This window comes from Carcharhinus amblyrhynchos, chromosome 8, assembly GCF_965287045.1.
Source record: "Carcharhinus amblyrhynchos chromosome 8, sCarAmb.v2.hapA, whole genome shotgun sequence".
Taxonomy (NCBI): domain Eukaryota; kingdom Metazoa; phylum Chordata; class Chondrichthyes; order Carcharhiniformes; family Carcharhinidae; genus Carcharhinus; species Carcharhinus amblyrhynchos.
In genome coordinates this window covers 24,130,100-24,202,188 of record NC_137331.1, presented here as the reverse complement: position 1 = coordinate 24,202,188, position 72,089 = coordinate 24,130,100, and positions in this window count along the sequence as shown.

The following is a 72,089-nucleotide window of genomic DNA, read 5'->3' as shown; positions in this document are numbered from 1 at the left end:
CCATTTGCCACTTTCTTGCCCACCTCACCAGTCAAATGATGTTTGAGAATACAGCTATCTTTCTCACTATCAACTACAGGCAAATATTTGCATGATCTGGAAGCTTCTTAATGATGCACCAACTTTAAGCCTAGGGCATTGATATATGCTAAGAAGAACAAAGGCACAAAACTGGGCTCTGGGAACCATCCTATAAACAACCTTTGCACTTGCCAACCATTACCCTTTCATTCTGGCCACTGAGAAATTTTGGATCCAGCCTGCTAGATCCTCTCGCACTCTGTTGGAGGGATCAAACAAGCAGAGTCTTTGAGACTGTATGGAGTTTCAATAAGAGGTTTGTCCAAGCTTGTACTGTGTATACAGGAGAGTAGTCAGAGAAACAACTGAGGGTTATTCTTCTGAGTGACTCTACTCAGGTGGATTTGAACAGGCTTCTCATCTAGTTCATGTTACAATGTGTACATTCAATGTTCTGAATGAGCTATTATCTGTTCATTCAGCTTTTGCCATTACAGAACTGATTAGTGATGATAGGATTTGTGGTCTTGTTTTCCTGATTAAGCTATCTTGCACTGTGCTGTTTCAATTGTCCTGTTATATTGTACTGTTTCCCCCTTTATCTCCTGTTTTGATTGTTTCCATTTTTGTGTGATATGAGCTCATTATAAGCACCCCAATGGAGAGAAACCAAAAGAGAAAATGCTGGGAAATCTCAGCAGGCCTGGCAGCATCTGTAAGGAGAAGAAAAAAGTAGTCGTTTTGAGTCCAGATGACCTTTTGTCAAAGCTAAAGGCATGGAAAATGGGAGATACTTATACTGGAGGGTGAGGGAATGAAAGATGAGTCGTAACCACAAAAACAAGGGGAAAGGCTGCTAATGGCGGTCCATACAGAGAATAGAAGCTGTGAATGACCAAACACCAGACAAGTTGAAATCAGAGGGTAAGCTGTGACAGATGAAGATGTGGGGAAGATGGGTGGGAGAGAGGTGAAATTGATTAAAAGGGGGAAAATAGAAAGAAAAAGGGGGAGAAAAAGTAAGAAAGAAAGGGGAATAAAATAAGGGGGAAATAAAGAAAAACAATAAAGAGATAAAAGCTTGAGAAGTTAAAAATTAAATAAAATGAAAACCAAGGGGTCGAGGTGGGGTAGAGCAAATCATCTGAAGTTATTGTATTCGATGTTGAGACTGGAAGGCTGTAAAGTGCCGAGCCGGAAGATGAGATGTTGTTCCGCCAGATTTCATTGAGCATCACTGGAACATTGCAGCAGGTCAAGGACAGACATGTGGGCATGAGAGCAGGATTGTGTATTAAAATGGCAAGTGACGGGAAGGTCAGGGTTCTGACTGCACACAGACTGAAGGTGCTCAGGTGATCACCCAGCCTATGTTTGATCTCTCCGAAATGGAGGAGACCACATTGGGAGCAGCAAACGCAATAGACCAAATTGAAAGAGGTGCAAGTGAAACGCTGCATAACCTGGAATGAGTTTTCTGGGCCTTGGATGGTAAGCATGGAAGAGGTAAAGGGGCAGGCATTATACCTTCTATGATTGCACAGGAAGGTGCCTTGAGTAACGGGAGAGATATCGGGTATAGTAGAGGAATGGACCAGGTTATCTTAGAGGGAACGGCCTCTGCTGAATGCTGACAGAGGGAGTAAAGGGAAGATGTGTTTGGCGATGCATCACTCTGGAGTTGGTGAAAATAGCAGAGGATTATGCCTTGCATGAGAAGGGTGTAGGGGTGAAATGTGAGAACAAGGGGGAGTCTATTCTTGTTCTGGGAGAGAGAGGAGGGAGTGAGGGTCGTGGCATGTGAAATGGACTATACATTGTTGAGGGTCCCATCAACAACTGTAGATGGGAAACCATGATTAAGGAAAAAGGAGCATTTATTAGAAGCACCACTTTGGAAAGTGAAATCATTGGAACAAATGTGACGGAGACGAAGGAGCTGAGAGAAAGGGATGGAATCCTTACAGGATGTAGGATGCAAAGAGTTGTAGACCAGATAGCTGTGGGCTTGTGAAGGATATTGGTAGATAGTCTATTGCTGGAAATGGAGACAGAAAAGTCAAGGAAGGGAAGGGAAGTGCCTGAGTTGGACGGGTGGAAACTGGAAACAAAGTTGATGAACGTTTCTAGGACTGGACAAGAGCATGAAGCAGCATCAAAATAGTCACTGATGTACTAGTAAAGGACTTGTGGCAGGGAACCAGGTAAGCCTGGAACAAGAAATGTTCCATATACCCTGTAAAAAGACAAGCATAGCTACGACCCATGCGGGTACTCATTGCTACACCTTTGATTTGGAGAAAGTGGGGTGAGTTAAAGGAGAAGTTGTTGAGAGATAGAACGAGTTTAGCCAGGTGGAGGAGAGTGGAGGTGGATCGGAACTGTTAAGGCCTCTTTTCAAGAGAGAAAAGTGAAGAGCTCTCAGGCCGCCCTGGGTGTGGGATGGAGGTATAGAGAGATTGCATATCCATGGGGAATAGGTGGTGGTTAGGACCTGCAAACTGGAAGCTTTCAATAGGACATCAGAGGAATCCCGGATGTAGGTGGGGAGAGAATGGACCAGAGAAGCGATGATGGATTCATTATAAGCACCTTCCAACATGTAAATGTATTAATTACTACACTTATTACTTTGTCAACCATTTCCTTGGTTTTTGATTTGATTTTCTGGTGGGGCAAAGATTGAATGCGTTCTTCCCAGACATGATGGAGTCATGATAAATAGTGCCATAGATCACCACTGTTGTTACTGTCTCTGGTACTCATCAGCTATCTGGGGGAGAAGGGGTGTTTACTCACAGTTTGTCTTCCTGCAGGATGATTTAATATTTCAGCCCTGGCTGTGACTTTGACCCTTTCTGCTCGTTATACTGCAGCCCATTTAATCCTTCCACAGTCTCCATGAGCTTTTCTTGTTTGACCAGCCTGGCATGTAACACCTTGTCAAAAGCATGCAACCCACATCAACCTGATAGGACAAAAATGGTGCTCAAAGACATTCTGTGATGTTCCTGCGCTTGCAGCCTGGTTTACTGCAGTTATACCCACAGGAACAGCTGAATGGAAGATAATCTAGCTCAATGTCAATTACACGGAAAGCCAATTCAATTCACAAACAGAACATTGGTGGATCAGTATAGATATTAGATTGATTGACGATGCAAAATTTTCCCTTGGTGTCAGGGAGACTGCAGGGTAAATATGTAGGTTATGGGGATAAGACTGGGTGGGATTGTTGTCAGTGCAGACTCGATAGGCCAAATGGCTTCCTTCTGCACTGCAGGAATGCTATGATTTCTGACCGAATGCCACAATTAAAAATCACTCCCATTGTTGTCACATTTCTACTTTGTTACTTGCATTCTCCTCTAGGTCCAAAAAAATCATTGTAGCTCCTGAAAATACTGGATTTAGCACTGTAGGTGGGAGAAAAAGTGATCGATGGCAGCAATATATTGGCAGGAAAACAGTTTAGTAGATCAAGAATAAGAGAGATCAAGGGAGGATGCCCAGAGGGTGATAAGACGTCAGCATAGAAAGAGACCTTGAAATTCCATGGAAATCTCTGGTCTCCTGCTGTAATCAGAAGTGGGGCGATTTTGTGGATGTGATTCATGAATTATCTAGCTGGCTCTAACTTACTGATAGTAATGGTGAGAATTTGTCCATCATTAAAATCTGAATAGGAGCATGGGATGATTGATGGGTAATCTTGGCAACAAATCCTCAGTCTACGATCTTACAGAGAAAACATGTCATTAACATTGGAAATCATTCAAATAAATATGGTTTCTGGTTCTGCGAGCCACAATTATAATACAGTCCAACTTTTGTCAAGTAAAGGCACTATTGAATAAAATCCGCTTATACAGTGTATTTGTGTATATGTCTCTTAGTTTGGGTGTTTCAGGACAGTTAGTCATTTGTTATAATTGGCCCTGGTCTTCTGCGATAATAATGTTTCAGGTAGCCTCGCTACATTCAATGTCAGATTTCTTGAGGTAGCATAAGTTTGTGTCACAATTATTGTGACTTTCCAAGGTTTTTGAATGCAGTTCTATTTCCCTTCTGGTTAAACATACAGCACTACCCGTAAATAGATCAAACAAAAACTTTGGAATCAGAGACCATAGGTGGGAATCAAAGCAAAGATAAAAAAAAGTGGCAAGTTATTTTTTTTGTGGCAAGTTTTTATTTTCTAGTTGTCATTCTGGTAACTGAACTCATGTTTTAGCAAATATTTATTTTTATTTATCTCTCTCTGCCTTCACTTTGAGCTTGTCATGCCAATTCCTAAGCTCTGTTGGGTAGAGCTCAATATGTTTTCAGTTGTGACTCTTGAATTATTCATTGATTACACTTTTTACTGATTCTCAAATTCAGCATAACCTATAAAATAATGATGGCAAGAACAATAGAGTCAGAGATACTGAAAAAGTACAAGGTAAAACAGTCATAATGAATTGCTTTCTCAACTGGTATCTTGTCCATTGTGGGTTAGCATCCAGCTTATCATGGTTGCACTGAGAGTACTAAAATTAGTCAATACCATGAACAATTTATTTTAAAATAATTGGCTGGAATTTTACCATCCTCGGGAATCGGAGTGGGCGAGGGACGGGCCATAAAAAGGTCTGTTGCCTCCGGGCAGATTTTTACGGTTTAAGGATGAGTGAGGCCATAAAATCCTGCCCATTAAGTCTGTCCATATGATGTGCTCCTGTGAAACCAATTTAACCTGACACAGTTACAGCAATTTAAATTACAGAGGAGAGTTGATGGGAAATCTATGACACAATTATTCATATTAAGTAATTTCTGTCCAATAGTTACAGCTTTTCAATGTATAGTCTGTCAAGTTGAAGTGATTATTCGCTATCTCTCTCTCTCTATCCAGCATGCTGCTCAATCTCCTTCCTGGCTCAAGAATGAGAAAAGTGACACATTGCAGTAGTGATGGAAAGTAATCATGATCTCACATCAAGTGGAAGGGATGTTTAACTCGACATTTATTGGTACAGCAAGCAGGTTGTTATGTACACACACAGAATGGTGGTAAGCACGTGAGAGAGAAAAGCACGCATCAAAGGAATTCCAAAATGCTGAAGAAACAAGTAACTTAGTGAGGTGAACAGGCTGGTGGTTTAAAGTAAAGGCAATGTTGCGTTTGAGAATCACAAAGTCACAGCAAGAGTTTGAGGTGCTTGTTGATGGCACGAGTGTGGGCAGGATTGACCGCAGTTTAGTAATCCTGATGGTGCAACAGCATCCCTGGAATTAAACTGAGGTGGAACGTCTGCCAATCTGGTCTTGCTATGATCCATTTCTAACACTGCAGATAGGGGATCTCTCTGCTTTCTAGCTACATTTAAAGACAACATTGTAGCAAGAAATTGAAGCCACTTGAGGCAAGACCATCTGCTTTAAGCAGGCTTCTTCACTTACTAACAATAAAAGGAGGCAATATTTGAAGAATTTCCAGCAAAGTCTGAGATCCTAAAGCGATGCACTCTGAAAATTGCCTTGAGGATATGAAGCGGATGGAAGAAGGAGAATGCCTCATTCGAAATTCTAGTTGGGCTCAGGAGAAACTCAATGGAAATGGGTTTTTTGTTCCTGGGGGCAGTAGTGTCATGCTAATGTTACTGGACCAGCAATCCAAAGGCCTGGATTAATGCTTCAGAGACAGGACTTAAAACCCACTATCACAACTGCTGGAATTTAAATTCAAGGATACAAATAATTTCATACTAAAAGCTAGTCTTGATTGTATCAAATCTACTAGCTTGTTGTCAAAAACTAACCTTTTTCTCTTAAGCAAAGGAAATCTGCCATCTTGTTATGATATGGTGCTGTTTGCTGCCATCATATATTGTATTTTGGGTTATTTTAGATGTCTTTCACTGATGAGATCTTGAGACTTGTATACTTAAATATGAACCATTTGTTGATCATCTTTAGCTATTCAGAGACCCCTGGTGTGGTCATGCATGGAGATGTTCCGTGCAGGTAGATTGCCAATATACAGAGGTTCTCTCCAGGTGTTCACCATTTGACTTGATACATCATGCTATGATGGTGTAAATCTCCAGTCCCATATGAACACTTGCCCTGTCAAGCACCTTTATATTATAATAACTTGTAGGAACATATCATTGCATCCTCCTAAGAAACATTTCCTCCTTTCTAATAGACTATTAGAATATAATATTTTTTACTTGCATTCTGTTCAGTCCTAGAGTCCACTCCAATTTTCTTTCTCTGTGGTGTTCACCATGTTCTTGATGGAAACTTTTTTATGCCCCAAGTCACTTTTTGCCTTTTGCAGAGTTGCCCCCTCTCTGTGGAGTCTCTTCTCACCCACGGCAGAATTGCCCTCTCTCTCTGGAGTCTCTTGTTGCCTCAGCAGAGTTGCCCTCTCTCTCTGGGGTCTCCTATTGCCCTCAGTGGAGGCAGTTGGCCTCGCTCCCTGGGGTTCAATGTTGCCTTTTATGGAGTTGCCCTCTCCCTCTGGTGACATTTGTTGCCCTTGGTAGAGTTGCCCTTTCTCTCTGGGGTCACTTGTTGCCCTCGGCAGAGTTGCCCTCTCTCTGTAGAATCCCTTGTTGTCCTTAGTGGAATTTCCTCTCAATCATTTTAGATTCACTGTTAGCCTGGCCTCTCTCCAGTCAAGTTGCAACTTACTTCAGTTCTAGAATTGTGCTACTCATGGCTTCGTTATCTGCTCACAGTTTGGAAAATTGCGCTGCTTTTCCTTTCAATGCCTCCTCTTTGCCATTCAACTGCTTCTTCAACTTTTCAGTTTGTTTCTTGTAGTCTTTGACCACAAGCACTGTAGCACAGTGGTTAACACTGCTGCTTCACAGCTCCAGGGACCTGGGTTTGAATCCCGGCTTGGGTTACTGTCTGTGTAAAGTTTGCACATTCTCCCTGTGTCTGCGTGGGTTTCCTCCGGGTGCTCCGATTTCCTCCCACAGTCCAAAGATGTGCAGGCTAGGTTGATTGGCCATTCTAAATTGCTCCTTAGTGTCCTGAGATGCATAGGTTAGAGGGATTAGTGGGTAAATATATGGGGATAGGCCTTTGGTAGGATTGTGGTTGATGCAGTTTTGATGCGCTGAATGGTCTCTTTCTGCGCTGTAGCATTCTATGACTGCCTCTTGGAGAATATTGTTTCAAACCAACTGGTTCCTCAGTTTGTTCAGAGTGAACGTGAATCATTTTGCTTCTCTTTGTAATCTTGCGGAGGGATAAAACTTTACCAAAGATATTCTTGTAGTGTGTGAAGGTCTTTCGACAAGTTTGCCTTTCCTTTGTGAAGTTTGTTTACTTCATCTTGAGTTTTTTTGGTAATTCAGCCTCCTTAAAAATTTATTCCACTGTTCAAGACTGCCTTCGTTTCCTCATGTTGCGGAATGGGTATGCATTCCTTTTGCACTTCATCGAAAAGGAAAATTAACTGTTCTATTTCTTTTGGCACATTTTGCTTCTTTTGAATTATCTCAGATAGCTTTCTTCATTCACAACCGTCTGCTCACTCCTCACTGCCATCTGCTGTTGTGGTTTGGGTTCTGTGTCAGCTCCATTTTTAAGCCTTCCAGCTTCTTCTCAGCCATTTCTTTATTCTGCACTAAACTCGTTGACTTGTACATGTCATTGTACTCACATAGCCAGTATCCATCTTGTGGTTGACCTGAATGTTGTCTCCCTTGCTTTGGGATTCTTTTATTGGGAGTTGCCCTCTGTCTGGGGCCTCTTGTTGCCATTTGTTCTTTATTGGGACTTGCACAACTTGTCTCTTGTTGCCCTCTGCATTTCATTGGGGATGTGCTAGACCACTTTGAGCCTGGTGTAGCCATTTCCTTCCACAAAACGCATCTGGGTTTTCTAATTTTCAATCCATGGCCATGTTTTCTTGTAATTACAGCTTTAATTGTCATTACTGCTTTAAGATGCTCAGGGCAGTCATTTCTCTTCAGGCTTTGTTGGTTCTGACTCTGTGGTGTCCATGCTCTTTTTTGGTTTTTCAATTTAACTTTAAAAAAAATTCAGGGAGGTAGCATTTATTTTCTCCTTTGTTCCTACGCTGAAGTCCTTTGAACGCTGCACTTTGGGAGCTCCGGCAAGCACGCTTTTTTGTCAGGTTGCAAGCTGTCAATGCCACAGCTCGCAACCTGACAAAAAGTTTTTCTTTTAAACTCGACAGGCCCTTTCCTGTTTTTCTTGCAGTGCTCTGTCAGATTCTCTTTTTAAACTGCACGTCTCTTTCATCTGCCCTCCGGATGCTGAGCCCTCGGACCAGCATCTCATCTAAAAGTATAGCTACTTTTTTTTTGTATTTCTGCTCACCTTCTGGTTAATTGTCTCACTCAGGTTTTCACAATTTCCTACAGTGTTGCTCATCCATCTTGTGTGATCTAAGCAGCTGTGTTTTTCTGCATCACTCACGGGCCTTGCAGTTGTTGGAGTTGTGCCCAATTGGACCTCTGCTTATGCAGGTGGATTCCTCAACTTCTAAGTCTGTGGTGAAACTTTAACACTTTCTTAAACTTTTCTTATTAGCAGCTCTAGTTCGGCTTCAGTTGCTTTTAGTTTTCATACCTCAGGATGCTGGGTTGACTGTTTAAAATGCCACCATTCAGTGACTGCTGAGACCATTCATATGTGACTCTATACACCCATACCATGGGTGGTGCCATTCTCCATTCCCACATTAGCCATTGAGCTGCTGAGCACCTTGACACTACAATGGCATGCACACAATATCACAACATTAGGTGTCACTGGAATAGTCTCTCTGGATGATCTGTGGTAGAACCATAGAATCTGTACAGTGCAGAAGACCATTTGGCCCATCGAGCCTGCACCAACAATAATCCCACCTTGGCCCTAGCTCCGTAACCCCATGTATTTAACCTGCTAATCCTCCTGACACTAAGAGGCAATTTAGCATGTCCAATCAACCAATCTCATATCTTTAGATTCTGGGATAAAACTAAAACACCTGGAGGAAACCCATGCAGACACGGGGAGAACATGCAAACGTCACACAGACAGTAGCCCGAGCCTGGAGTTGAACCCAAGTCCCTGGCGCTGTGAGACAACAGTGCTAACTACTGTACCAAAGTGGTGGCTTATGATGACTGTATCTTAATAATCCATCCTCCTTCTTATTCACAGGGTGAATCTATTTAACCTTGTAGCACACCTAATACTGTTATGCCATTCCTAGCTGTGTTTGCCCTACATGGGATACACTGGACATTTATTTTTTATTGAAGTCCAACATTGATTGCTTCTTGCATCATGAATTGATGAATTTATTGGGGCCACTTCCTACTCTTGTCCTGAACTGCAATAGTACATAAACATTTCTCACAATACCTTGTTGCACACCTTCTTTCTTCAATTTTTTTTATTCCCATTTCTGGAGATTGGCTGTCAGCCAATATCTATTCTCCACCCGCCAACTCCCACACTTACCTTGATTACTTCCTCCCACTCCTTTTCAAGTAAGTTCATTATTTTATTCTGCCAATTTCTCTGTCTTGGTTGTATCTGTTCCAATAAATTCCACACCAATGCTTCCAATATGTTTTCATTTTCCCTCAGCCAAGGATTCCACCCAGATCGATAAGGCATTTGACTGTCACTTATCCAATTTTCCCAGATTTCCCCCCATTCTGGCTCCTTCTCCTCTATCCCAGAACAATAATAGGCTTCCTGTTGTACACACATTCCACTCCACCAGTTTCTACAAACAAAAGGTATTTAGTTGTCATTTCCACCATCTCCAATGCAACGTCATTAACAAGCATAGCAGCATTCCAGAGGGACCATTCCTACCAGGACATCCAGGTTCACTCCTCAATGCCTCCAAGTCCCCCTCTCCTTCTCATGTCTTTGTCTCTGACCTTCTCCCTTCTCAAGATGCATGGTCCCAGACACTCCTTCCAGATTAAATGATGACCTGCACTCCACTGTACACTGTATTTGCAATTTATAACCTTCCCTACACCTAAGGAGGCAAAATGGAGATTGGGAGATTGAGCTGCAAGAAATCTCCATTCAGGAAGCAATGTGACCTTCAGCTTATGGTCGCTGGTCATTTTAATTCACTTCTTCACTCTCACTCCAAAATCTGTTTTCGCCCACTTACACTATTCCAAGTTCAAAGTACAATCCCTCAACTTTTGATTAGGCACTTTACAAAATTACAGACTTGACGCTGAGTTTAATAATACAAACGCAGAAAATGCTGGAAAAACTCAGTAGGTCGGGCAGCATCTGTGGAGACAGAAGCAGAGTTAATATTTCAAATCTGTCTGACTCTTCTTAAGAGTTAAGGAGAGGGAGAAATAGAATCATATGGGGGTAATTTTCCCATCCGTGTAAACCATGCAAATGTTCAATGACCTCAGGTGGGATTTTCCGGTTTTGGGGTGAGCACTGCCGGAAAATCCCACCCATGAATCCCTACAGTGCAGAAGAATGCCATCAAGCATTGAGACAAAAATTAAACATTTTTTGGATTTAGATCATTGAGTTTGATGACTTCGGGCCATAGATACTGCTGAGAAAGCAGCTGTCAATAAGGATTCTGCTATTTTCATTCACAGTTCCAGGGTCTAGGCATACCATCATTGAGATTTGACCCATGGAGGCAGATGCAAAAAGCTACGTGTCCAGAAAGCCTGGTAGCCTTATAGATGAGCTGGGAGCTGTCTTGTGCTTGGGAACACTGTGCTCGGTGGAGGCTTGCCCCAAGGTTGGAACCCATCATGTTTTCCCCTTCCTCGCTCTGATCAATCTGACTCCACCCAAGATTGGCGCCAGCCAGCTATTTGATTGTCCATTAAATACTGCAGTGTAACCTGCTGAAGCAAAGATGTGGTCATCTTGTATCTACAAGGGAGTCAAATCTTATTAGGAACCAGGCAGGAATGCGAAATGAAGGCCACAATCAGAACACCCATGTTCTTATTGAAAGTGCCTCCCACTTGAGTCTCCCACCCCGCTGCACTACAAAAGCAGTGCAGTGGGATGGGAGAATCGCCCCCATAGTGTTACAGCTACAGAGAAGGTGCAGAGGTCAGTTTAATACATGAGGTCCATTCAAAAGTCTTCAGTGCCAGTAAAACAAGGAACCTGATAAAATTATTGGGAGAAACAATCCTCTAATAGAAAATTTCTGACTCGGTGGGAGTCACCTTTTTCACTCGGATTCATGCCTTGCAGAGCTGCCAGCAAGAACGGGGAGTTTGGCACCCAGCCAAATCTCCACTCGCAGCAGGAGGAGGGGAGAATCTCAGCCACGGACGAGGTTGGAGACCCCAGCCTATGATCTTGGAATACTTGCATACTAAATTGGGAGTGAGTGAGTGGTGAGATGGATTCTTAAATTGGGGATAGAAGACGAGTCTGGGAATGGGAGTCTGATAGTCTAGCAGGACTGAGGGAGCATTTTGGAACATCAAGGGAGCAAGTCAGGCAACATTATCAGTCAAGTCATATTTTCATAACTTACTTTAAATTTTCAGCTTCATAAAATCAGTGAATGGACAACTATGTCTGAGGAAAGTACATTTTTCATAAAAACCCCTGGTACACAAGAAATAAAATGGATCATCAGTGAGTTTGTTGACATAGATAATCTTCAGGTGAAACATAAATTTAACAAAACAAGCATCACAAAATGCTCAAAATTTGATTATTTCCAAGATTTTGGAATTTTTATACTGTAAAATTCTCTCAATCGAAAAACAGCGCAGAAGAGAAAGATTTTTAACTGAACGTAAATAACAAAATCTACAGGTGATTGACGAAAAGCAGAACATTTTCAGCCAACAACTTCTGCTTCCTAACCCTGAACAAGGAAGCTGCAATAACAGATGCTGCCGTTCATAGCTCTCTCACCGGTGCTTCTTCCTCATGTGGGGGGGAATTTAAAATGGAAAGGCTAACACAAATGTTAACACATCTATTTAAATGCCGTCAATTCTCTGAAATGCAAGTTTGAGCATTTTGTCTCAAAAGGCCTCATGGAAAGAGCAAGCAATCTTCACAGAATGAAGACTTTAAATTTAAGCAGACTTTAAAATACTTATTGATACTCGATTGCATAGTAGAAAATTCTGTCGACTGCAAATGCTAAGAAGGCACAGATTGTGGAGGTAGTTCTTCACAATTGTATGGTGGCACAGTGGTTAGCAGTCCCTAACAGCGCCAGGGTCCCAGGTTCAATTCCGGCCTTGGGTGACTGTATGTGTGGAGTTTGCACATTCTTCTCGTGTCTGCGTGGGTTCTCTCAAGGTATTCTGGCTTCCTCCCAAATCCAAAGATGTGCTGGTTACGTTAATTGGCCATGCTAAATCACTCCTTAGTGTCAGAGGGACATGGGGTTACAGGGTAGGGGCCTGGGTGGAATTGTTGTCCGTGCAGCTTTGATGGGCTGAATGACCTCCTTCTGCACTGCGGGGACGACGAAAAACACTTGGTCACAGCCTCTTTTGAGACTGCTTGAAGGTTGGAAGAACAAAAAAGGCAAATGCCTGCACTGCAATGAGGGTAAGTTTGACCATATTATTTTGAAATATATGCCTTTTGAGTATTTGCTTAGTATATTTCAAATTTACTGTACTGAGAATGAAATGTCAGGTTATTGGAGCTAAAGATAACACAGCACCACCTAGTGACATTGTAGGCATCAGCGATGGTTGTCAGCCGTGCCTCAGTTTAGCAACACACATGCCTACGAGGCATAAGTTTATGAGTTCATAGGTCAACTCCAGGGATTGGATGTCAAGGTTGATGCTCCAATACAATACCCAGGGAATATGGTTTAGTGGTAGATTCTTTGTTATTTGAGGATATCCAAGATGTGAACACCTTAAAATGTCTTTTTATGGATTTTCCCATGAAGGAAGCGCGTCATTTTTAAAATTCATTTACAGGATGTGGCCTTCTCTGGCTGGGCCAGCATTTAATTGTCCATCCCTAACTACCTTCCATTTCAGGGGGCATTTGGGAATCGATTACATAGTGAACCAAATGTTTTTTTTTTAAACAATGATTGACAACGATTTCATGATCGTCAGTGGACTTTTAATGTCAGATTTCTTTTGTTGTTGAATTCAAATTTCACCATTTGCCATGGTTGGATTTGAACCTGGATCCCCACGATCTTGCCTGGGGTCTCTAGATTACAAATCCAGCGACAATACTACTACGCCACTACCTCCCCATGTAAGAGATGGGATGTGCATTCACATAACAGGCAGTTGATGCTGTCACTATTAATTCTTGGGGGATCTTCGGCAGCTGCACCACCTCTGATCTTCCTGTGAGCAGGATTCCATGGGACTCCAGGATTTTTAGGGATCGGAAGAGTCATTCTGGGCTCAAGATTTTAAACTCTGTTTTTCTCTCTCCCGATGTGGAGATGCCAGCATTGGATTGGGGTAAACACAGGAAGAACTCTCCACTCACACCTGATGAAGGAACAGCGTTCCAAAAGCTTGTGGGTTTTACTACCAAATAAACCTGTTGGACTTTAACCTGCTGTTGTGAGACTTCTTACTGTGTTTCTCTCTCCCTACAGAGACTGCTGAGTTTTAGCATTTTCTATTTATATTCCATATTCCCAGCATCTGTACTATTTTGCAATTATTATTCCTATGAGCATGTTGGGTGACTTTGGAGTGGATGGTTCTTGAAACTTGTGGAGCCAAATTTCAGTGCTCATCTCCACATTGGTTGGTTGCAGCATTGCTAGGAGATGGATTGCAATGCCAAAGTTTATAAGGTTCTTTTCCAGGTTGTCGCGGTATCGTTTGGAATGATCATCTTCATGTTGTTTGCTCTGAGGTAATTCCTCTGATGATCTGCTAAGGGGTTATCCAAGTGGGTAACGTGGTCTGACCAGCCAAATTAAATGTTCTCCATGTTGATGAGCCCAGGCACAATGGAAGACATCATTGTTTGTGATTTTGTCCTGCCACTGAATTCTCACGATGAATCTCACACTTCTTTTGTGAAGAATTCCAGAGCTATGATGTATAGCTTCAATCTTGGAGACACTGATTTGGAGACCAAAGAATTTAGCTGCCATAGTCTGGATGTCTTTCTTGTTGTGGGCAACTTTGGCACAGTCATCTGTATACAGAAGCTCTCTAATTACTCCATCTGTGGCTCTGATGGAGGTTCACAGTCTGAGGAGATTGAAGAGTTTCCTTGAACAGACCTACTGTTCATGGCTGCAGTCGTGTCTCTGGTGGGTTCACGTAGACTGGGTGGTCACACGAACGATGGAGTGACACGGGTACAAAAGGGGGCCACATGCCGGGAACGCAGAAATTCTCCCATGGGCCCAGGCAGACGGGCAGCACGCAAGAGTTGCTCAGCATTATCAGTAAGCTTTTATTGTCACAATTGTTGCAACTTCTTCAATTCCTTTAGGTGGCACAGTGGTTAGCACTGTTGCCTCATAGTGCCACGGAACCGGGTTCAATTCAGACCTTGGATGACTGTGTGGTGCTTTCATATTCTCCCCGTGTCCTTGTGGGTTTCCTCCCGGTGCTCTGATTTCTTCCCATACCCCAAAGATGCGCTGGTTAGGTGGATTGGCCATGCTAAATTGCCCTTAGTGTTCCTGGATGTGTAGGTTAGGGGGATTACCAGGTTAGGGGAATACCAGGTTAAATACATGGGTTTATGGGGATAGGCCCTGGGCAAAATGTTCTGTCAGAGAGTCAGTGCAGACTCGATGGGCTGAATGGTCTCCTTCTACACTGCAGGGATTCTATGGTTGCAGAAAAGAAGAGATTAAAAAGTTGGAAAGGTATGATGCAATTTTACTTTATTCTGGTAGTTACCCTAAAAGGCATCGGACACCTCAACACACCCATCGACATGTCCAGTGATGCCATCATTCAATGGGCACAGGATTTTCACAAACCTGTTTAGACAAGTCAGAGTGTTGTGTTTTAGCTAAGTCATTAAATGGAGGCCCCATTTGTTCCCTCAGCTGGATGCAAGAGATCCATTGGCACTATTTTTAAGACAAGCAGGACAGTTATCCTTGATAGCCTGACCAATATTTATCCCTCAATCCATATCATAAAAAAAATTTTGGTCATCATCACTCTGCTCTTTGTAGGAGCTCTCCTTGGGCACTGTGTTTTCTACATTACAACAGTGAGCAGATTTCAAAAATATTTCATTGGCTCTGAAGTATGCCAGGATGTCCTATGGTGTTAATAAATGGTGTTATATCAATGTATTTTTTTTAATAACAGTTATGTTTAACAGGTAACTGTTGACATTTTAAAATTGAAATTTCCATCAGAATTTTTTACCTCAGGTTTCAGTGGAGTGCACATTCTCTGTAAGGGTTTCAATATATCGCATATAAATAGATATTGTTGGATGGCATCTTTGAATAAAATTATTATGGTTAACGCATCCATACCATGACTAATCTTGCTTCTCTATGTCTCTCTCTCCTGAATGAATTCTGCCTCATCCATAATTGTACTAATTTACTTTGTTATCCTGTTCTTCTAATTTACCCCTTCCCTTGTTTCATTCTTAACTGCTTTGCATGTACATACATTTTAACTGGAAGACAGGGTCAAGCAACAGGAGGGAAAGAATTTCACTGCAGCTCCATTCAACATGACAGCTTTGGAAAAAAACAGTATGAGCACAATTTTTCTTGTGTGTAATTGTATATAACAGGGTTCCATGGGGTGAACTCCCTACCAAAACTGTTTAGTATAGCATAAATGGATATTCCTTCATGGATGATACTTTAGCAAAATTATTATTTTCAATTCATTCAACTACACCACTGATTACTACATACTGCCCTGTCAAATATAAAAGCGGCAAAGAGTATTCACCTCAAAAGAAAAGGAGAAAGACATCAGAAGAAGCAGGGAGCTAGATAATGGGGACAAAAATATATAATTTTTATTCATTAGTGTGACATGGGCATTGCTGGCTGGCCAGCATTTATTGCCCCTCCTTAGTTGCCCTCTTAGGGCAGCTGAGAGTCAGCCACATTGTTGTGGCTCTGGAGTTACATCTAGGCCAAACCAGGTGAGAACGGTAGAATTCCTTCCCTAAAGGGACATTAGTGAACCAGATGAGTTTTTCCAACAACCAACAATGGTTTCATGGTCATCAGTAGGTTCTTATTTCCAGATATTTTTATTTCATTCAAACTAGAATATCATCTGCCTTGGTGGGATTTGAAACAAGGTCCCCAGCACATTAGCTGAGTTTCTGGATTAATAGTCCAGTGATAAACTTGTAAATTGGTGTTGAAGCATTGCCTTTGCATGGCACTTGCCTGATGATAAATTTAAAAGACAGTGCTGAAAAGTAAAAGCAATTTCTCTATATGAAAATAGTCACTCCAACATATAAATAAATACTCCAATGACCTTTGTAGTGAATGTTAATGAAGCTTTGTTACCAAAATATGTTGGGAATGGATATAAAGCTTTTTGATGCTTTTGATCAGGTAGGTAATGAGAGAAATTTTTGTATTGTTTTCAGAGGCCAGGTCTAAGCTGTAGCCTTAAGATCATGATGTGGAGATGTCGATGTTGGACTTGGGTAAACACAGTCCGAAGTCTCACAACACAACAGGTTACCTGTTGGACTTTAACCTGGTGTTGTGAGGTATCTTACTGCCTTAAGATCAGTCAGGTCTGTCTGAGTTAATATCAACTTTTTGATATGAAGGAACAGCTCATACTTAAATATCAGTACTCACTCCAGTTTGGGGATACTTAGGGATGTATTCTACTCCATAACAATTCACTCAGAATTAAGTGTCTATCTCTCTCTCTGAGACATAGCAGGGTTCATGTAATCTCACCTGACAGAGGGAGCGCTGTCAGATACAATGCAAGGATTTGCAATCTTGAGCCTGTACATCTGAATGCAGCTGAAATGCCACATTTTTTAAAAAAAAAGAAAAATGCAGTAATGTATTTCCAATATCAGGTAGATGAGTAAAATATTACTTGTGAAAGTGAGGCAGAGCTGAACTCCAGCTGTAGGATAAAGATGCTAAAAAATTAATGAAAGCTATTCATCAGCACCAATATCAAATTCGATGCTAATACATTCTAGATCTTTGAAAGCATTCTCTTCTCATTTCTGATCTTTCATTCCCTGTTAATGTTAATGCTTTAGGGAGCCGTAGCAGAAATAGAAGCGAATAAATAGTGGTGACTTTTAAATAAGTACATGTTTCTTGGCTATGCAGGTAAGATTTGAATTTCTTTACATAATTGCCGCAAAGAAAAACAATCTTTTTTTTGTTAAATTGGCGATGTAGTTGGATCAACTTTGCACAATTCCGCCTCTTAATTAGAAGGATAATCAAGGAATTGATCAATATCATACTCAGTAAATCCATCTCCACTGGAGGTACATATCAAATCAAACACGCAAATGCTACCCTTCGTCTCTAAATTGGTCACAAAGGAACTTGATTTCTAACACAGTATTAGCTGCATAATGATGTAACATTTTGACTTACTTGCAAATCATTTCCTTCAGTTCCTTTTATGTCTTTCAGGAAATTAATAATGCATCAAAGTACTACCTACCACAGATATGCCATTTACAGCAAGAACCTGTCGTGGACCTAAAAGACCTTGCTGTAATGCTTCTGTTGATGTACCTCTCTATAAAGGGCAGCAAGAATATAAAACTGGAAATGGTGCAGGAGCACTTTGGAGCCCGATTACTGTCTATCCGCTGTTTAATTAAAGTGATGTATTTTCTTGCTATTTTGGTCCACCAAACAGTGAAACAGTCCCTGCAGGATTTCACTAATGAATGGGTTGACTGCAGCCAAAACAATGTGTGAGTTTGGTGAAGTTTTCATTGAAAGTTCTCAGGTTCAGGTGTCTAAAATTCAAAGTACTCTCGCTCCCAAAAGTTACTGTTCCACGTCGAGATAAATTTCCGGATTTAATTTTCCTTCCAAGTTTTTCTGACTACGCCCTGCAGTTCCCTTCCCCAGCCGAGAAAGTGAAAAGATTCATGCTTCTGATTCCTATATCAAAACCATCAGAATATTTTCTTGAACCTCTGATTATATAGGCACAGAAGCTTTTCTTGCTCTCTCTGTCTCCCATGACATTCTCCGAGCCAGATATCACTATAGCAATGACATATTTCCTTCTTTCTGTATAATTTCATTTGTCATACAGTTTCATGCACTCGAGTTGATATGTGTGGCAGCAAGATTTTAGTGAGTGGCGCCACCTCCAAATGAAGATGACGGGAGATCTGAGTGTTTGTGAGGCAGGCACAGATCTGCTTGGGTACTGTGCTGTATGCGATTGTCTGCTTGGATGAATTATAATAGGGCATTGCAAATGTAATCTGATGGACACTAATTTGTAGAATGGTATGGGCTATATTTTGGATTGTTAGACAGGAGGGAAAGATTGTCCACAGTTTCTCCACCCTGGAGTGTCTTGATAATAATGTATTCTGTATCAAATAACCTAGCCTGTAAGTTTTACATTGAAATATAATTGAAGCCTCACATCAAATGCGTGTCAAAGGCATTATTGCTCAATACGTTCACATTGGGAGGTCATTGATAAGGTCACTAATGAGTGAGCCTACCCCACAAGGCCAACAGTTCAAGAAGGAAGACAGTTTGCCGCTAGCTTCTCAAGGCAATTAGCGGTGGACAATAAATCCTAGCCTAGCCGGCAATGCACACATCCTCTGGAACAATAAATAAAATGTACCACAATAGTTAGCACTGTTGCCTCACGGCACCAGGGACCCACCCAGGTATGATTCCCGGCTTGGGTCACTGTGTGGAGCCTGCACGTTCTCCCTGTGCCTGTGTAGGTTTCCTCGGGGTTCTCCATTTCACTCCCACGGTCTGAAAAATGTGCTGGTTAGGTGCATTGGCCGTGCCAAATTCCCGAACAGGCACGAGAATGTGGCAACTAGAGGATTTTCATAGTAACTTCATTGCAATCTTAATGTAAACCTACTTGTGACTAATAAATAAACCTCAAAATTTAATCACATGTCCTTTAAAAATACAATTGGCTTAAATAATTGTTTATCTGCACACCTACTAGCCATAGAATCCCTATACAGCAGAAGCAGGCCATTTGGCTCATCGAGCCTGCACTGACTCTTTGATAGAAGATCTTACCCGTGCCCTATTCCCATAACCCCACATATTTACCCCACTAATCTGCCTAACTTACTCATCTTTGGACACTAAGGGGTAATTTAGCATGGCTAGTCCACCTAATCTGCACATCTTTGGAGTGTGGGAGGAAACCAGAGCACCCAGAGTCAACCCACGCAGACACAGGGAGGATGTGCAAATCCCATGCAGGCAGTCACCCAAGACCTAAGTCCTGGCACTGTGAGCAGCAGTACTAATCTCTGTGCTACTGTGCCGCCCTCTCAGTCAGTTACCTAATTAACCGATCAAAAAAACCAATACTTAACAGACAAAAAGGATCGAGGCTTAGAAATGAATGACTCGGAGGAAACCAGACCATTGAGCCTGTGAAATTATTTCCCAAAGCAAGTACCACAAAGCTGATCAATCAAACCATTCAAACTATTCTGAAAAAAAAAGCTATTGTTTTCTGGAATAAAAACAATCCATGAGAAATAAATGAACATTTTAATGTTTCTATAAATTTGTCCTTTTGAGTTGCAGTGTATAGATGAGGAGGAGCATGTGCTGGTGGAAGAGGAGAAACACGGGCTTGCTGCCTAGAGATGCTAAATGGTTTTATCTTGAGCTACATAGCCCAGGGCATTTGGCCACAAGAGGTAGCTTGTAAAAGCAGCAGATTCATCTACAGGAGTCACCTGAAGCTACACTTGGTAAAGCCTGAGTAAGTGTGCAGGGATATACTACTTGTATCCACACAGTGGTTGATGAATAGTTGCTGGCATTTGCAGTGCATTTTGGAGTTTTTGACATCTTCAAGTGTATTTGTTAAGAGGAGGGTTAAGTTGCACATTTGTGAAGCCCCACTGGAGTATTAGTCATAGATGATCAGATTATTGCTACAGACACCCTTGACTCCTCACTGCAATGAACTCTCTAATCTAGCTACTGAGTATCAGACAACTGGATTGAAAAAAATCTGAAATAAGGATAATGGGTGGGAGTTTATGGCCTCAGTCAACCCAAGACCAGGAAATCGTGCCTGAGATCAATGGGCCTTCCCATTGTCAGCCCCTTGCCTGCTCAAATCCTCATGGTGGGCAGAGCGGTAGGATTTGGCAATCAGCATTGTCCACACAATTTGAAGGACACACAGAAGCTCCCTGCAACTGTGTCCAAATGGCTATCACTGTGAGCAACATTTAGGGGTTGAGATGCTTATTTATGCAAGTACCATCAGCACGCAATGGCATTATTTACATAAACACACAAAAATCAACACAAGGTTACAATGTGGAATTGACCAACCTTGCTGGGAGAGGTTCCCACCAACAGGGATTATGTATGGTCTCTTTGATCTATGGTCTCTTTGATCTATGGTCTCGATGAATGGGATCCAGGCATGATCACCCTGCTGGTGGGGACAGAAACCATTGAGAACCTTCCCTGGGAAGTCAGGAGCAGGGGGAATACCCATGAGGCAGTACCAGTCTTGCACTGCCCACCAAACACCGATCAGTGCCAAGGGGTGAGACCGATCTGTGGTGGTGGGGGCAGGGGGCACCCACTGCGCAGTCTGCATTAGAAATCGGTGGGATGGGAGGGAGTGAGTGAGTGATTGGGGCTGGTTAGAGGGGGCGGTGGGTGTTCATGGAGACTGGTGATCCCGAGGGTGGGGGGGGATTCACAGCGACCAGCAATTAAGGGGGTGAGGATCAGGAAAGCTGGTGATTAGGAGGCTGGCGATGGGGGTGCGGGAAGTGTGCATGTGCCAATCTCCACACTGAAAGATTGGCAAGTGTGCAGTGGCCTGCTCAGCATGCTGATGCCAGCCTCTCTGGTGGGATCAGGCTGCACTCCCTACCCCCACAGGCATGAATTGTGTTACACACTCTGTGATACACAGATTCATTTCACTCCACTCCCAAAAAAACAGGCAGGGAAAGCACCCATGTTCCCACCAGTCGGGTATTTAATTTTTTTTTAGGAGAGAATCGCCCCCTATATCTGGTTACTCATGAGTAGAGGATTGGACATCAATAAAGTGCATATTTTGGTTGATAATTCCATTTTGAGATGAGTTAATAAACTTGCACCAGGTTAACCAAAGGAATACTTTTTAATAGAAAGAAAATGATTTTACGTGGGATTATGCAAATTAATTTTAACTCAATTTGAACTATAATCTGAACTAGTACAATTTCAAGTTATTACGGATGCAATTTTCTGACTGCACTCAAAGCAGTAACTCTATCCTGACAGTTAGGGGGCAGAATTTCCCCGTCCTGCCCACCAGTGGAACGGTAGCAGACGGGGCACAGAACACAAAAAGGTCTGTTGGCCTCGAGCGGGATTTTCTGGTCTTGGGGTGAGTGCGGCTGGAAAATTGCGCCCTGCAGTTGTATCTGCAGATGTACCAGAAAGTGGGCAGAAGCAGCAAACACTCCATCAATTAATATGGCGACAGTAAGTGGAGAGCATTCTAATGAAGCTGGAGTGGGGGAAATTAATTCTCATCTGGTTTCCACTGAAAATCCATTCCTGCCACAGTGGAAACGATGAAAAGGAATTAAACAGTAAAGTAAACGTACCAGCATTGTGACAATATTCACACGTAACATAATATAGGGTCATATTGATTGCAGAGAACTTGAGGCTAATTTTAACCCCTGGTAAGTGTGGGAGTGAATAGGGAACTAAAATGTGAAGAATTTTGAGCCCAACCCAAATTCATCACCTTTCTCCCCTCTTCCATTTTTAACAAAGGTGGGTTGACCGGGTAAAGGCCAAATCGATTCACTTGAACAGAAATGATCCATTGATTAAAGATGTGCAGGTTAGGTTGACTGGCCATGCTAAATTGCCCCTTAGTGTCAGGGGGACTAGCAGGGTAAATGTGTGGGGTAACAGGAATAGGGCCTGGGTGGGATTGTGGTTGGTACAGAATTGATGGTCAAATGGCCTCCTTCTGTACTGTAGTGATTCTATGGTTCGATGAAAAGCTTTTAAGAAAGCTGTGTTTGGCCATTTTATTATGTTTGTTTTTAAACTGTTTGGCAAATGTAAAAAGACACAAAAGGGTCAGGACATCACGGAGAATGTTAAAAAGTGCTAATGAAACAAAAGCCTTCTGAGCGTCTAGCACATTGTACTTGTAGATGAGAACATACACTGCAAACGTAGCTAAAGCAACCAGAAAAGGTGCACAGACCCATGTGAATGTTGAAACCGCAGTTGGCTGATAGTTGGGCTGACAACACTATCTTAAGTTGCTTCAACAATGATCTTCCTTCCATCATAAAAGGCCAGAAGTGATGATTGCACAATATTCAACACTATTCACAACTCCTCAGACATTGAAGCAGTCCATGTTCAAATGCAGCATGACCTGGACAATATCCAGGCTTGGGCTGACAAGTAACGTTCACACCATGTGCTAGGCAATGGTATTCTTCACTCAGGTGAATCAAACCATTACTCATTGACATTGAATGACATTCAATGGCTGAATGCCCTAACAACATTCTGGGGCCTACCATTGACCAGAAACTGAACTGGACCAGCCATATAAATACCATGGCTGCCAGAGCAGGCCAGAGGCTGGGGATTCTGCAAGGACTCACCTCCTGACTCCCTAAAACCTGCCCAACATCTACGAGGCACAAGTCATGTGTGATGGAATACTCCCCACTTGCCTGGATGAGTGCAGCTCTAACAACACTCAAAGCTTAATACCCTCCATGACAAACCAGCCCACTTGATTGGCACCCCATCCATAAAGTTAATTTGTTAGTGTCACAAGTAAGCTTACATTAACACTGCAGTGGAGTTACTGTGAAAATCCCCGAGTTGCCACACTCTGGCACCTGTTTGGGTACACTGAGGGAGAATTTAGCATGGCCAATGCACCTAATCAGCATGTCTTTTGGACTGTGGGAGGAAACCGGAGCACCTGGGGGAAATGCACGCAGACGCAGGGAGAACATGCAGATTCTGCACAGACAGTGACCCAAGCTGGAATCAAACCCAGGTCCCTGGTGTTGTGATGCAGCAGTGTTAACCATTGCACCACCAATATTCACTCCATTCACAAGTGCACAGTGGCAGCAATGTGTACCACCTTCAAGATATACTGCAGGAATGCACCAAGGCTCCTCAGGCAGCACCTTCAAAATCCATGACCTCTACCACCAGAAGGGACAAAAGCAGCAGGCATATCGGGACAACACCACTGGCAGGTTACCTCTAAGCCACTCATCATCCTGACTTGGAAATGCATTGCCAGACCTTCAATGGATCAAAATCCTGAAATTCCCTCTCTAAGGGCACTGTGGGTGTGCCTACACTTCATGGACTGCAGCAGTACAATACGACAGCTCATTACTATCTTTTCCAGGGCAGTTAGACACGGGTAATTAATGTTGGCCTAGCCAGTGGTGCTTACATCTCATGAATGAATAGAGAAACGTATTCAAAATGTAAGTGTCTTTATAACGTAACTGTGAGCCTTCCATGGTGGCACAGTGGTTAGCACTGCTGCTTCATAGTACCATGGACCCGGGTTCAATTCTGACCTTCAATGACCATCTGCGTGGATTGTGCACTTTTTCTCTGTGTCTGCATAGGTTTCCTCCGAGACCTCTGTTTTCCTCCCTCAGAGCACAGATGTGTGGGTTAGGTGGATTGGCCTTATTGCTCCTTGGTGTCAGGGGAATTAGTGGGGTATAAATGTGGGGTTACAGGGATAGGGCATGGATGAGATTGTTGTCGGTGTGGGCTAGAAGAACTGAATGGCCTCTTTCTGCACAGTAGGGATTCTATTCTATGATTCTTTAGGATCAATGAGCTTACCTCCTTCCCTCATTGTGATCACTTGAACACCCCACTTCTATGATCTCCAATCGCACAAACTTCCACACTCTCCCCACTGCGATTTCCGTCTCTTCTGATCTTCACAATCCTCCTCCCCATGATCTCTCTCCACATCATGATCTCTGCCCCCTCCTGAACAGGAACCCCTCATCCCTGTTAACTATATCCAGACGATGGATCTCTCAACTCCCCTGACAACTCCAGCCACAATCAAATTTCCCCTCACTCCTGATCATAATCCTCCTCTGCCACCTTGCACCAACACCCTCCCAGCCCAATCTCTGCTCTCTCCCCACAGTTTGTGTTTTGCTCTGGCCTGGCACCAAAGGCTTTTCTGGCTAACTTTTCATTTGGATTTTCCAATATAGCTGCTGCAGCCCATGTATCTTTTCCCTGTCTCTGCCTATGGCTATCAAATGAAAGCTTGCAAGTTATGGGATACAAGGCCAGGTATCTAGATGGGTTGAGAACTGGTTTGCTAAGAGTAGTCAGAGATTAGTAGTGGAGGAGTCCTTTTCTAGCTGGAGGTCTGTCACTAGTGGTGTGCCGCAGGGCTCAGTACTGGGATCTCTTCTCTTTGTAGTATATATAAATGACTTGGAAGAGGGAGCAAGTGGTGTGATCAGCAAATTTGCAGATGACACTAAGATGGCTGGATTGGCAGGCAGTGAGGAGCAGTGTCTGGCAATACAATGGGATATTGATAGGCTGGGCACATATTTGGCAAATGGAGTTTAGTCCTGATAAATGTGAGGTGATGTATTTTGGCCGGAATAATGTGGGGGGGGGGGGGGGCGCAGTTATATGATAAAGGATAAGCCTATAAAGAGTATAGAAACACAGCGGGACCTGGGGGTGCAAGTGCACAAGTCTTTGAAGGTGGCAGTACAAGTGGAGAAGGTTGTGAAGAAAGCCTATGGTATGTTAGTCTTTATAGCAAAGGGTATAGAGTATAAGAGGTGGAGTCTAATGTTGCAGTTGTATAGAACGTTGGTTAGGCCGCATTTAGAGTACTGAGTCCAGTTCTGGTCGCCTTACTACCGGAAGGACGTGGAGACTCTGGAGAGAGTGCAGAGGAGGTTTACCAGGATGTTGCCTGGTACGGAAGTACTGGGTTATGAGGAAAGATTGAGCAAATTGGGGCTGTTTTCCCTTGAAAGACGGCGACTGAGGGGGGATCTAATAGAAGTATATAAGATTATGAAGGGATTATGATAGAGTAAACAGAGGTAAGCTATTTCCTATGTTAGAGACACACATTATGAGGGGCCACAGGCTTAGGCTGAGGGGGGAGAGGTATAACACGGATATTAGAGGGAGGTTTTTCACACAGAGGGTAGTGGAAGTATGGAATGCTCTGCCAAGCAAGGTGGTGGAGGCAGGCACACTGGAGTTGTTTAAGTGCAACTTAGACAGGCACATGAGATGGGACGATATAGGAGATTGTTTTAAATAAGGTTCATTAGCATTGGGACGTCCCTAGTAATGTAAAAGGATGTGGAGTGATACTAATGTTTTTCTCTTTTAATTCACAGGTTTTAAGTCGGTCCGCCTTGTGGTCCAACGAGGGGCATACACGCGATGGGTCGTACAAGGGCTGCTCTTGGATGTTCGAGACTAGCCTAGTGCTTTACATCATTAGTGTACGCTTAAACTGGACCAGATGCTGGGCAACACGACAGCTCAGTGACTATTGCTGATTGCTGTGCAGACACATGGATTTGGGCCGGTGTCTGTGGGAGTTTGCGCATTCTCCCCATGCTTGCGTGGGTTTTCTCCGGGTGCTCCGGTTTCCTCCCACACCCCAATGATGTGCTATTAGGCTGATTGGAGGTAATAAATTGTCCCTAAATTAGTTTCCCTCAATGTGGAATGCCATAAACCGTAGATAAGGGTCATGGGTGGAGGGAGGACTGGTAATGTTAAAATGGCGGCACGGGCTCATTGGGCCGAAGGGCCTGTTTCCCAGGCTGTTTTTGTTCTTTGTACTATCAAATAAATCGTTTGGTCTTAAACCTGGTGTTGTCAGACTTCTTACTATCAAATGAATACCAGGATTGAATAACATACTACTGGTCTTTAAAAGATTGTTGTTCCAGTTTCTTGGTGCCATCAAATAAGTCAAGCATGACTGTTGAAGGGGGAGTAATGAGGGCCACGTAACCACTGAGGACCTTATGCATTGTTCCAGCAGGAAAACTGGGCCAATTAGCAGGAAGGTGTCAGCCACGGATTGAGGAGGGAATGGCAGGGGGTCGCAGTGTCCAGCTTGAAGGGAAGGAGACTTGAGCGATGTGAGTAGGAAGAAATAAAAGGTACACTCATTTTACAATGCTATGACAGGAATGATTCAGCTATTTGACCCAGAGGTCGATGGCTGGGAATAAATAATGTATACAAAGGCTGTGATTTTACTTTGTTGCAAATGAAATAACTGCAGAAGAGGAAGATTATTTTGCTCAATCTGTGGCTCACGCACTTACAGATCAGTAAGAACATTAACATCGCCACACGCTCCAGATACAAAAGTCATTTGGCCAGATTGTGGAACTGGTCAATCATCATTTTAACTCCCGTCCTTCAATCATTAATTTGAGATACAAATTTCATATGGCAAGACAGGGGAGACCATTTCTGGTTTCATGGTAAAACTTAGGGGATTGGCAGAACATTGCAAACTCAGTCCAACATTAACTGAAATATTAAAGGGACAGAATAGTATGTGATATAAACGGTCCAATAATTTAAAACAGGTTACTGGTGGACATCAAAATCACCTTCGAAAAAGTTGTGGATCTGGCCCAGGTGACTGAATGTGCAGAGCCGGGAGTACCAGAACTGCAAGGTTTGAATGAGGTAAACAGTGTGTGGTGGGAAATGACTGGTGCAAAGCAGCCCAGGAATGGGTGTAACAGTGTCTGGTAGAAGAGGTGTAACATTGAGGGCTGAAATGTGTTTTCTGATGTCGGTGAGAACACTCTCAAGAAGTTTGTTGATTCAGGAACTGTGTGTGATTCAAGCATAACAAGAAGGGTCACTTAAAGTTATGATGCAGATCAAATCAACCACGATTGTTAGTGCAGAAAAAAGATGCAGTGACTGCTAGCTTAACTCCTGCAAATAATCTGGAGGATTAGGGATGAGAAATCCAAATCATTTACCCTAAACCAGGTCCAGCTAAACAAAAATGTGTCCCCAGTAGAGGTAACTTTGTAGATAAATGGCAAAGCATTAAAAATGGAAGTTGACACAAAGGGTGGCTGCCACAGTCAAAGGGGAATGGGCATTTTGTTATCTGCAAAAGGGATTCCAATCATTAAAGATAAAGTGAATTAAATTTTGTTTTGTCCATACATACTGGAGAGACACTGCAGACTTTAGATGCAGTACCAGTGACAGTGGCATATCAGAACCCAGAAGACAAAGCTACCAGGAATGGATAATCAAGGGACACAGTCCTTGTTTAATGGGAAGAGATAGGTTAAAACAGATACGGCTAAACTGGCTGGAAATATTAAACTGGAGGGGTGGAGGTTCTCGGGAGTGACTGCATAAATACTCAGGTCTTCAGAGATGAAATAGGACGCATTTGCGGAGCTTAAGCTATAATCCGTCTGGATCAAGAGGTGACAATTTTTTTGAGCCCACCCTATATCTTATGCCCTTCATCAGAAGGTGGAAGCCAATCTTAAGAGGCTGGAAGCCTTTTAAAGCCTGTACAATTCTCTGAACGGGCTGTACCCATAGTCCCCATTAGCAGGGATTATAGATCAACTGTCAATAAAAGGAGCACAGGTACCCCATAGCACATCGCTAGTTGCCCTTGAGAAGGTAGTGTTGAGCTGCCTTCTTGAATGCTGCAGTCAATGTTCTGTGGGTTGACCCACAATACCGTTAAGGAGGGAATTCCAGGATTTTGACTCAGTGACTGCAAAGGAACGACAATATATTTCCAATTCAGAGTGGTGGGTGGTCTGGAGGGGAACTTGCAGGTGGTGGTCTTCCCATATACCTGCTGCACTTGTCCTTCTAAATGGAAGAGGCCATGTGTTCGGAAGGTGCTGTCTAAAGACCTTTTGTGAATTGCTGCGGTGCATCTTGTAGATAGTACAGGCTGCTGCTACTGAGCGGTGGTGGTGGAGAGCATGAATGTTTGTAGACGTGATGCCAATCAAGTGGGCTGCTTTGTCCTGGATGGTGTCAAGCTTCTTGAGTGTGTTGTTGGAGTTGCACCCATCCAGGTAAGCGGGGATTATTCCATTGCACTCCTGGCTTGTGCCTTGCAGATGATGGACAAGCTTTCAGGAGACAGGATGTAACTTACTGCCACAGTGTTCCCAGCCTCTGTCCTGCTCTTGTAGCCACTGTGTTTATGTGGCGAGTCCTGTTGGGTTTCCGGTCAATAGTAACCCCATGGCTGTTTACAATGGAGAAGTCAGCGATGGTTACACCATTGAATACAGCAAGAAGTCTCACAACAGCAGGTTAAAGTCCAACAGGTTTATTTGGTAGCAAAGACATGAGCTTTTGGGCTTTTCCCCTTCATCAGGTGAGTGGGGAGTTGTACACCATTGAATGTCAAGGGGCAATGGTTAGACTGTCTCTTATTGGTAATGGTCATTGCCTGGCATTTGTCTGGCATGAATGTTACTTGCCATTTGTCAGTCCAGGCCTGTATTTTGTCCATTTCATTTTGATTTGATTAACAACTTCTTCCCTGTTGCCATCAGACTTTTAAATGGACCTACCTTATATTAAGTTGATCTTTCTTGACACCTTAGCTATGACTAAAACATTATATTCTGCACTGTCTCCTTTCCTTTCCTATGTATAGTATGCTCTGTCTGTACAGTGCACAAGAAACAATACTTTTCACTGTATACTAATACACATGACAATAATAAATCAAATCAAGTCTTGGTGCATTTGAACACAAACTGCTTCAATATCTGAGGAGTTGCACATGGTACTGAACATTGCACAATTATTGGTGAACATGCCCACTTCTGACATTAATGAAGCAGCTAAAGACTGTTGGTGCCTAGGACACTACCCTGAGGGACTCCTGCAGAAATGAGAAATAAATATTTAAAAAAAAATTCACAAGGAGGCCTGCCTTGTGTCAGCTCTTCAGAGTGACAGCATCCAAGGGGTGCACTCCCTCTTAAAAGTGTATCTTGTGCAGTTAGTCACCAGGTGGGAAAAAGGAGGGAAGCATCCTTTTATCTCTCCCATGTCTGTAACATAGGTGACAGGTTCGAGACAGGCCAGTAACACTGCTTGGAATTTGGGCGGGAAAGAGTAAAGTGTTTCCTTTATAGGCATCCTGGTTCGATCAGAGCCCCCACCACAACCCCCATAGCCCTTTGCCTTGTCCACCTCAGTCTCTGACATCCTGAGGACTGGTGGTAGTTCCAGAAGTAGTGGTGCTAAGACAAAAGAGCTATCAGATTTGCCATCGGCTCTAGAGACAGGATGCCTCTTCAGATGGGGGCAGAAGTCTTGCCACAGGATCATTAATGTTCCAAAAGTTGTCCGATCACATTGGCTCAACAGACAAGGCTGAACTGTAAAATACCCACTTGATGGCATAAAATCACTCTGAGGGTTGTGCTGACTTAACACAGCTAATCTCCCCTTCAATCTGCATCAGGAGCTTACCAGGAAGATGTTGGCATTGTGTTAATGTCTCCGGATTAGAAATCCGGAAACACAGGCCCATGGGTTCAAATCCCACCACAGCAATTGGCAGAATTTGAATTCAATTAATAAATCCAGAGCCTCAGAAATGGTGACCATGAAATTGGCATCGATTGTTTTAAAAGCCCATCAGGTTCACTTGTGTCCTTGAAGGAAGGAAATCATCCTTACCTGGTCTGGCGTTTATGTGTCCAGCCCCACAGCAATGTGGTTAACTCTTAACTGCTCTCTGAAATGGTTGAGCAAGTCACTCAGTTCAAGAGAAATTGGGGATGGGGAACAAATGCTGGCCTTGCCAGTGACATTCACATCTCACTAAAAAAAGATAAAGAGGGAGAATAAACAGTATATGGTGTGAGGACTAAGCTACATTACTTTCCCAAAAAGAACCAAAGCAATGTAAAATTGAACTAAAAATCCATCTTTCTCCTCTGATCATCTGTGTATAAGGATAGGAGATATTTTGCCATTCTTGTTTCAATGCCACCCTGTAGTCATCTTCTGAGAGTTGTGTGAGACTAATTTCGAGAAAAGGGTACCAACTCCCTAATTTCTTACCCCACCTTGTGATTATAAACCACTACTCCCCCCTCCTCCCCATCAGGTGACTGTGACAGATCCACAATCACTGACCTATAATCTTCTTCAATCTTGCCGTATTCTCTTTCACTTCATATGGACACACTTGGCTTCCACTTACTGATATCCCAGAGTGATATCATTCAGACAGGGGAGCAAATTGTGGGTGTTATTTTTTTTAAAATCATGGTTGCATTATTTTGATTTAACTTTGATCTGGAAGATTTATCATTCACTTTGCTGTCAGATTTTTTTTTTGCTCCTCAGTCTCTTTCCTTTGCCATGTTACCTCATGATTCTCTGCCTTCATTTCTATTCTCTCCCAATTGCGTTCCATCATCCTCCAACCTGCTGACTGAGTCTATCCAGTCTAATGGTTTTAGAAAAAAAAACATTTGATTGTCAAGCAATCCCTTTATGAATCTCCTGGGAACAATGAGATTAGACAGTGAAAATCTCCAAATGAGTGCCCTTTTCCACCCAATATAATGTTTATACTACTGTTCCTGTTAACAATAAGAATTTCTATTGATCTGTGAGTGCACTGGGAGGAATGAGATTAAGATAGGTATTTTACACAGGATCATCATACCTGTCAGAGAAAAGGGAACTTCATTTAATTAATCTGCACTCACCGGATAGAAGGGTGAAAGGACAATGTGATCAGTCCTCATATACAGACTATGTTTATCAATGAATCAGTACACTGTACTAATTTTAAAATCTTCTTTGGCAGCATTTGGCAACAAAATTCCTTTTATTGTTTTTTTTTTGTTACCTTTATTCCAACCAAAAATCCAATTCAAATTGAATCCAAGCCACAGTCCTCACATAAAAGATAAACAATATCCATTGTGACAGGATGAGGCAATGCATCCCATCACGGGATTGATTTTTTTACTTCATCTTAGCCAAAAGGCCGAGATGCCTTTGAAAAAACGCTTTAGGTAAAGCCTCAGTTCAACTTTATTGGCTACCTTGATCCTTTTCTCTACCCTAATGCAAGCCTCAGCACACCCCCAGTGCAAAGGGCTAGCCTTGTCACCTGCCAGCTCATGGTTTTACCCTTGTGTTGGATCCATTTATTCCTTTGAACAGATGAGGGGATAGCACTGATATGGGGTTTTAAAATGAATTTCTTTTATTGAAAAAAAAAACTTAAGCAAATAAACATGACAGAAGCAAAAATAAAAAGCAAACTTGGAGACTGGCTGCTAAGCCAATCCCAGAACTGAGCTTGAACAGGATTTTGAAACGAAATTGAAATCACACACAGAAATCCACAATATATTTCAACCCTTCTCGCGTCATTGTAAGTGTCCTTCGCAGGCTGTTTCTGTCTTGAAAAACAAGGCTTGCAGCTGCTGTTACGAAAACTTGTTCTGCCTGCATTGTGTACTCTTCAGGAATACAGTCAATGTTTAGCTACCCCGGCATGCCTTCTAAGTTTTAAAATGTAGTAAAGTTAGCAAATGTTAGTTAACCTTTTGTATCTCTCCCCTCTCACCTTAAACCTACACCCTCTAATTTTAGACTCCCCTGCCTTTGGGAAAAGATATTGACTATCTAGCTGATCTGTGTCCCCCATTATTTTATAGACCGCTGGAAGATCACCTCTCAGCCTCCTATGCTGCAGAGAAAAAAAAATTCCCAGTCTATCCAGCCTCTCCTTATAACTCAAACCATCAAGTCCTGGTAGCATCCTAATAAATCTTTTCTGCACTCTTTCTAGTTTAATAATATGCTTTCTACAATAGGGTGACCAGTACTGCACATAATATTCCAAGTGTGGCCTTACCAATGTCCTGGACAATTTCAACAAGACATCCCACCTCCTGTGTTCAATGTTCTGACCGATGAAACCAAGCATGCCGAACGCCTTCTTCACCACTCTGTCCACCTGTGACTCCACTTTCAAGGAGCTATGAACATGTACCCCTGGACCTCTTTGTTCTGTAACTCTCCCCAGTGCACTACCATTGACAGAGTAAGTCCTGGCCTGGTTCAATCTACCAAAATGCATCACCTCGCATTTATCTAAATTAAACTCCATCTGCCATTCCTCAGCCCACTGGCCCAATTGATCAAGATCGCATTGCAATTTCAGATAATCTTCTTCACTATCCACTATGCCACCAGTCTTACTAACCATGCCTTCTATATTCTCACCCAAACCATTAATATTAAATGACAAATAACAGTGAACCCTGCACCAATCTCCGGCCAGATATGCCAGTAAAATACTGCCCAAAGTTCGTATGATTCCGCCCGAGACCAATGTAGAATGCCATTCTCCCAGCCTCACCCACACCCGGAATTGGGGCGGACGTGGCGGTAAAATTCCGGCTCCTGAGGCACACCACTGATCACAGGCCTCCAGTTTGAAAAACAACCCTCTGCAACCATGCTCTGTCTTCTGTCATCAAGCCAATTTTGAATCCATTTAGAAACCTCACCCTGGATCCTGTGAGATTTAACCTATGCAACAACCTACAATGCAGTTCCTTGTCAAAGGCCTTTTTAAAATCCATGTAGACAACATCACCTGTATTGTCCTCATCTACCTTCTTGGTTGCCCCTTCAGAAAACGCAATCAAGTTTGTGAGACATGATTTTCTACTCAAAGCCCTAAATCAGTCCTTGCGTCTCTAAACGCCTGTAGATTCTGTCTCTCAAACTACCTTCCAACAACTTACCCACCACAGATGTGAGGCTCACCGGCCTGTAGTTCCCAGACTTTTCCCTGCAGCCCTTTTTAAACAAAGGCACAATATTTGCCACCGTCCAATCTTCAGGCACCTCACCTATGCCTATCAATGATACAAATATCTCTGCTAGGGGCTCTGCAATTTCCTCCCTAGCTTCTTACAATTGTACCTATATTGGTAAAGGCTCCAGTATAGGAATAGAGGACTGTGTCTGAAACAGACTTTAAAGACTTTTACATGCCGTTAACTCACCTTCTACATTTGGGTTGCCCTGAATGCTTTCAGTGCCAGGCTTAAAAGTACCCCTGAAGCACACAGAATCAACTTTTAGTGAGCAGCTATGTTGCAGCATTTGAAGAATGATTGGTAAGTGAGAGCTAAATAGCTCGCGTGACATTACTGATTAGTCATGCTCTCTAACAGAATCATGATTAGGCTCAACACTGGCAGCAATTCGTAAACTTTAACAACCCAGATCAATAATGAATTAGAAATCAGTAACAATAGTTCTTTAAATTAAAAGTGACAGCCAATATATTTTGCAAATGTGAATTAGAGGGGCTGAGATATTCCATGAAAAGCAAATTTCAAACAACCATTGGGGAAAGATTCTTTACTCAATGGGTGATGGACCATTTAGCGTGTTTATCAGGCAATATAGTGTAAACAATATAATATAAGGGGTCTAATATAAACAATCCACCAGCAAAATATGAGAGAGGTTACTGAAGAGCTATGATGAATTGTTCGGCCTTGTCTCAATCTTGATTGTTCCCCTAATCTTAAATTGATTGATTTTTAAGACTTTGAGCAGAATTTGATGCTTCTGCCTCTTTCTAAACCACCTCCCAAGAGGTGGCCAGGAAGACAGCAGTTGTTTAATGGAACAGGATGGCACAGAGTGAGTGCCTGTCATGTTTCAGTCTTTCTCGACTAAGTCTGTGTTGGAAAGTGTCAAGAGCAGACTCCCTACCCAGAGCCAGTAATCTCATCCCTCCACCGGCATCATTCAACTGGTGGTAGGAGTGAGGAGGGTGTCACACCATGTGGGCAAACCACTCGAACAATATGGAGTGTGCCAATTGCGTGGTGAGGGTGCATTTCTTCCTCAGGTACTCAGTGCCCAATGTATGGACTGCCAGTGGCAAGTGCAGACCTTGCAGGATGCCATTCCCTGCCCTTTGCAGCCAGCATTCCCAACCCACCTTGATGTGGTCTTCCTGACAGGCTCTGGAAAACTTCTCTGCTTCTGGGATACTAGAGACCTTCCGTCTGTAGGCCCTCTTGAACTTCTGGCATTGTTTATTTGCCACTACCAGTACTGGAGAGCTGCTAGAACCTGATTGACAGAAATCACTCAGTGCTCATTGACCGATGGCACCACCAGCTTCTAGATATAACCTTCCTACACATTAAAACCTGCATGGGAATAGTGACATAAGTCTGAGTGCTATTATTATAGAATTTGAGTTACAGGACTGATTTCACCAACCTATTATCACACTGATAGTATCTCTTAGTTCGCAGTTTGATCGACAAATTCAAAAGGTTATAAAGTCTTTGATGCAGGGCTAATGAATACAAATACTTGATATTTGATAGACCACTTTAATGAAGTGATGTTTTTAAGAAGGATTAAATAGTTGAAGGAATTTAAATGTAGGAAGTGTTTTTTTTAATGAATGAGAGTTTTTAAAAGAATAATGTGTGCCATTGACACTTTGAACTTTATTTCCTTTAATCATGTAATCTCAGCATGACTCCTGAGCTCTGCATAGGGTTAATACATTAGCTTGGAGGGTATATGTGTAAATAATAGTAAGTCGGGGGCATGGGTTGGAATGAGTTGGCAACAAGTTGGCACAAGGACTAGAAGGCACTGTTGAGCATGCTAACTATGATGCAGTCATGAATCAACTCATGCTTTAAGGCTGAGTACCCACACATTTTAGTCACTCAATATAGAAGTATTAATGGAGGAATCAATTAATTCATCTGGCCTTTGGATACTCTGATTCAATCTTACTATTTTTCTACAATTAGATTATTTTTAAGACTGAAGTACTTACTTAACAAAGCCCCCCAAAACCTAATTGTAGGAAGCCAAAATCTCTTTAATACCTCGCCATGCCAAGGCATAAGCAAGGGTGCAGACATAATGTTTCTGTGCTCTTCCTGGTAAATCTAAACTCTTTCAAGCTCTCTCTTCCAGAGCTCCCATTATTTTTCTTGATGTGTTGGAAAAATAGTGGAAGGATTAGTTACTGTTCACCGGCTGTCAACATCATTCATATCTCACTGTCTCCTTGCTGTAGTATTTTTCTGTTTTGTTCTTTGTCATTGCAAAGTCCACCTGTTCTAATATCATCACACGTGAGTTACCAATCTGTGGCCTCTGTTTCTTAAACTATGGCCTCCAGCGCCGCTGTCATATTTCAAAAAGGTTGAACTTAGTTAATGAGTGACTTGAGGTGCTCGCATTATAGTTTTTTTTTTAAGACTTATTTCCACTGTTTACATGGCTTCATAGTAATGACATGGTCTCCAAGACACAAACTGTTCTACATCTTGCTTTCTTGGAGCTTTTCAGTCATCTGGCCCTTGATATCATTCTTCAAGCATCAGTAAGATCTTGGCCTCATTAAGATAACCATTAATCCATTACTCTACAGGAATAAATATTGGCCAGGACACCAGGGGTAACTCGTTTGTTCTTTTTCAAAGGAAATCTATGGGATCTTATACATCCACCCAAGGGGTTAAAGTGGGCTTAGTTTAATGCATCATCCAAACAATAGCACTTCGTCAATTGTCAACCTTGATTTTTCTGCTCAGGTCCTGGAGTGGAGTCTGAATACACGTGTTTTGATTCTGAGGCCAGATTGTAACCAACTGAACGTGGTTAACACTAATCCAACAGGAATGCTGAAGTTAGTCTCAAGCCATGAAATAAATGAGGAATGGTTGTGGGTCTGTACTCATTGAAGTTTATAAGGATGAGGGGGGAATCTTATTGAAACTTACAGGATACTGCAAAGGCTGGACAGAGTGGATGTGGAAAGGATGTTTCCACTAGTAGGAAAAACTAGAACCAGAGGGCACAACCTCAGACTAAAGGGATGATCCTTTAAAACAGAGATGAGGAGGAATTTCTTCAGCCGGAGAGTGGTGAATCTATAGAACTATTTGCCGCAGGATACCAGGTCATTGAGTGTCTTTAAGACAGAGATAGATAGGTTCTTGATTAATAAGAGGATCAGGGAATATGGGGAAAAGGCAGGAGATTGGGAATGAGAAAAAAGAAAATCAGCCATGATTGAATGGCGGAGTAGACTCAATGGGCCGAGTCGCCTAATTCTGCTCTGATGTCGTATGATCTTATGGATGCGTCACTTAAGACCGTATGTTCTTGAGTAGAAAACTCCATTCTACCACCGAATAGAACGATTGGTGTAATTGCAACTCCAAATATTTTTGTGTTTCGTGATTTCTGAAACAGCAACCTGCCCATGTCCACCTTTGATGGAGGTGGGACAAGCGATGGACAAGCAATTCCCTCACAGGAGAAGTTGCTGGAACATTGCAATGAGGTTGCAAGCTTCCAACTTTGTTGGGTTTCTATTTTTAAAACACATGTTGGTCAATTTTCCAAGAACTCAAGAAAGCCAACAGGTTAAAAAGGAGGGAAGAAAAATCAGATTCTTTACAGCACTTCTTGTGGGCTAGGAGTAATAGGCCCAATAAATTAACCTACAAACTACCCCTCAAAACCTCAACAATCTCCCCCTTCAGGGCAGCCAGCCCTTCTTCCCTCCTTTAACTAGCTGAGTTTCCAAGACCAGAGAAACTCATTTGACTGGAGTTAAAATAAGAAAACTCGCTAAAATGGAGACAACCAACCTCCTTAAAATGGTTCAATGACCATCCCACCTCTGGAGACTGGATTGGCCCTTTCTGCACCTTTGTGGAAACCAGAAATAGATTGATATATTTTTGGGGTTTCTATTTGAAATTTTAGAAAATGAATTATGCACTAACACAAATCCACTCAATTACAGAGTTAAAAAATTCCCTTTTACAGTTCCAATGAATGCACCTCTCATCTTTTACCCAAGTTTATATTTGTAGTTTCTGTATCAAAGATTGGAAGCAGTGGTGGCTCATTAGTGTGGATGTAATGTGTTGCATGAGCACAAATCATATCTGTTAAACAGTGAGATCTTTAAAAGCTGACAGCCAGAACGAGCGATGGTATAATTGAAGAGCTTTGTGGAATCATATGGGCTAAAGTAAAAAGCAGCAATCATTTAAATTTATGGTGACTGCAAAGGGTGTAACAACAGATAATTAATGATAGAAATGATGAGGCAGTTGTCGATTTCTAATCCATCGTGAAAAAAATCTGAAAGTGGATTGCAGACTGCACTAAACAGCGCATTGTCTAAGATTTCAAAACACACATAATACAGCCTTCATTAAAATGCTTGACTAATTTTGCACAGCTAACTGTTTGATTCCTGATGCTTTGAATGTGGGAGCACAGATTGAGTCCTATAAAAACGCAGTACCCATTTCTTATCACCCAAAGGAGCTTTATTCATGCCCATGGGAGCATCAACAAAAACATCATGAATACTTCCAAAGAGCAAAGAGAGACTCGGAGGAATATTTCCTTTCCTAACTAGGTTGACAACAATTCAAAGGCTCCTGAGAACAAGGCCAACTTCTGTTTCTGCCTGGAAATGAAAGTGCGGGCTGTTGCTACACGAAAGGCAATTCCAGCCCCGTCTGCTCAAGCTAGCAAATAGAAATTGAATAATTTTGCCCGGCGCAGCTTAATTTAACCTGAGCTTCGATGTCAGGGTATTCCAAACTGTGCATTGCGATCCCAGATGGGGTTGCAGAGATGGCACCTGGGGCGGTGATCTCCTCTTCCTTCGAAACAATAACGGCGGCTGTGGTGAACAGACTCTGGCAGGGAAGCTTTGACATTCTAAAAGCTGGAATTTTACCAGCACGCCCATTCCACAAACTGGGCAAGGCTCGCAGAACAGAGTTCTCCGTTGGCCTCAGGCAGGATTTTACGAGCCTTGCCCGAGCGAGGTCATAAAATAAGTGGTTTCCTTGTCTCCAAACAGCAGGGGAAAGATGTTAAGCAAGGGGGCACAGGAAGAGTGGTGTTGGAGGAAGGAGGGTGGGAAAGCGACTGATTATATGTGTGTGGGGGGGGGGGGGAATTTAGACAGAATATGGGGGCTATGTCAAACTTCACTGAAACCCACAAGGCTACAGAAAATATTAACATTTTCATGAAGTAGATTGTAACTTTTTTTATATTTATGTAGTGAATTATCACGTTCATACATAATGTGTGAACATGAATAATTAGATGTAAATATCCCTATGATGCTTTATTATTGTTTAGTGATTTTGCTGACATTTGGGACTACGTTAATTTTCAAATGCTAAAATAGGATTACATTAGAATATAGTCTGGCAAGCATTGTTGTTATATTATTAACAAGTAATCTAAAAAAAAGACATTTTTACTGACTGAAAAACAGCTATCACATCACAACAGGGTCCAAAGTACAGTACAGCACAGGATCAGGCCCTCTAGCCCTCCAGGCCTGCGCCAATCATGTTGTTTTACCTGGGCCAACTGCATATCTCTCTCAGTTCCCCGCCTGTTCATGTGTCTCTCTAGATAAACTTTAAATGTCCACTCATGTGTCTGCCTCAACCAACTCATTTGGCAGTACCATTCCAGGCCCCACCACCTTCTTCACTGAACCATTCCCCCTCTTACCTTAAACTTGTGCCCCTTTGTAATTGTCACTTCTGTCCTGGGAAAAAGCTTCCAACTATTCATCTTTTCAATGCCCCTCATAATGTTATAAACTTCTCACAGATCATCCCTCCACCTTGTCCAGGAGAATAATCCCAGTTTATTCATTGTCTCCTCATAGCTAATACCTTTGATACCACATGACATCCCGGTGAACCTCTTCTCTACTCCCTCCAAAGCCTCCACATCCTTTTGTTAGTGCGGCGACCAGAATTGGACACCATATTCCAAATGCGGTCGAACCAACATTTTATATAACTATGACATAAATTTGCCAACTTTTACATCTGAGGCCCTAGCCGATGAAGGCAAGCATGTCATATACTTTCTTCACCACATTTTCCATCTGTGCTGCCACTTTTAAGTATCTGTGGACATGTACTCCCAGATCTCTGTGTCTATGCAGCAGCAAATCTGAGGTATAGGAGGCCATTCTGTATTAAAATGATTGAATCTTGCAGATATACTTCAGCTAAATATCAAACCTAGAATCAAGTGAATATATTTTGTTATGTGTTCATTTTATGTTCAGCACAGAAACTTTCCTTCTGTTTTCAGCATCATGTATCCTTCACGTTAAAGTTAATTAAAATGTCGACAGAACTTCTCGCTAAGATGTAAAATCATTAAAAAAAAATTAGACTGAGAATGGCCATTGTCAATCTTTTTTTTAATGTCCTGGGGGGTTTCCCATTGGCATTAGGACTGTATATCAGGATTCTCATAAGCAATGGATGTTAATTTACTCCTTTGCATCTTGGTAGCAGCAGAGGGGAAAATGACAACTGTACCTACCACCTTGAGCCCCTTTGGGGCCAAGGCATCGGGCTAGGGTGTCAATGCCAGTGTACCATGGGGCATGCACTGTTGGCACTGTGAAGGTGTGTGACCTGAAAGGAAGCCGAGTGGGAGGTCTGGAAGGGAAGCCGGTCTGAGTGGGTGGTCTGGGAGGGAAGGGAGCCCGAGTGTGGGATTGGGTCAGAGGGAGCTCATGCCTTCATGGTGTGGTAGGGGCAGGGAGAAGGGTGGGGTGCCTCTCATTGTGAAGGGGTTGGTGGTGTTTCCTTGACCCTTGGGGTCCATCACGACATGTCCTCACTTGTGAAGACCTGTATGAAAGCTGGCCCAGTGCAGATCCTGCTGAGGATGTGGATGAATAGCAAGTGATATTTGAAGCAGGCTTCAAGCCTGGTAATTATATTTGAAGGTGTGTATTTGAATCTGTATCAGGTTCCTGCTCAATGAGTTTGGAGCCTGGTGCAAAACCTGATTTTGCGCTGACACCCAATTGTCTGGGTCATCATGCTTGGAACTAGTGGGCCCAGAGAATCCCCAGTGAGAGCCAATAATTGCCCCAGAAAATACAAGGGTACAGATTCATGGTTCATTGAAAGTGGAGTCACAAATGGGCAGGGTGGTGAAGGCAGCATTCAGGCATGCTTGTTTTTATTGGTCAGAAATTGAATACAGGCATTGAGACATCTTGTCAAAGTTGTACAAGACATTGACAAAGCCACACTTGGAATACTGTGTACTTCAGGCCACCTTTTATAGAAAGGACATTATTAAACTAAAAAGAGTGCAGAAAGATTTACTAACATGCTAGGGAGATATAATGGTTTGAGTATAAGAAGAGGATGGGACTTCTTTCTCTGGAGCATAGGAGGCTAAGAGATGATCTTATAGAGATCAGCTAGATAGTCAATATCTTTTCCCAAAGGTAGAGAATCATCTAAAACTAGAGGGAATCGGTTTAAGGCGAGAGGGAAGAGATACAAAAAGGGCCCAGAGGGGCAATTCTTTCACACAGAGGGTGTTGAGTGTCTGGAACAAGCTGCCAGAATTAGTGGAGGTAGATACAATTTTGTCTTTTAAAAAAAAACATTTAGACAGTTACACAGACAGGATAGGGATAGAGATAGAGAGATATGGGCCAAATGTGGGCAATTGGGTTTAGCTTAAGGATTAAAAAAAGGGGCAGCATGGATAAATTGGGTCAAAAGGGCCTGTTTCTATGCTATAAACCTTTATGACTCTATAGGATGAATTTTGTGAATTGATGCTTGGATTTAAAAATATTCCTGCAATCTGAAGAAAAATCCTTTAATACAAATGCTGGGAAACAAAATTATTTGCCTGAAATTTTCAGGATGGCAGGAGATCAATCTTTGCCATTCAAAGAGTCAGCAGGGGCACATCCCTGTCAACTGCAGCAGATCCAATGTCACTTCACGTGTCAACTGGCAGTGAACAGTACTTCTATCCAACTCTGGTTAGGTGGCAGCTCTCCTGTCATTCCAAGAGCAGTGCTGTAGTAGCCAGGAGGAATGCTGCAATGAGCTGCCTGGAACTGGAGGAAAGGTAAATGGCAGGGGTCAAGAGGTATGTCACTTTCACAACATCAAAATGTTGGCTGGAATACTCTGGCTGTTCATGCTAGCAGGATTCCCCAGTCCTGCCATAGGACCGGAGAAACTCACCATCAGCAAATGGTGCACTATCTCCTACCACTGAGAAACATGTGGCTGGGAGGCTGGAGGACCTGGCCCCATTATTCTGTCTCTTTCTCTCTACAAATGCTGCTAGACCTGCTGAATTTTTCCAGCATTTTCTGTTTTTATTCCCCAGAGGATTTTATATATATTTCAGTAAGATCACTTCTTCTAACCTCCAATGGATTCAGGCCCAACACCATGAGCTCTGAATTTGTGGAGTAACCTTTGATCTGGACCTTACCAAGTACTTTCTGGAAATCCAAGTACACCACATTCTCTCTATCCAAATTGATTTCTGCTTCTGAAAAGAAGTCTAATAAATTAGTGAAACACAACTTCCCTTTCAAAGCACCACTCTAAAAGAACTCCTCAGAGACCAGTGTCCCTTCACAAGATCCCCTTTATTGGCCCCTCTATTTCATTCATAGACTACTTCTGCTGCACTCTTAGAATCTAGAGTGCTAGATGACTGAGCATTTCCCTTTTTATATAGGCCTGAGGGACTCCCTGACTGGGCAGGCAATTATGACCTCAATCAGGGAGCTCTTCTGCATACCAAACAAGTAAACAAACTCAAATTAATTTAGGGTGACCTCAATCAGGGAGTTGATACTCCAAGAGGCCAATCCCATGAGCCTTATTGAAGCCATTACACACTTTGTCTAATTGCATTAAGGTTTTTTAAATATCCCATTGTAGCCTCTTTAATGAGAGATTCTAGCACTTTCCCTGTGACAGATGTTAAGCTAACTGGCCTATAGTTTCCTGCATTCCCTCCTTTTTGGAATGGAGGAATTCCATTTGCTGTCTTCCAATCTGTTTGGACCTTTCCAGTACCTATGGAATTGTGGAAAAAAAGAACAAACCAATGCATCAACTATTTCAACAGTGACTTATTTTAAGAGCCCGAAACGGTGCCCATCAGGATATAGGGAGTTGTTAGCTTTCGGTTCCAATAATGTTTATAGTGATTATTCCCTGGTGATTGCAATTGTTTCCCCCTCCCTTTGAGCTCTTGAAGCACACTTTGTTTTGGGATATTATTTCTCTCCCCTGCAGTGAAAATCTTTTCAATCCATCTGCCCTTTCCTCTTTTTCTTTTGAAACACCTGTAGACATTGTTATTAGCAGTTCTTATATTTCTAGCTATCTTTCTCTTGTACTCGAGTGTCTCCCTCTTTTTTTTTAGCCATTCCTTGCTGATTTTATGCTCTGTCCGATCTTCCAACCTGCCACTAATTGTCGCAGAATTGTGCACTTTTACTTTAAATTCGATATGACCTTTAGTTTCCTTAGTTAGCCACATGCAAGTATATGAAGTAGGAGCAGAAGTAGTCCATTTGGCCCCTCTGTTTCATCATCCAATAAGATTATAACTGATCTGTTTATATTTTGAATTCCACAATCCCATCAACCCTCACTCACCTTTCATTCATTTGCCCAACAAGAATCTATCTACTTCCACCTTAAAAATGTTCAATGACCTAGCCTCCAACTCCTTCTAAGGCAGGGAGTTCCAAAGTTGCACAACACTCTCACAGAAGAAACATCCTCCTCATCTGGGTCCTATAATTCCAATTCCAATTCTCTTCCAGTACGTAACAGAGCACTAAGGCAGACTTTCATCTGTTTCCACTGCTAATTATTCCTGGAACAGGTTGCTAGTCTTTCACATAGAAACAAAAAGCAGGAGTTGGCCATTTAGCTCTTTGAGCCTGCTCGACTATTCATTAAGCTCATGGCTGACCATTAAATTCAAAATCCTGATCCCCCTTCTCCCCCAGTTCCTTCCATTTCTTTAGCCCTAAGAGCGATATCTAATTTATTCTTGAAATCACCCAACGTTTAGGTCTCAACTGTTTTCTGTGGTCGTGGATTCCATGCATTCACCACTCTCTGGGTGTAGAAATTTCTCCTCACCTCAGTTCTAAAAGGTTTACCCCTTATCCTCAAACTATGACGCTTAGTTCTGGGCTTGCCCACCACTGGGGACATTCTTTCTGAATCTACCCTAACTAACCCTGATAGAATTTTATAAGTTTCGATGAGGCTCCCTCTCACTCTTCTAAATTCTGATGAATACAATCCTAATTGACTTAGTCACTCCTCATTTAACAGACCGGGGACAGCTCTCCAAATCAAGCATCACTGGACAGTAGTTTTTCCCACTCTTGTCATCTGACATTGGCTTGTTGGAAGGATTTTGCAGCTTGACGTTCAACCTTGTTTGGCCGCATTGTGAACGCACCTTCCTTGGCTATCAAGTTCTGGTGTGGGACTCAAACCCAGGGGCAAGTACACTAGCCACTGCACCACAAGACTTCCTCTCTATCCTATAAGGGTATCCCCTAATTTTAAAACAGTGGTCTCCAGTTCTGGACTCAATCAGAAGAGAAACATCCTTTTCACTTCCACATTATCAATGTTGTTCAGGAGCTTACGTGTTTCAATCGAGTCACCCCTTACTCCTATGGTATCAATTAAATAAACCTCCTCTGAATTGCCTCCAATGCATTACATCATTCCTGAAATAATAGGACCAAAATTGCAGACAAGATGTGGGGTGGGATTTTCTGGCTGCGCATGCCCCAAGATCGGAAATTCCTACCTGAAGTCAACTGACTTGGTTACCAAATTTTCTGTCCCACCCACTACCATTCCTGTGGGCAGAAAATTTCCAGTTGTGGTCTCACCAATGTATAACTGAAGCATAACACCCTCACTTTTATGTTTAATTCCTCTCATAATAAATAAGAGTATTCTATTAGTCTTCCTATATATTAACCATTTGTAACTCATGCACTAGAACACCTAGACCCCCTTGCGCTTTAGAATTCTGCAGCTATTTTCCATTTAAGTATTACTCTGTTTTTTTATTCCTGCCAAAGTAATGAACATCACATTTTCCTGCATTGTACTTCCTGTGCCAGATCTTTGCCCATTCACTCAATCTATTTATATCCATTAAAACTTCCTTAAGTATTCTTCTATCCCTCCCTCTCTCCCTGCCTTACCTCCCTTTTTGAATAGAGGGGTCACATCTGCTGCTTTCCAATCCATTAGAACCCTCCCATAACTAGCACATTTTGGAAAATTGACAACACAGCTCCCACCTCATTTGCTACCTCTCTTAAGATCCTAGGATGAAGCCCTCTGGGATCTGGAGGCTTGTCAGCCCACAGTTCCATCAGTCTGCTCAATATTGTTTCCCTAATGACTTCACCAGGTTTCTCTCTCCCTTCCACCTCCTGATTGGCATCTATTACTGGAATGTTTTTGCCCCCTGTATAATGAAGACAGAAGCAAAATATTTGTTCATTTCATCTGTCATTTCATTATTATCCATTAACTCCCCATTGTCACTCTCTAGTGAGTTTCTACCACATACCAGATATACCACATATCTACCACGTATTTTCTTGTCTACTACACAGCCATGGGGATCCAAGCCACAAATGGAATGCTGTAGTTACAAACATTCAGGCTATCAGAAGGACAGAAAGCCCAGTTTGTTTATGGCAGTGCCATGGGAACTTTACAACAGAGACACTGGGTGCGATTTTCCAGCTACATTCACCCCAAAACCATCAAGTCCCACCTGAGTCAATGGACCTTTCTATGGTTTGCCCTCCCCTGCTCCGATTCCCATGGCAGGCGGGGTGGTAAAATTTACCCCACCTACTGGTGCCCTCTTTCTCTGCTTTCTCCCCATAACATTTGATGCAATTATCCAAACATGCAACAAGGGCAAGAAGCAAAAACTGAAGGCACTGGCCTATCCAGCCAAGGATGAGACAACTGACCCACCCCAGTCATGCAATGCCCTATGGCAGGCAACAAAAAAAAACATAGATTCATGAAAAACTGAGGAACTGCTTTTAACAAATCCATGCTTACGATTCAAGTTACTTCTCTGTGAGACGACAATAACTCTCAGTGTGGAAAAAAATAACATTCTACCATATAAATCAACTTTTATCCATAGACTTTTTGAAATGGGTTTTGTCTTCTCCTACACACTCAACCTCAAAAGATCTATCAAACCAATTTGAGAGCATCACTTTATTATTATTTTAAATGCTCAATCATATTCCTAAAATTTTTCAGGAGACTGACAGGCCCCCCCTAGAGAAATGGGTCAATAAAACTTTGGTTCTGTCAAAGTCCCGTGCAGAACCCGTATGAAAATTCTGAGCAAATATTAAGAAGTATGGAATTTATAAGTGGATGATCTTCATTTTATATTCATTGGCTGACACTTTCTATCCCTTCCAGGCAATATTTCATGAATCTTTTCTTTGTTCTTAAAGATCTGCCATTTTCTCCCAAGACAAGAAGGCAAGAAAATAAGGGCCGGAACGTTATGGCCACTCACGCCAACAGGATTTTCCCATCCCATTGCAGTCAACGGAGATTTGGCTGGGCACCAAATTCTCCAACCTCACTGCAGCGTGGCATGGATGGCTAGTAAGGTTATACCCTAGGAGTTTGTAGAGGCTGTAATCAGCCTATCTAATCACCCACCTACATCTGGACTCCACTGTTGCCTCAAAAAAAGATGGTGACTCAAAGAGGATCAGTGCAGCAGTGAATGAAGAGTATCAAGTGCCACATGGATGGATCCATTGGCACACAAACTCCCATGCTGGCTGCCCAGAAAAATGAGGCGTCAGTAAGGCAGTACCTATCAGAAAAGATTTAAAGGACAAAGAGTCCTTTATTTTGACATAAATGAGAGGCCATGCTGGATGAGCTGTGCACCTTTCTTCAGAGACTTGTAAGTAAGAAGATGCCAGAGGCATACACTGCCAGCACAAACTGAAATCTTTAGTGGTTTGTTCCATGGGTCCACATTCGAGTTCACCTGGGTCCATACCCATGCTCAAACCCAAATTTGATTCATGAAACTCAATTCTATCCTGCCTGCCTCTCTCTATGACAAAAATATGGCAGGGAGCAGTTGCGGAGGTGGGCATATTTTTTGTGAAGTTGGAATTTGGCTCTATTTGCTTTTTAAGAATCTAGCCCCACATTCTGATATAATTCTTTATTATCTACATGGTCCTTTATTTAAGGTGTTTGAAAATGCAGGTTTACAACAGGACTATCTTTGTCCACAACTCTGATCACTTCCTCAGTGAAATTACTCAGGTTAGTAAAGCAGGACCAACATTTCTCCAATAACTGCTAAATACTCCAAGTGATCATGACATAACACTTCCCAATTGTTTCCTCCCAACAAACCCATACTTACTGGGATCTGATTTCTTCCCTTTCTTAACTAATGAGAATATATGATTCTTCTTCCAATAACAGCAACAGAGCTTAATAATAAATTGTTCTTTTCTATTTTTGTTTTCAGGTTATGCAAATACCTGTAAATATTTCCTACTTGCCTTATCAAAGAATCATACAGCAGGATTTTTGGGCGTTGCCATGGTGGGGCCACTGTGGTGTTTGAGGCAGGTCAACAACAGATACAAGGAGGTCATTCAGCTTGATGTGCCTGTGTTGATTCAATTTGCCAGACCAATTCACCTACTGCTACTTCCACCTCCCTAGCCCTTTCCCAGTAAGCCTGCAAATCTTCTCTCGGACTTGTTCTTATCCAATTCCGTTTGGAAAGCTATGACTGAATCTGCCTCCAGCATGCTCTTAGGCAACACATTCCAGATCTGAACCACTTGCTACGTAATGATATACTTGTTGGTTCTTTTGCCAAGGACCTTAAATTGCTCCAATTTTCCATTACAATTGAAGTCTGCCAGGAGAGAGCGAAGGTGGGCTATTGACTCGCTATCATCCATTTAAGTTGTGTCACAATAAAGGCAAGATCAACCTTCTTTAGGTGAAGATAATGCATGGTCAAAGGAAACCAGGTCAGGAGTGTAAGAAAAGAAGAAAAAATTCTAAATTAAAAAGAGAAAAAAACGTTTAAATATTGCAGTACTGAATTCAAGAATACCTGGTAGAAATTGTGTCCATAAAAACCTGTTTAATATTGAAATAGGAAATTTTCATTGTAAAGGATGAGAAAGATAGTGTGTACATTTAATAGAAGTGGAAGATTGCCATGAGCTTTCAACACTTTTTTATTGCTTATTTTGCCAAGTACCTAAGAGAATTTGAGCAGGAATGTTATATTCTGAACAGAAGGAAGCTCAGCAGAATATTCACTTTTGCAATCTTCCCAATCTACAATCAAAGGACTGAGTCTTCTAGTCATATATCAGAAGTGGTGTGTGAATTGAAAAACTGGAGAAAATTATATGATTTTTATTCAAACTTTTCAGGAACAATTCTCTGTCATTTGTTTCTGCTTTCTGAGTCTGCACAAGGTAAACTTCCTGAAGCTGACTTTCTTCATAGAATTCTTACAGCGCAGAGGGAAGCCACTTAGTCAATCAAATCTGCAGTGCCTTGCTGACAGAGTATTTTACCCCACCCTCCATAACCGTAACCCCACAAATTTACCATAGCTAATCGACCTAACTTACATATCTTTTGACACTAAAAGGCAATTTAGCATGTTCAATCCAACTAACTGGCACATCTTTGGACTGTAGGAGAAAACTGGAGCACCCATGCTGACACAGGGAGAATATGCAAACTCCATGTCTATAGTTAAATTCCTGATACATGGCAACATTTTTATTAATTCTCCCTGTACCTGTTGTTGAACAATAATATTCTAGTTGATCAGAACTGCTTACAATGCTCCAGATAGACAGCAACAGCCATTATGTTATGATAAGTGAACTGAGAAACTCAATAACTTCCAGCCCTGCACTCAAAGCCGTTTAAAGGTAGTCATAAAATAAGATCAGATTCTGTCCTTGGAGTGATTCAATTTTTTACCATCTTATTAGCCATTAAATTATAAATTAGCCTTCAAATGATTTTATAATGAGAGGAGTATAGAATTCAAGTTTGATGTGATTCAAAAGGACATGATTAACTTTGCGATGGCATTGTTTCAATTCAAAGTCCGGAAATCTATTGTGTTTTGTTGAATATCTTTGCAGTCATTTGAAAAATAAATGAATAGACAATGTATTTTTCTTTTCAATTACATATTGATTGCTCCCTGTAAGTGACTTCTGTTTGCTTAATGGTCCTGAAACCAATCAAAAAATGATTGGATGGAATTTCCTGAAAATTGCCACTGCTGCAGGAAGCTCATTTCCTCTGATGCAAATGAGAGTAAAGAGGAGTGAAGACGAGAAAAATAGTTATTTCATACCTCAATGTTGTCTGAACATTCCTGAAAATTGCATAGTGGGGCTGTTGAGATGGCAGGAACTTTGTTGTAGTAGTGCAGTAGGAGATGCTGACTCCTGGCATTAATGCACATGAGGCAAGTGATAATATTCTTGCCATCCCATCCTCATTATCCATGGTTGAAGATTCATAGGGCACATCACCACTTGGAGTGTCAGATTGAAAAGATAGCCCAAAGAAGGATGGCCAATTCTTTCCACTCAAGAATGTATAGAAACAATTGGTGTCTGTATCAGCCTACAGAGGCCTAAAATTTCGCTAAGTACATTAAGAAATATATTATCAACTAATGCAATGTTAATGTCCATCTCTTGATAGCAGTGCAGGCAGCATTGTGATGATACAGCCAGTACATATTTTTTGACTGTGTTCCTAATGGGAATACTTGATATTGGGAGGATGGCATACTACGTGAATTCAGCCAAAATTTCTTAAAGGGAAGTAGAGTCTGGCTGTACCAAAGATTGTGAGGAACTGTAGCATGAAAAGTATTACTAAGAAAGTTCAAGCTGGAAATCAATGATCTTTGGTGTTGCACTGGAGGCCTTGGTGCAGGAAGCAGTGAAGGACAGTGACATATTTTATTGCCCTGAAACTCTCAAGGTTGCTGATTGAGAGGAAGTCACCAACAAAAGCACTGGCAAGTGCATTGCTACCAGGGTGTTGATGCAGTGTCGCTCAAAGTTTCACCATTTGTCATGGCAAAATCACTGTTCAGTGCAGCCACATTCATTGCAATGTTTGGACCCATCTTCCCCAACCCCCACTGCCACCTCTTCTCAAAACTGTATACTATGCTCCAAGTAGTGCAGTGTTTTTCACACATTCTTTACTGTGTCTTTGCACACTCAACACCTTTATAAACTACGCACCTGTGGCCCATATGCACATTGACTGCCATTTAACCATGACAGCCACATTCCCCAATCACCTCTCACAAGATTCATTAGATTCACACAAATATTTTCATTGTTGTTTTCTTGCAGGAAAAGGATGGTCATAACACCCAAAAACAGGATGCTATAGATGGCAGTATACCTGAACAGAGGGCCAGTTAGCTCAGTTGACTGCACAGCTGGTTAGTGATGTGGAGCAACGCCAAGAGCATGGGTTTGATTCCCACAACGGGACTGAGGAGAGTATGATGGTCATGTTGGGAAGAGACATAGGACATGGAACATTACAGCGCAGTACTAGCCCTTCAGCCCTCGATGTTGCGCCGACCAGTGGAACCAATCTAATGACCCTCTAACCTAAACTATTCCAGTGTTATCTATATGTCTGTCCACTGACCATTTGAATGCCCTTAAAGTTGGTGAGTCCACAACTGCTGCTTGCAGGGCATTCCACGCCCTTACTACCCTCTGAGTAAAGAACCTACCTCTGACATCCATCCTATACTTATACCCGTCAATTTAAAGCTATGTCCCCTCGTGTTAGCCATCACTATCTGAGGAAAAAGGCTCTCACTATCCACCCTATCTTACCCTCTGATCATCTTGTATGCCTGAATTAAGTCACCTCTTAACCTTCTTCTCTCTAACGAAAATAACCTCAAGTCCCTCAGCCTTTCCTCATAAGACCTTCCCATCATACCAGGCAACATCCTGGTAAACCTCCTCTGCACCCTTTCCAATGCCTCCACATCCTTCTTATAATGCGGCAACCAGAACTGTACGCAATACTCCAAGTGCGGCCGCACCAGAGTTTTGTACAGTTGCAACATGATCTCACGGCTCCAAAATTCAATCCCTCTACCAATAAAAGCTAACACACCATATGCCTTCTTAACAATCTTATCAACCTGGGCAGATTGGAAGGTGTAGCCTTCACTGGCACTAGTGAAGATTGCACTGAGCAAGTTTTCTCTAAGCTTGTAATAAATAAATTCAGAAAATGCTGGACAAATACAGTTGACCTCGTGGCATCTGCGGAAAGATACCGAGTTATTATTTCGAGTCTGAATGACCCTTCTATGCCTAAATGTTCAGTTCTCTTCTGACTTCTCCCTCACCTCCCCAAACCTTGCCAAGCAAATTGCACACACATCACTATCACTGCTCCATTCCTCACACCAAAATACAACTATTGTACCATTTTCATATTATCTCCTCAGAACATACAATCCCCACATCCAGTGGATGCAGAAGACCAGAGTCATCATCATCACTAGGTCTCACTCGGAGAGGTATTGGCATTACACTGACTTTGGAGACTGTATTGGAAGATGGGATATGGCCCATGTTACATGCAGTGGCCAGGTAGAGGTGTAGTTCACCACAAGTTGCAACTTGCTAAAGTACGAGTTTGTGTATTAGTTCTACTGTAGAGGACTCAGAAACTGACTTCAAACTTCAGTTGCATGTAAAATAGGAAAAGGATGGTAACCCATTCTTTCCAATGGGAATAAATGATCAGCTCCATCTGAAATGGCATGGAACTGACTATGACGGAGCAGCTCAGGGTGATTCTGACAACACAAAATACAAGATGATACTCTGGAAGTTCAGCCAGCTGTCAGGTTAGCTATGAAGGCTTGCTATCAAATGGTACTTAAAGGGCATTTCATCACTCCAGCACTCTGTTCTCCAGGAGAGTACTAAGGGAGCTGAGATTTCACCCTGTGAGAAGAGCCTTGGCAACATGGCCAATATTCAAACTGTGATGATATTGTGCCTTTAAGAAATGTATTCCTGTCATGCCGTGATTCTCCCAAAAGCGCTGAATTAGTGGGAAAACTGCTCTAGATCCCAACTGTTTTGTCAGTTCAACTTCTCAGCCAAATCTCTGTGCATTGCAGAAGTGCCAATTGTGAATCTCATCAAAAATCCAGGGGGGCTGGGCCTATTCTGCCAGAGTCTGACAGTCCTGGAAACCTGTGATGTGCCTGGGATCTCCGCAGCGCTTCCCCTCCAGCAACACCTCCCCCACCCCCCCCGCACCGCACCCCCCCCCCCCCCCCCCACCCCGGTGGCCCAATCACAGCCCCCACAAGAATTCCCCATATTCCCCATCCAGCTCTCACCCCCCATCCCGGAGCACCCCAATGCCCAATCCACCACCCCCCCAGCAGTTGGGATCCCCCTACCCCGCTCACCTCAGCAGACTTCCCCTCCCACTGACAACCACCCCCCCCACAAGGTTGGACCTCCCAAGAGGCAGGCCCCCCAGCACACTATCTTCCCCCTTCAGCCTGCCCCAATTGCTGCCCTCCCTCCATCCCAGCCTGATTGCCATGCAGAGTGGCAGTGGGATGCCCCAATCCCATTGATCACCCTGACAGCCCTGCCCAAAATAGGCCCCACACCCTTGGCACTGCCCAATGTCCAGTGGGCAGCGCCATGGTGTCCCCTGGGCATGGGCACTTTGCCCCTTGTGCAGTGCTGGGCACAGACTGGCACTGCCAGGATGTCCATGCTCAGGGGGCATCACCCCCCTGCCCTCTGACCCCCTGGGGGGCCCTGATTGTCCCCCACCTTCACCCTGGCGACCTCACCCACTAGTTCCTCGAACATGGGGAGCTACGCTAAACCCTGCTGGAATGAAGTACCCCTGACGGGGTGGGAGATTCAATCGGGACCAGTAAGTTCCCGATATTTTCATTCAAAGAACATTTAAAACATATTAAAAACAGATTTAAATTACTTACCTGCCTTCCCGCCGGTTTCCAGCGTGGTCTGGCCTATGACTGTTCACCATCTTTGGAAGATGCGCGTGCATTCCCTATGCATGCACAAATCCCGGTACAAGGCCAGCGACGTGCATTTCCCACACCAAACCACCAGAAAAGTTGTGGGTCAGGATGGGAGAATCACAGCTCATGTTTCTTGTATGTTTTAAATTCAGCTCCGTTTTACATAGTACCAGTTTGTCCGCACCAGACAGCTCACATGCTAAAAATGCAGGCTAATGATTGATTTTAATGGGGGATGTTTTTGTTTTAATCTGTGTTAATACATTTTTGTTTCTCTTTTTTTTCCCCTGGGATTTCAGAGATTATACAATCAACAGAGTTGTGGCTTAAAGGGAGGAGCTAATCTTATAGGGAAAAGCAGACATTACTGGTAGGTGCTGAAAGAAGCAGGTGATATCTCTCTCTCTCCCTGGAGGCTATCTTTTGGGACCTACTAGGGGAAATAGGTCTTTCTCTCTCTCCTGAGATGTTTTGGAGGCTCGGGGACAGGCAACCCAATTACAGGCATGTGAGGTTGTGCCTTGCTCACAGATTTTGTGGAGGAGTTTAAGTCTGTAAGAGGAATATTGCTTAAACAAGAACTAATTGAGATAGGTTAGCGATTAACAATTTTGTCTTGCTATGTTTATGTATTTCAATCAATAAAAGTTAAGCTAATTTACTCGTTATAGTAAACTGTACTGTTAAATTAAGTTTGTTTTGGTAAAACTTCCGTGTGTGTCAATAGAACCTGGAGTTCCTCATACTAATGCAAAAATAGCAAAAATATTGGGGTCTAATCCAGCCCAACAACATTCTTGATCTGTACCTTAACACAATTTACTAACTACCCTCTCTAGTAGCACCATAATTGCAATCCAGGCTAAAATGGTAAAGTTTGTAGCCAGACTCTCTCAGTCTAGATGCATGAGGCCATCCTCCAAGACTACAATAGTAAACTCATTGAAACCTTGGCAGCCTTCCAACTCCCAAGCTGTAGAAATATCTCATAGAAGCAGTAGAGTAGAAATGAAATGCAATAGTAAAACACTTTGGTTATGCACAAGAGTGAATATTCATATGTTTCTGTGATTAATAAATACATTTGGCTTTGGATTTTATTTAGGTGTTGCTTTTTATATTTGTAGTGAAGTGATGGTGAGACAAATAAATGTAAAATGGGAGAAGTCAACGTGATTGTGGTTGTAATAAGTGGAAATGTTGGAGAAGGGGGATTGGTAGATGTGAATTATTTGTACCGCTCCACAATGAGTTGGTCTCTGAAAAATCAGAAAATATTGGTTCTCTTGATGGTTGTCTCTCTTCCTGTCCTTCCTTTTGCACTTCCCAAAAGTGAACGCTTAGTTTCTAACTCACTGTGCTGTCATTATTGATGGAACCATTTCTCAAGAATGCTTCAGGAGACAGGTTATTATTTATTGTTTTGGGATATGGAGACTTGAGGCATCCATTTTATCCAGAAGGTCTTTAGCATATTTCAATGCAACCGATTCATGCTATCAAGTGTTTTGTGTAACTGGATTCATTAGCACGCTGGAAATTAATTAAATTAAAGAGCCTTGTTATGACCCACCTGGAGAGCCAGAGAAACACTCCCATTTAAAATTGTTCTCTTGTCTGAGCAATTTCCAATTCTCTCATTCTTCATAGCAACATCAATTAAAATGATACAGAAAGATTTTTTTGTCCCATTGTCCATTTGCCAATGATTGCCTGATCCTTTTGAAATACCCCCCAATTTTAATTTTAATTTTTAAGCAGATGTTAAATTCCCTTTCAAAATGTACAGTTAAATCTTTTTCCAGCACCCTTTCAACTAGTACATCCCAGATTATAATAATCGCAAAAGAAAAATGTTTCCTGATCTCTCTTCTGTTTCTCAGGTCAATTAACTTAAACGGTGCCCTCTGATTATTGGTCCAGCCACCAGTGGAAAGTTAGTTGTTATTTACTCAGTTCACACAAGATTTAGCAGCAGGAGTCGATAATTTAGCCTGTCAGGCATGCTCCTGTCATTGATCATGGCTGATTTGATTGTGACCTCAATCCACAATCCTGTCTGCCCTACATAATCCTTGTCTGCTTTGCCGATCAAAAATCTATCTGACTAAGATTCGAATATATTCAATGACCCAGCTTCCACTGTTCTCTGCGTATGTTGCCTCTGGATGTTCAGGTTTCCTTCCACAGCCGAAAGATGTATAGGTGAGGAGGATTAGCCATGGTAAATGTGCAAGGTGGGATAGGGAAAAGGGGAGGGCCTGGGTAGGATGCCTATTTAGAGAGTTGGTGCAGATCCAATGGGTTGAATGGTCTCTTTCTGCACTGTAGGGATTCTATGGTTCTATGGCAGAGCGTGTGTGTGTGTGTGTGTGTGTGTGTGTGTGTGTGTAGTGGGGGAAGGGGTGTACTTCCACAGTGGGCAATCCTGCGACTTTTTAATCCTGAATCCAGGGATTACGAGATTGGTGAGGGAGTTGGGTTGGGATAGGTAGTGAATGGGTAGAAAGCTTTGTGACCCCCTAGGAAGTATTTAACATTCTCCCTGAAGCTATCCTCACCTCTCTTCCGCTGCTGGATTACTTGAAACCTGGAAAATCCATCTTGCCAAGATTAAATTTACAAAGCTGGAGCAATCAGAGACTGTCAGCTTCATGTCGATATTTAAGGAATAAACTGTCTTCCTGTGAGTAGGAGGGTGCCCATTAAACCTGCCAGAGTGAGGGGACAGGTTAAAGTTTATGTGGAGGAGGGAGGGAGGGAGGGAGGGAGAGGGTGTGGGTTGGGGTGCTGGCTAAGATTTAACTCCAGCCCATTCATTTTTGGTGGTTAAAATCAATCCTTTTTTTCATTTGTTGCATGAGATGCTAGCAAATTCCATTCACACTATCTACTTTTTTATATCTGGAAAACCTGTGCCGTAATTAAGAAGGATGTTATGTTTTCTCTTCAATTAAGAAGATTTGACTGATCTTACCTTAAGACAAGTTAGTCAGATTATTACAATTTTGTGGTGCTAATATAATTGTCATTCATAACATCAGTTTAAGGAACACTGTTGTGTTTTCTCCCTTCCCTCATACCATTGATATTCCACTCTTCCCTAAAGGTTTTGATTCCTTGCTATGGTACAATTGCAGAAGTTCTAGGTGTTCACCAACGGGCCATCTCTACACGTATAGATGTGTATAGTAACTGTCAGCGTACTATTGATATATCATTGAGTTTTATCTCATATGTATTTATTATCCTTATGAAATGTCCACATCCAAGGGCTCAAATTTCACTTTAGGGGCAGACAATAAGAGTTGTGACTGTTTCTGGGATTCATCCTGCCCCACCCTTTGCTACGTCTGCATCCTCGTACCACTTTAAGATCACAGCAGTGAACTAAGGGCAGGCTGAGAATTGAGCCAAGAATCCATGTACGGTTTAGCTACACAATGAGCAAAATCTGAGAGCCACTTTTTGTGGTTATTACTTTTAAGAACAAATGGTTTGACTAATTTCCCTCTGTTGCTATAATTCATCTCTAATTAATTGTGAACTGTATTACGAGAGTGGTAACATGCCAAAGGTTCATAGTTCAGCTTATTTGCGTAACAAATCATAGCTCCAGGGATAGGCTTGTATATAGCAGAAAACTACATGTAGTTAAATCACTTATTAAAAAGTAGTGGTGGAACTGAAACACAGATGCTAAATGACCACACAGTTAGGGTACAGTCACAGTATAGAAAGAAAGTAGGGAATATTTTCAGACTTTGGGACACCCTCTCTCCAGAATTAAATCACCCTTTACATCTCCTTTCCTGCCTCCCTGAACTCCCTCAAGCTTTACGGCCCTTGTTTCAATCTACATAGTGGATTCTGCAGTTTTTAAAATTTAGTTGTGGATTTATTGGGCACTGGTAAAGTCAGCATTTATCCCCATCCATAATTACCCTTGGAAAGGTGACAGTGAACTGCTATGGCAGATAATATGGTGAAGAAACACCCATAGTGCAGTTAACTGGGGAGTTTCATGTTTTTGCCGCAGTACTATTAAAGAAAATGTGTGGGTTTCTAACTCACAGTAGTGTGTAATTTGTAGGTGGTAATGTCCCTATGTGCTTGCTGCCCTGGTCCTTCTAGCAGATGTCATGAGTTTACACCACCGCATCTTGTCGGTTAATATGCAATCCAGACCTGGTGCTGGCAGTGGAGAGGGAGAATGCTTAACATATGATAAAGGTGACCGTCAGCAGAGCTTTATGAAAGGGAAATCGAGTTTATTTACTTGAGTTCTTTGAAGGAATAACATATTCTATGGGTGGAACGGATTTGTACTTGAATTTCCAGGAGGTGTTTGACAAGGCTCAAAGGCTATTGCAAAAAATAAAAGCTCATGATACAGGGAATATTAGCCTGGACTGAAGATTGGCTGGCTGGCAGAAAACAGAGAGCGTGTATAAAAGGAACCTTGATTGGCAGGATGTGACAAGTGGAGTTTTGCAGGGGTCTATGCCGAGCCCTCAGCATTTTACAATTTACGTCAATGACTTAATGAGAGGAGTAAAGACATGGTAACTAAATTTGCAGATGGCACAAAGACAGACAGGAAAGTATCTCCTTTCAAAGATCGATGGAGTTTGCAGACTGGTATAGATAAGTTGAGTGAATGGCAAAAAGATGGAGTATATTGTCAGGAAGTGTAAAGTTCTTCACTTTGGCAGGAAGAATAAAAAAGCAGAATATTGTTTAAATGAAGAATATCTGCAAAACGCTGAGGTGCAGATAGATTTAGGCATTCTCGTGAATGAGTCACGAAAATTTGGTATGCAGGGACAGAAAGTAATTAAGAAAGCCAATGGAATGCTATCTTTCATGATGAAAAGAATTGAACATAAAAGTGTGGACATTATAATTCAACCATATAGGCCAGTGATGAGATGGCATTGTGGATACTGTGTAGTTTTGGTTTCCTTGTTTAAGAGAGGACATGAATGCACTGGAGGTGGCTGAGAAGAAGTTTACTGGACTGAGACCTGGAATGAGCAGGTTGTCATTTTGTGACAACCATTTGCATGACTGCTTTGGCTGTTTGAGCTTCTTGAGTCTTTTTGGAGATGCATTCATTCAAGCAAGTGGAATACATTTCAACACACTCCTGACTTAAGCCTTGTAGATGGTGGGAAAAGTTTTGGAATGTTAGATGCTGAGTCACTTGCTGCTGAAAGCTTCTGCCTCTGACATGCTCATGTAAAGCCATGGTATTTATCTGACGGGTGCAGAATTCTTAAATTGCTCTCAGCAAAACCTGCTAGCTACTATATAACAAGCGCAACAAAATAAGAGGCAGTTTCTAGTTTTAGGGGAGTTGGAAGGTGTGAGTATTTGGAAGAGTATTTTAGTGGCAGTGATCATAATTCAGTTCAATTTTGTATAGTTATGGGAAAGGATAAGTACTTCATTTGAAATTGCAGGAAGGGCAATTCTATTAAGTTGAGATGTGATTTGGCAAAAGTGAAGTGGAGAAAGCCACTTGAAAGTAAATGAGTGTCAGAACAGTGAGAAGCATTCAAGGAGGAGGTAGAGGAGGACCAGAACACATTGGTTTCCACAAAGAGAATGGGTAAGACACCCAAATTTAGACCCCCCGGCCTTTCCCACCACCATCCTCCGCCAAAGAGCATACAGATTATGATAATGCAAAAAGGAGACAGTTATGTCAGATGTCAACAGCTTAATACTGTAGGATGTTGAGAAGATTATAGAAAGTACAGAATGTTACAACTAGTTGAGAAAGAGTGAACTGGTTCCCATCTATTCAACCTCCTCAGTTGGTCACAACAAAGGTTTAATTTCTTTTTCACAATGTTATGCCTTTTCCAAATCCAAAAATATTTAATTGTTTATGCTGTGAGCAATGTGGAACTAATTAAGATTTTTTTTTAATGTTTTAGAGCAAAATTAGCTGTCCAGCTGCTTGCTGCTTACTGGAGCTAGGGCTCCAGTAGCCAGCTGATGGTGCAGCCCAGGGCCCTGAATACAGCATCACACAGACAGATATACTTCAAGATTTGATTACAAGTAATTAACATATACCAAGCAGTGATGTACGTTTTCACAGAAGTTATTTTTATCCAGTCACAACTATTGATTAGGATTACATCATGCAAATGGTATAGATAAAATGAAACAATTATAACCTGTAAAAGTCTGCTTGATTATGATATCCAATCAGTGTAAAGGCTCACTCATGCTATCTAGTCTGATTTATTACCGGCTACAACTTTTTCTTAACATAACAATTTGTGTCTGACCTGTGGATATCAATTATCCCCCTGTCTATGCTTAATGAATTCTCCCAAGCTAGGGAGGCCAAAGATAGTACTGCCACCCTACGTTATCTTTTAGGCCATTTGGTTGTCATAGCAAATGGTAGAGCAATCCCACATGTTTTTTTTCAATCTCTGAAACTTAACTAATAGCTGGCAGTTTGTGTCCTTGGGTCCTTGTTCATGGTCTGCAACTTGTATGATATTCAATTAAACTGAATTCTTTAACCCTGTCAAGTGAGCATAATAATAAGCGTGGCTACTATCCCCCTTCACTTAGGTCAAAGAAAAAGCAAATTTATTAATCACTGAACACAAAGGGAAAACAAATACTAAAAATCTGATGGCACTCACACGAGCATCAGAAATAAGGGAAGTTAGAGTAAATTTAAAAAGTTTCAAAGAATATATAGTTAACTGTCCTTCGATTACCCTTGAGATGTAGATATTTAAACATTATAGACAATTGGATTAGAATAGAATTGAATTGAATTGAATTGAATTGAATCCCTACAATACAGAAGGATTTAGCATGACCAGTCTCCCAACCCACACATCTTTGTGGGAGGAAGCCGGAGAACCCGGAGGAAACCCACACAGGCATGGGGACACCATGCAGACAATCACCCGAGAGCTGATATAGGTGTCACAGTTATTAGAAGATCTCGATTCACTGTTATGTTTCTTGTGATGTTGACCACCAAAATGGGTAATAAAGCTGTTCCAAAAGAGAAAGAGAGAGAGGCTAGCTTTCAGCCTGTTTCCTCTGCTGAGGAAATGTTTCTGCTGAAACATTTCTTGTAACGTCCAGCAGTCAGGCCTATTATGCTTCACCAATTTGTGTATTTCTAAGAGACTTAGGGTGTGTCTGTCTGTGGCAGTTATTGTTTTAATATCCAGAATTTGCATTTTAATGTCTCTTCCTTAGACAATGACAGATTTTGATGGGTCTCTGAATTATAGGAAATGTATTCTTTGCATTCCCTGAGGGTGCTTGTTTGTTTTTGGAAGGTGGCCTTGCATTTTTAATTAATTTGTTCTAACTCATTTCAAATTGCAAGATTGAATAGCATATTTTCAAAATTAAAGGATAGCCTTATGACAAGACTGAACTTAAAATGGAAATTAGAAAAGGAGAAAAGGCATGTATAAAGCATAGGCAATAAAACCAAAGAAATTGTAAAGATGTTTTATCAATACCAAAAAAGTACAGGTTAGATTGATTGGCCATGCTGAATTATCCCTTAGTGTTGCGGAATATGTAGGTTAGGGGGGTTAGTGGAGTAAAATGCGTGGGGTTGTGGGGATAGAGCCTGGGGTGGGATTGTTGTCAGTGTAGACTTGATGGGTCAAATGGTTTCCTTCTGCACTGTAGGATTCTATGAATATATAAAGTGAAAAAAGATACCTAGGGAAGGATTAGCCACAAAAGGAGTCCACAAAAATGTTACATGTGTGTAGAAATTGAAGGGCATGATTCTTAATGAATACTTTATACTTTTATTCCTGTAATCTCTCATATTTACCTTGCTACTTCCCCTGTCATCAGGGGCAATTTAGCAAGGCCAATCAACTTATCGGCACATAGAAACATAGAAGCCCTACAGTGCAGAAGGAAGCAGAAGGTCTGCACTGGCCACAATCCCACCTAGGCCCTACCCCCATACCCCAACATATTTACCTGCTAATCCCTCTAACCTACACATCTCACGACTCTAAGGGGCAATTTTTTTTTTAGCATGGCCAATCAATCTAACCCGTAAATCTTTAGACTGTGGGAGGAAACCAGAACACCCAGAGGAAACCCACACAGACATGGGGAAACTCAACACAGCAAGCCGAGGCCGGAATTGAACCCGGGTTCCTGACACTGTGAGACAGCAGTCCAAACAACTGTGCCACCGTGCCACCCCAAATAAGTAATATGTGTTTCTTAAAGGTATACATTAGAGCAATGGTTCCCAATATTTTATATGCCATGGCACCCCACTATACTATATAAAAAAAATCCATGCTTCTTCCCTTAATAGAATCTTTGTTTTTAATTTCTCTCTGTCCTTTCTGGCCTGCTTTTTTTTACCTCTCCCTGTCTCTCTCACTTCTCCCCAGGGTTTTGCGCCTTTTTTGAGTTTCCACATTTTGTGCAGGCACACAGGGCCTTTCTCTTCCTTGTTGTTCATTGTTGCTGTGGCTCTGGAATCACATGTAGGCCAGACCAGGAAAGGACGGTAGATTTCCATCCCTAAAGGGTGATCATGTTCTTGTTGTTCATGTTCAAGGGCTTGACCAACATAAGAAATCTAAACCGTGCATTGTGCTGCTCTTTCCCAGATAGCACATACACAGAAGATTCATTGGGTTTTGGAATGACAGAGGTTTAGTTTAAGTACATGAATTTGGAATCATTTTGAATCCTAATTCACAGCACACTTGGGAGATCTTCACGGCACACTGATTAGGAACCACTGTATTAGAGTGGTATCTCTTTACATGCAAAGCCATGTGTATGGGGCAGGTTGAAAGAATCTGGTAAACGAGTGGCGATGGGGGTTTAACAAGAGTGGCAGGAGATGCTAAATAACTTAATACAAGAGGCAACATTGTATAGGTGAGTATCTGAATAAATAATCAGAATAATTAATGAGATCCCAGAGGATAAAATTCAAATCAACAGAATAGCGAATGCCAGCAGTAACTGGATGCGAGTTGCCGAAAATAACAATTAGGCATGCATGCATAATAAATAGGAGATAAGGAGATACTAAAATGAATATGTTATTTGGGACTAATTGGTTACAAATTAAGCTTAAATCAAACCAAATGAATCTGCTAAATACAATCTAGGTCTCAATAAATTCTATTATATCCAGAATTAGTTTGCTGTTAATAAATTCATTAAATACAAGCAGCTGGAATTGGCAGTGCAGGCTCTGTGTCAGGATTGTGATATAAGGGAGATTTTGCACAGCAAGACTGCTCTGAGATGCTCCATCTGCAATAATTAAGGGAATAGATAGCATCCTCTGCAGCCACAGTGAGAGTCTCTAATGATGTGTTGCCCATGCCATGCACAGTTTAGTATATCTCAATGCCACTGGACAGGAAATTGGAAATAGGTAAGGAAGATCCAGTTGTCCAGATTTATGTTGGAGTCAACGACGTAGGGAAAAAACGGTAGAGGTGATTTTAGTGAGTGGGCAGTTGGAACAAAAGTAAAAAGCAGAATTTCAGTTTCAGAATAATTACTTGTTGCGTGCTAATTGGCATAGGAAAAATTAAACTTTACTTTATTTATTTGTGGGACATGAGTTTCGCTGGCTGGCTGGCATTTATTGCCCATATTGAGTTGCCCATGTGTTGAAAGTCAACCACATTGCTGTGGCTCTGGAATCATGTGAAGGCCAGACCAGGTAAAGGCAGTAGATTTCCACCCCTAAAGGACATTAGTGAACAAGATGGGTTTTTCCAACAATAGTTTCATGGTCATCAGTAGATTCTAAATTCCAGATATTTTTTATTGAATTTAAATTCCACCATCTGTCGTGGTGGGATTCAAACGCAGGCCCCGGAATATTAGTTTCTAGATTAATAGTCTACTAATAATTCCACTAGGCCATCACCTTCCCTAGATCAGAGAGATGAGCATGTGGCTAAAGGAATGTTGTGAAAAGGAAGGCTCCCATTTTATGGATACAAGGGCTGAAATTTTCCATCCATTCACACCCCACCGTCACTACAGCAAGTGAGGATAGAGAATTGGGCTCTTAGCCAAATCTCCATTCACTGCAGCGGGACTGGTGAATACCACGAGGATAAATGAAGACAGATTTGGGATAAATGTTTTCTATTGGATGGCAAGAAGTAACTGGAGGGGTGCCACAGGGTTCAGTGCTTAGGCCCCAGCTATTTACAATCTATATTAATGACTTGGATAAAGGGATAGAAGTTCTACAGCCAAACTTGCCAATGACACAAACATAGGTTGGACAGTAGGTTGCAATGAGGAAATAAAACCTTAACAAATGGACAAAGATAAGTTAGGAGAGTGGACCAAAATGCCGCAGATGGAATTTAACATGGATAAGTGTGAAGGTGGAATTTTGGTCAGAAAAATGGAAGGCGACTTATTATTAAAATGGGGAGAGACTTCAAGGTGCTCCAGTGCAGAGGGATCTAGTTGTCCTCATTCATGAGTCACAGAAAACTAGCATGCAGACACAGCAGATAATAAAGAAAGCGGATGGAATGTTGACATTTATAACTAAAGGAATAGAATATAAGGGTAAGGAAGTACTGTTGTAACTATACAAGGCATTGGTGTGACCGCACCTGGAGTATTGTGCGCAGTTTTGGTCCACTTATTTGAGGAAGAATATAGTGGCATTGGAGGCAGTTGAGAGGAGGTTTACCTAGATTAATTCCAAAGATGAGGGGTTTGTTGTGTGAAGAGAGATTGAACAGTTTAGGCCTGTACTCTGTGGAATTTAGATAAATGAGGGGCAATCAAAATGAGGTATACAAGATGATAAAAGGTATGGATAAAGTGGATGTGGAGTGGATGCATCCTCTTCTGGGGCATCCTAGGGCGATGAGGTCATAGTCTTAGGATAAGGAGTAGCAAATTTAAGACAGAGTTGAGGAGAAACTACATCTCCCAAAGGGTTGTGAATCTGTGGAATTCACTTCCTCAAAGTTCAGTGGATGCCGAGATAGTGAGTAAATTAAGGAGGAATTAGACAGGTTTTTCATTGGTAATAGGTTGAAGGCAGGAAAATGGGAATGAGGAGCATATCAGCCATGATCGAATGGCGGAACAGACTCAATGGGACGAATGTTCTAATTCTGCTCCTATATCTTATGAACTTAGGGCTAGTAAATTCTGGCCTAGACTAGCCCGAGGGTGGGTAGGAGCTGTACCACTGAAACATTCTGGGATGAAAAATAGACTAAGTAGGCCTAAAAACTATTTAAAACAAATAAATGGAGACCTCAATGAGATACAAAAGCAAGCAGCACAACAGTCAACCAAAAAAAAATTAAAGATTGAATCAGTAATAAAAGCAGAGTTCAGGTCACAAACACTGGTAAAGATACTTAGAGTGAAGGGAATAACAATATCACTAAAACTGTTAAAACAGGAGCAACAAATCAGAAATACTTTAAGTTAGATGGTATGGGGAAGGCAGAATCAGGGCAAAATAACAGCATAGAGGACTTCACTGAAATAAGAGTTTTAGATACTAATGCAAGGAATATAATAAATATATCAATATTTCTAAAGTAAATGAGTTCAGTGAATTAGAGAGTCAAATGATGCTTATAACAAGTGAGATAATGGCCACGAGAGATATGGCTGCAAGTTGGTTGTGGCTGGAAGCTGAATAGTTTGGGATGAAACATCTTTAGGTAGGGACAGGAGAAGTGGTAAATTAAATATATTACAAAATTAGCTAAAGAGAGTATAGTTTAGGAATGGAATTGGCTGAGCTTAGAATTTATAGAAAACTGACAAGTTGTGTAGAGGCCAGACAAAAGCGGCAATGAACTGAGCAAGTTTATGAATTGATAGAATGAAAGGTTTGTGGCAACAACATATGGTAGAAGCTTTTGATTTTTGGGAGGGGCAGAATAGCTCAAGTCAGTAAGGTACTGAAAAGCCTTGATTGCATGCAAGATTGTATTTTTGCAGCAATATATATTCTGGAACTGACATGAGAGCAGGTCAGGCTAGGTTTAGCATTTAGTACAAAAACATAGAACAGTACAGCAAAGGAACAGGCTCTTTGGCCCACCAAGCCTGTGTGAAAACATGACAGCCAGGATTCTCCCAACAAATTTATACATCCTCAGTTTGGGGTAAAATTGAAGTAACACCCGTTGTTTTTTTCAGCATGATTTCCAGACTGAATCTTTGACATATCACAGAGTGCACTGGTGAGATTCCCACTGAAAATCAGGAGGTGGGGCCTATCCCCACCTAAGAGGCCGGCAGCATACCGCTGTGTGTGCCACTGTGCATGTGCTGACCTGTCAGCACAGAGATCGGCATGTGCACAGTGGCCCTGTATTGCTGGCCTCCAGATCGTTGGCCAGCCTGATCACTGGCCATCCCCGGAATCGCCCATACCGGCCTTGTAGAGCTGCCACCCCTGATCGCAGACACCACGGACCTCCATGGCAAACCCTGATGTCTCCCTCATCTTGCTCCCCCCACCCCACCACCAACCCATCCCCCCGCCCCTACCCCCTCCAGCTAACTCCAATGTCCCGATCCCCTACCCCCCACCACAGTCCTGGTAGCCCCACCATGGGACTCTCGATCTCCCAGCAGCCTTGACACCCTTGACAGATCTACCCACACCTCTCATCTGGATAGCCACCCTGATCTCCACCCTCCGTCCCTCTGCCTGTGATTCTGGTGCAAAGTAGCAGCTGGACTACTCCATCCTCACCAACCACCCATCCCATAGACCCTGCCCCCTCTGGCCCCTCCCCTTGGCACTGCCCCATGTCCAATGGGCAGTGTTAATTTGCTCTTTAGTCAGTGCCAGACCTGATTTCCATATGGTATTTCATCAATCTCCAGGTAGGTGTCTGGGACCTCTTTATCCCAGGCTTAATGTGTGGGAGGCAGGAAGATAGCAGGATCTCCTCATGCTTCATGTTTCCCTTCCCACCTCTGAACCTGCCTCGTCAGATGTTGCTCTAGATTTTCTTGAAGAATGTAGGAAGCATGAACTGGGTAAGTTACCCAATCCATAACATAAAGCATCTGCGTTAATGCAGCTCACACCCAGCACATTTTCGTTCTGATGATGAGGGGAGGAAAGGAATCAGGCCTTCCACTTCAGGAGGCAGGTCTAAGATGGGCAGAAAGCAAGGCCGGAGAGCTCAAAGACCATTTAACAGGGCATTGGCCTTGTTCGGATGATGATTGTCTGCTCCTCAATCCCTCACCACTCAGCCTTTCATCCTCCACCAATCCCCCATGCCTTGTCATGTTTCCAATATGCCCTCCATTTTCCTCCTATCCCTCATCCCCCTGCATGTTCCTCAAATAACTCATGTTTCTTCATATCCCCCATGTTTCCCATATAACCCATACTCACTCCATGCGTCCCTTGCCCCTCCTTATATCTCTTACACCTCCCCCATGCCTCCCATATCTCACTTGTCCCCCAATATCCCTCAGGCTCCTTCCCCATGCATCATCTACACCCATTCTCCCAAAATCCACTACGTACTGAACCAATGAGCCATTGGTAAGTCCAGCAAGTTTTTTTTTAAATTTTCCTGAAATTCCCGCCATAATCAAAGGGGTTATTTTCATCCATGAAAAACCTGTTTTTCACAAGTATCTGTCAACCACAACCATTTATTATATCATTGAACAAATAATTGTACTCACTTTAAACCATTTCATTCTGTGTAAATAAACGCACAGGCATTGAAAACCCAAAACTCCCTATAAGCTGTGCCGACATTGCCTGCTGTGCTAAGATCATTAGCTATTTTTGGAGCTGAGAAATTCATACATAATAACAGATGTCTGGTCATCTGTTCTAGCTGCTTCTGTGTACAGTTTACAAAGAGCTTCATTATAAATGTTTGGTTGACTTCTATGTATAGCTAATGGACTCAGACCTGTTGGCAATATTGACACAACTTGCAGAGCAGCAATAGCTTTGTTTTACTGATACATTTATGATCTTGTAATGACCTTTTTTTTTGTTCATGTGGCCTTTCAATGCCCTTGTGTTTATTTATACAAGATTAAGAGGTCGTCAATGCTATGGATGGCTGTTATTGATTGACAGTTTTTTTGAGATGGTAATAGGGCCAATTTTTCAAAGAGAATATTGATTGGTTGTTTTCTCTTATTTACCAACATGAGCCTAAGGTCCTTCCATGGATTGTGCCTCCTCTGAGGTATAATGAACCACATTCACTAATATAATGTGCTCCAGTCCATCAAAAGCATGGAGGGGTTTAAAATGTCTCCACCTGCAAGGGTGAGAATGTTGTACGCAGGCTCACTACCTGTGTCCTTATCCTGTGCTGGCCAAAACTGCTGGAAATGGGAAAGGGCTGGGAATCCCAGTATTGGGCCCTACCCAACATTGTAGGTCATTGTCGATGCAGGTTCAATGAGCCAAATGGCCTCCTTCTGCACTGTCAGGATTCTATGATTCAATGATTCAGGCCAGTATCTACAACCTGTGGGCAATACACAAATGAGAGCAAGGGACTGATTTCCCATGGTTATTTCACTTGACATTTCAGTGACTACTCCACCCAAATTTGGGTGCGATCCAGTTTGAAGACCATGCTGTCATTCTCATCAATATGTTCATCAATTAGATGCCATACGTGTGGCCGTCGTTCTGTAGCACAGCATCATTATAAAATACCCGATATTAACTGTTAGACCAAATATGCACTGAAATTTTATGCCAATAGCATATCCAGGTTAAACCTTTAGCAGTTTTTGTTTAAATAAAGTCTGCACTTCAGGTTATATATTCAAGACACTTTCCATGAGCAGCAACTTAAAATCTTTATTTCAGCAGACTGCAATAGGGTGGGGCTCTTCCGGCCAACAGAACATTTTAAAGCACTCTTCAAAGCTCTCTTCACACTTAATGATCAATGTCTTGCAACTAATTTAATAGTGTAGCATTACCTGCGGACATTGGAAAATTGAGATTACTTTACGTTGTGAACACGTTACTGGGGAAACCAATAATGAACAGTATTGTTCCCCATGGTTCTGACCTTCTTTCAAATTCCATCCGAATTTTACAGCAGCACTTTTTTGATGAAATGATATCTATGACATTGGTGAACACGCAGTAATTACAGCCTTTGATCCGCTATTTTTTATACTTATTATGAAATTAGCATATAAGACTTTTTTGGTTTAATATTTTCACCCACTACTGACCCTCATCCCAGTATTTTAGTCCCTATTTGTGTTTACAATCATGTTCAGGACTGAGAATTGCTATTACGGTCATTTTCATTTTTAAGTAGGCAAGATTCCACACTAGTAATTATTATATAATGCCATTGGCTGCCTTTTATTTCACAATGTCTTCAAATATTAAACATCCATCTCACTTTTATGAGTCTTGCAGGCAAGTACTTGGCACGTTCAGTGCACTTGTTACCAGTCAGGGATCACAAATCATTTGGGGTAATAATATACCCAACAAAATTTAACATTCATGTAAAATAAAAGACACCATCCAGGCCCATTTCCCTAGAAGTTTTACAATGATTAGTCAATTTATTTGCAGCAGCCACTCCAGTTAGTTTTAAGACACTGAGGTGATTCTGCTTATATCTTGCTTATGTTGGCATTTGAGTGCCTGATCTTTATCCTGTTTGCATTGATATAATTGGGTGAAGAGGGATGAACTGGCTCCATTTATTTGGCCTCCTCAGTTGGATGACACTAAGTTTTTTTGTTTCCCCGATGATGCCTTTTCCAGTCCAAATGTCTTTGCTTTTTAAACCGGTTTTCTTGAGTCAAAGAAAGAGCAAGTTTATTAGCCACTAAACCCCGCAAAAATAAAAGAAGCGACCACACATACGCACAGATACAAATGTCTGAAGTAAGAAAAGTTAGAGTACTAATTAAAATTGAAAGAATATATGATTAAATGTTTTTCTTGTATTTAAGGTGTAGATTGTTGAATGCTGTGGCTGTTTTAAGTTAATTAGTTCTCTTTATAATGCTGGAGTTGAACTGAAGTCCAGGTAACTACACTTTCCTGGGGGTAACTTCCCTCCTTTTAGTTCCATGATCTATCTCCCAGAACTCCATGGCTTTCTCAAGGGATGGTCACTCGTCGGGATTTTCCAGCCGCAAACGCCCCAATGCCAGAAAATCCCACCCGAGGTCAATGGACATTTGTATAGTCCGTGTCCCCCGACTACCATTCCCATGGTGGGTGACACAGGAAAATTCTACCCACTATCTCTTAGATTGGATTTTCATGCTGTGTAGAGTTGGCTTTTCCTGACTTGAGAGAGAGAAAGATTTCTTACTTCTCCATTCAGCTTTTCCAGATGATTTCTATGTCTTTTCTCTGTGTCTGGCTTGGCAAAACTAGTTCTTAAAATCTTCTACCTCTATATTAACATGCCTTGTAGTCATTGTTGTAGAATGAATAATCATATTTTGATCTTTCATCTCAGTGGCTTTTGACACATTTCAGGATAGTTAAAAAACAATAAGAGATGGGGTTATTTCATCCTCAACAGTTTGTTGGGCATATCTAGCTGATTATCTGTTCCCATTGTCTTTACTTTCAATTAAAATTCAGTGTTTTTGAATTTTTAATCTCTTCCTTTGTTGGGTTTTGATGTGTGTTGATTTCCTTTAAAATCTGTCTCTCTCTTTCTCATACTCCATTTCAGAGGTGGTTCCTGTTTACATTTCTCATCTTCACCTTGGAAGGTGGCTTTGCATGTTAAAGCGGTCTCATTGTTTAAAGTATTACATTTTAGTATTACATATAGGGCAGCACGGTAGCACAGTAGTTAGCACTGCTGCTTCACAGCTCCAGGGACCTGAGTTCGATTCCTGGCTCGGGTCACTGTCTGTGTGGAGTTTGCACATTCTCCTCGTGTCTGCATGGGTTTCCTCCAGGTGCCCTGGTTTCCTCCCACGGTCCAAAGATGTGCGGGTTAGGTTGATTGGCCATGCTAAAAATTGCCCCTGAGTGTAGTAGGATGTTTAGGTTACAGGGATTAGTGGGTAAAATATGTAGGGATTTGGGGGTAGGGCCTGGGTGGGATTGTGTTCAGTGCAGACTCGATGGGCCGAAAGGCCTCTCTCTGCATTGCAGGGTTCTATGGTTCTATTTCAAGTCAGTTCAAAGTTTTCAGAAAATTATTTCTCAGAAATAAAGAGGCATTTTCATGACAACATTCATACGTATCACTTACACGGATAGTACCAACTCAACACCTGAATTCTACCGCCTCGCCCACCATGGGACCAGAGCAGGCGAGGGCCGGACAAGAGAAATGTCTGTTGACCTCAGCGGAAATTTCTTCCTTGCTTGTGTGTGGTTGTAAAATGCTGCTCCTCATCAGCTTCCATGTGTGCTGTAGGATATCAGGGTTCATATTGTGATTATTCCAGCGATTGGAAATAATTTTCATTTGTTCTTTGGGTTGGATACATTGAGGGTGAAATTGAGCATCACATTGGTCCTCAGTGACAAAGAGAAACAAGTGATAATGAAGCGTTTGAGTGCCTGAAGAAAACAAGTGGGCTGTATCACCCCTAGATTTATTACCTCCCCTAGGTGCCTATGTCACTGCCTCTGTTTTAATTCATTTAAATTTAGTGACTGCAGAACTATCAGATGAAAGGGGAAGAGTCTAGACGTCACACCATTAATGATGATGAGATCAGACATGAAAGGGTTAAGCAGCCATTTTAGAGTTAAGTAGCATGACCCTGAAAGGTTATGTGACTGGTGAGGACTGTTTGGCCCATCGACTATGTACTAACTGGTGTGAAACACCTGGGCGTAATTCCCTCGGCCTGCTGCGCTGCTCGAGTAACGTAGCGGGCCAGGAGACAGCAGTGAAAGGGGCCTGTCAAAAGATCATGGGTCTCCCAGGCCCCTTTTATCAACCCCGCGTTGCAAGTCAGCGAGAGGCTGATTACAACATAGGGATTCACATTTCTGTATCCTTAGCAAGGCCTAGGATGGTATCCTTCAGGCTTGCTAATGTCTCCCACTCCATTGGGAGAGACTCCAACCAGTGGGAATTAAAGCTGGTTCCCATCAATGGGGACAAGGTATGATTACCCCACTGGTGGGGCAGGGGCCATTAAGGCTCCCCCCACCCCCCAGGAGATCGGGGCAGGGGGCTGCCCCTTGGACAATGCCAGGTTGGGCACCCTGGCACTGCCCACTGGGCACACTGACACTGCTCACCAGGCACCAAATAATACCAAAAGGCTGAGCCAGGGGCATGGCATACAGGGTGGAAGGACTGACCAGTAGTGGTTGCGGGAGGACCCGCTATGCACTCTGCATTAGGGGTCTGTGGGAGAGGGAGGGAGGAAGGTGATTGGGGCTGCACATAGTTGGGGGATCAGGACTGCACCTGATGGGGGAGATCAGGGACGCACATGAGGGGAGATCAGAGATGACTTGGGGCTGGTGATTGAGGCTGGCCCAAATTGGGGGGAGGGGTTGAGAAGCCAATGATTGTGAGTAAGAGGGGCTGGGATGCAATCAGGAGATGGGTGATCGGGAGGTTAGCGATGGGAGGGAGGGACCGGGGGTGTGGAGGGGGGGTTGGGTGCTAGGGCACCAATTGCCACACTGACAGATGGGTTCACGTGCAGTGGCCTATTTAGTACACTAATGCTGGCCACTCAGGAGGGTTCAGGCCCCACCCAGCTCTTACCAGCATGGATCTCCCGGCACAGAATGCCAGAGATTCATTCAACTAAGAATGTCCAAAAAACAGAAGGGAAAAGTTTGGTCTTTTTTAGGAGAATCAAACTGCCATGACCTCCCACCTAAATCCCATTATCAGCACTTGGCCCATGACTTTAAATTTTATGGCGTGCCAAGTTCTCATTCAGATACTTTTTAAAGGTCGTCAATACCTAATTCACCACTCAACCCACATGTCTATAAATCTGTTGGCAATGAAGCCTTTATTGTTAAAGCTGCATCAACTCATCCTCAACCTATTATATTAAGATTGTAGAATATTCTATATCACATTTCGAACTGTCAGTTTATTCTATTTTCAGTAAAGGGAGGTAAACAGGTGGAAGAATCTCATGGTCATTCATGTGTAACCATGAGTTAAGCAGCTCTGTTTAAATTAGTATAATTATTGGACACATCAAGGATCAGAATGAATGGTTCTGCACATGATACATTTAAAGGATAATTACCAAAGCATAGTCTTGTGCAACTAAATGTATAGAAGATAGTGTTAATGTTTCCTGGCCTCCAACAGTTCTCTAGTATTGAATGTTTTTTTCCCCTTTGACTGCATAAGCATCATTTGTACATGTCATCCCATCAAACTGCAATCAGAATTTCATTATGTCCCATTCTGGGGACAATGAGAAGGGACAGGGAGAGTTTCAAAAAACGAGTCCCAGGCAGGGGATTAGGAAAGCAGACAGGGACATGTCCCAGTTAAGAAGACACAGAAGCAGAGAAAGAGGTTCCAAGCAGTCAAAAAAAGGATATGGTTGGCAGACCCTAAGTGGAGAGGGCTCAGGAGATGCCCGGGAAAGCAAAGCAGGCAGCAGCGGGTTGGTGATTCATTGTTATGGGCTGCTGAAGCAAAGGTAACCTTTGGGAACACTAGTGTTCTGCTTAGCA